Below are 54,127 nucleotides of genomic sequence, written 5' to 3'. Positions count from 1 at the left end.
CAAGGGAAATGCGATGAATTACTACTGAGTTAAGCTTGACAGAATATATTAAAACCTGTTTGACTACTGAAGGGAACAGTGATGAATTGAAGGGCAATATGAGAAACACCTTTAAGCTTCATCAGATAATTAAACTTGTTCTGATGTTTTTATCATTTTGCCTTCCAGTTGTGAATCAATAGATTTTGTTGTCTTAAATAATAATTTACTAGCCCTAATATTTTGTAATCTTTAGATTATATTTTTTTCAAGGATTCTAAAAATATATAATTATGGCCATAATTATTGAACATTAATATTTCCTTAGAAGAAATTTATGTACTTTTTTTTTAACTACATTGCAACAATGTATCATAAAAGTGGCATAAAAAATAGCTATTTATTTATTTATTTTCTCTTTTGAATAAGTAATTCTTATTTTATAAATATTATAGTACACAAAAATTAGAAAAACAACAACAAAAAAAATTTGAATAAATTAAGTTGTAGAACTTTTTGATCATTCTAGCATGTGTATAACTTTTCTATTTTTTTTTTTAGAATTATTATAATCAGATTTTTTTCTTGGATCTTATTCCTTATAAAAAAATTTAAATTAATTTATAAAAGCAGGGCTAGATTTATACATTCCAATTACTGTTTAATCAAATCACTTGTGTTTCATTATCCTGCAATGTGTGTTTAACTATATTCTTATGCTCCATTTTTGAGTTATTCAATGTATATTAATTAAAAAATAAAGTATGAATATCTTAATAGAATTCATACAAAAGAAGTGTTCTTCACAATATAGTTTAATTTTATTTCTTGTAGTATAAGTTTAATTGTTTCAAATTAAAATTAACTACTCAGAATACTTCATACACATTATTGCAAAATTGTTTTTATATATTTTATCATCTATCTATATATATATTTATTATACTTCTAATTTCATTTTCCTTACTTGAATATAAAATTGTGTGCTATATGAAGCTAAAAACAATATTGCAGTTTTTTTTTTAAGTATAATAATATAACAATATTATGCTTAAAAAAAGTATAATATAAAAGTAAAGAAATTGTATATTTTGAAATAGGTGTTTTATTTTATACACTTTAAGTTTATTTTTAAGAAAATTTATTAAAGTTTTTAAATAAGCAGAAAGTGCACAAAATAACTTATACAAAAACTCTTGTGTATATTGTCTATATTATTTTATAACTAATTCGTTTAATATTGGAATTCTTTCAAAAAGTAGTTTTGTAAAAACTTTTTTTAAATTTGCCATACATACAGTATTTTCAATACAGTACTGTAATTATTGACAGTTTTTATTTATTTTTATTTTTAATCGCTTATTTAGTCTTTTTTTTTTTTTTTTTTTTTTTTTTTTTTTTTTTAAAGTTATATTAAAAATGAGTGATTTTGAAAGATAATTTTCTAATATTTATCCTTTTGAATTATGAAATAGATCTATTTAAATTTTGTGATTTAATTATTTATAATTTTGTTTATTTATTATCTGTTTATATTTGTACATATATATAGTTTTTGAATTACATGTTGAATTGTGATTTTTGTACTTTCTGGCAATAATTACTTCCAACATATCCTAGTCTAAAATCTGTGATGCATGTAATTTAAATATTTATCTACTTGTGTTTTCTATGCATTCATTATTTATTGAGTAAAATTTGGCTTCTGCCTATATGTATTTATTTTTTTATCTCTTGGTATTAAATCTCCTGTTGCTAAAGCATGTTTTAGCTACTTTTTTCATTTTGTTTTAAAGAGGATCTGGGTTGTATTTTTTTAAAAAAAGAATTATTAACCAGAAATGCATTTTTTTTTAAAAAATAAATTAAAATTGCCAATAAAAACTATTAGGATAAATGGTACTTATTTGAGGTAGAAAGTTTTGATCAAATTTAGAAATTATGTCGCAATATATTTCGAACTGTGTTTTAAAATAAAAAACTTCTAACAATAAAATTTAATTAAAAACACATTTTATCGAAAAACTCAGATCCTCTTGAAATCAAAACTGTTACTGGGACTTTTGTGATATTTTAAATTACATCATAACGTTTAGAGGTTGTTTCTGTAATATTTTTAAATTATTTGTAAAAACTGTGTAATTAAGTATATTTTTTAAATGCATTTTTCTAGCTGTCTGTATTTTTAAATTTTAATTTAAGTTATTATTCTTCCAAATTTTTAATGAATGTGCTATCTTTATGCATTTTGGTATAAATTCTATTTATTCATCAGAATAGTTGCTATTCTATGCTTCAACAGTGTNTTAAATTTTGTGATTTAATTATTTATAATTTTGTTTATTTATTATCTGTTTATATTTGTACATATATATAGTTTTTGAATTACTTGTTGAATTGTGATTTTTGTACTTTCTGGCAATAATTACTTCCAACATATCCTAGTCTAAAATCTGTGATGCATGTAATTTAAATATTTATCTACTTGTGTTTTCTATGCATTCATTATTTATTGAGTAAAATTTGGCTTCTGCCTATATGTATTTATTTTTTTATCTCTTGGTATTAAATCTCCTGTTTCTAAAGCATGTTTTAGGTACTTTTTTCATTTTGATTTAAAGAGGATCTGGGTTGTATTTTTGTTTAAAAGAATTACTAACCAGAAATACATTTTTTTTTAATAAATTAAAACTGCCAATAAAAACTATTAGGATAAATGGTACTTATTTGAGGAAGAAAGTTTTGATCAAATTTAGAAATTATGTCGCAATACATTTCAAACTGTGTTTTAAAATAGTAAACTTCTAACAATAAAATTTAATTAAAAAAACATTTTATCAAAAAATTCAGATCCTCTTGAAATCATAACGTTTAGAGGTTGTTTCTGTAATGTTTTTAAATTATTTGTAAAAACTGTGTAATTAAGTATATTTTTTAAATGCATTATTCTAGCAGTCTGTATTTGTAAATTTTAATTTAAGTTATTATTCTTTAAAATTTTAATGAATGTGCTATCTTATGCATTTTTATATAAATTCTATTTATTCATCAGAATAGTTGCTATTCTATGCTTCAACAGTGTTGCACAGTTATGCACATGTAAATTAAAATATGCCTTGAATATGAATGGATAAGCAGAAATATTTAATTGTTGTGGCAAAAAAATACTATTTAACTATTTGAACAAATTTTATTAATTAAACTATATCCTATTGTTAAATGTTTGATAATAATATTAACTTATTGCATTGCATGATTTGATAAAAGTTAGATATTATTAACCAGAGTCATTACTATTAACAGTTATTGCAGTATTAAGATTTTTTTACAAAAATAATGTTTTTTTATTTTCTAAATATAAAGAGAAGTATTTCTTTCAATTTTTTCGTATGAAAGTAATAAAAATTATGTACCATACCTTTTCATACATATAAATATTTTCTGCATCCCTTGATTGATTTATTTTTCATTAAAAAAGTTTTAGCAATAATTAGTAATACATCGAAAAATGAATGAATATATTTTTCTATTTTTGCATTTAAAATAAATTTATTTTTATTCAAAATTGAATTTTAAATAATGTCAGCTTTAATATATTTTTTAATTGGCTAATATAAGTTAAAATTAAAAATTATGAGGAATGTATGAAGGTTGGTTTATTTAATAATTATCCTTTGTCTCCAATTGTGCTTGATAGACAGATTTTATCATGTTAAATGCATATCATGTTGCTCCTAGATTGTTCAATCTAAAATTAAATTGGACTTCTAGAATAGACCAAAAGTTGTTTCATCTAACTCATTTTTTAAAATTAATTTCATCATGTTGTCAGTTATAAAAATTGGATTAAAACTGTGTGTACATCAAAGACTCATTGAATAATCCAGTTCCTAGCAAACAGAAAATCATTTCTCTTTTCGCTCATCTAATTAGAAAAGTCTTCTGTATTTTCTAGACAGTCTGAAACTTTTCTGATCATTGCAATAAACCTGCATACATTTAGACTAATTTTACTTCATTTATAACCGGCATTGAACAGATAATTAGCTTTTGGATTTACTACTGTCGATGTTCAACTGTGTAGTTTTGTAATTTTGAACCCAACTCAGAAGATGAGAACTCCAGGATCAAGCATTGGGACAAAATTATCTTTGTGGTGGACTTTTTGATGGTACTAACATTTGTGTTAAATGGAGAGGTAAATCTCCCATGGTCACTCCGAAAACAATAGGCAGTGTGCGTAGCGTTTTTAAAAAGTGCTTAAAGGTGCTTTTTATCGTTTTTTAAAAGCCCTGAAAGGTGCTTTTTTCGTGGTGTGTTTTTAAAAAGTGCTAAATTTTCCCTCTTTCAAAATGAGATTTTTCCTTTACTATGTTGATTTTCACTTCGAATTATGCAAAAAGACACAGTTCACATTGTTCTATTCAACGTTTTCATAATTAATTCCATCCCAATCTATTTCGGCGTATAGTCAGTCCGTAGCGTATTAAAACGCCATTCGTTTTACGTGATTTTTGACAATTGTCAAAAACAATGCCAAAAAGTTTTTTTTTTTNTAAGATTTTTTTACAAAAATAATGTTTTTTTATTTTCTAAATATAAAGAGAAGTATTTCTTTCAATTTTTTCGTATGAAAGTAATAAAAATTATGTACCATACCTTTTCATACATATAAATATTTTCTGCATCCCTTGATTGATTTATTTTTCATTAAAAAAGTTTTAGCAATAATTAGTAATACATCGAAAAATGAATGAATATATTTTTCTATTTTTGCATTTAAAATAAATTTATTTTTATTCAAAATTGAATTTTAAATAATGTCAACTTTAATATATTTTTTAATTGGCTAATATAAGTTAAAATTAAGGTTATGAGGAATGCATGAAGGTTGGTTTATTGAATAATTATCCTTTGTCTCCAATTGTGCTTGATAGACAGATTTTATCATGTTAAATGCATATCATGTTGCTCCTAGATTGTTCAATCTAAAATTAAATTGGATTTCTAGAATAGACCAAAAGTTGTTTCATCTAACTCATTTTTTAAAATTAATTTCATCATGTTGTCAGTTATAAAAATTAGATTAAAACTGTGTGTACATCAAAGATCTATTGAATAATCTAGTTCCTAGCAAACAGCCCATCATTTCGCTTTTCGCTCATCTAATTTGAAAAGTTTCCTGTATTTTCTAGACAGTCTGAAACTTTTCTGATCATTGCAATAAACCTGGATACATCTAGACTAATTTTACTTTATTTGTAACCGGCGTTGGACAGATGATTAACTTTTGGATTTACTACTGTCGATGTTCCACTGTGTAGTTTTGTAATTTTGAACCCAACTCAGAAGATGAGAACTCCAGGATTAAGCATTGGGACAAAATTATCTTCGTGGTGGACTTTTTGATGGAACTAACATTTGTGTTAAATAGAGAGGTAAATCTTCCATGGTCATTCCGAAAACAATAGGCAGGGTGCAGGGTTTTAAAAAGTGCTTAAAGGTGCTTATTTTCGTTTTTTAAAAGCCCTGAAAGGTGCTTTTTTCATGGGGTGTTTTTAAAAAGTGCTTAATTTTCCCTTTTTCAAAATGAGATTTTTCCTTTACTATGTTAATTTTCGCTTCGAAATATGCAAAAAGACACAGTTCACATTGTTCTATTCAATGTTTTCATAATTAATTCAATCTCAATCTATTTCAGCGTATTGTCAGTCCGTAGCGTATAAAAACGCCATTCATTTTACATGATACAAAATTTCAGGATTTTTGACAATTATCAGAAACAATGCCAAAGGTTTTTTTTTTTTTTTTTTTTTTTNTTTTTTTTTTTTTTTTTTTTTTTTTTTTTTTTTTTTTTTTGACATGATGGTTAAAACAAGATAAAACCGTCGATTGTCAAAAACTTACCAACCCTGCCTAATTATAATATTTTTTTAAAGTGCTTAAAAATATTTTTTGAGTGCTTAAAAGATGCTTATTTTTTCTTGAATAATTTAGCTATGCACTCTGAATAGGACTCTAACTCATGATTGGTCTATCTCTGAGTATATTTTATGTCAGCTTCTCTAGTCATTGCAAGAGCAGAATTAATGTTGACCAGCTATTGCTGGGATGCGAACTTGAGTCTCTTCATTGGGAGGTGAGTGCTCTATCCTCTGAGCCACTGTAACTCATTTAAACTAATTAAAAATTATTCATTCTTAATCTGATTTAGATCAGTTTGCAAATTACCCAGAATAGTAATGGTTTATTGTAAATAGCCTTATTAGGAGTTAATTTCTGAAAGCCTAAGTAAATTAAGTCTGTTCATTTCTTAATTGGATCTGAAGACATATAGGTTGATTGTAATGAGCCTGAAAATATCAAGCAAATTAGAAAATATTGAAGACTATTTCAAATAGAATAGGACATTATATTGCTTAGTCATAGGAAAACAAGACTATAAATAATACCGCTTGTTATATTTTGAAATAGTTTAAGTTTAAACTTTCTGGTTTTCTGAAATCAAAATTTAAATAACAAATCCTACTTTTATTATCAAAAATATGCTTTTTAAAATGTGCTAGATAGCAAGATAACATAAAAGTTTTTTGCAAAGAAAAAAATTGTTTTTTAAAAAAAATCGGCAGTTTTTTTCTTCTTCACTAATACAATAATTTTTAATTTTCGCATTAAATTATTGTTTAAATATTAATAACCATTAATTAAAAAATTTCATGTATGAACTATATTTTTATTACATTTAGCTTCAGTTTATATTTAAAATATGATTGAAAAATTGTCTAGTCTCTAACTAATATCTCTTTAAGTAAAATCTGTAAATATTACATTGAAAGTTCAAGAAAGCATTTAACTAAAAGTTTTTTTTCAAATATAAATTTAAAATTTTAATTTAAATCTTTATATAGCAACTAACTTTATTTCTATAAAAATGTTTTGAATGAGTTCATTGTTCAAAGCAGTTCATAATTACAAGAGATCACTGCACATCCGTAAACTAAAAAGAGCAAATAACATCTAAAAAAGAAACCTAAGTAATTTGTGGATTTAGATTGATTTATAGTTATATGCATATTTTCTGATACTTAACTAGTTAGGAATGTACTTATATTTATAATAGAGCTTAATCAATGAAATTTTTAAATCAAGCAATGATTGGTGAATTAATGAATTTTTTTACAAAGAAAAATTTTAAACAATAGAAATAGTAAAAAAAGTAGAAAACCTTCAAAAAGCAGATATTTTTTATGGATTTATTTAATTTTTGAAATTCCACTTTCTATTTTGTGCTGTTAGTTTGCTTATTGTGTATAACTACTTGTACTTGAATTAACTTATATGTACTTATAACTATATGTTCTCGAATTACCACATTAAAGCTGTACCAATCTAAGTTTTATCAATTTTTAATAACGAAAATTAAATGCAAAGTTGCTGTAAAAAAATATATCTAGACTTAATTTTTAAAGTAGACTTCTATATTGTTTTTATATAATCGGTTAGCAGTTATTCTTGTGTTCAATATTTAAAAACATTAAATGCTTGTATAAGCACAATCTTAATTATACTGTTTTTTGTAATTTAAAAAAAATAAATATTCTGTGCCAACACTCTTTGCTTATATGAATGCTTGCTGTTATCTGTTAGAGAGTATATGGAGAAAAAAACAATAGCTTAAATTAAATCTCATGTGGAAGTTAAATATATATATTTTAATGTTAACAAATAATGCATGTTTTTTCCATAATCAAGATATTTCTTCCTATTTTGCATTTGTCTTAGAACATCTTATGATTCATGAAAACCAATAAATGTTATTAAAATATTCTAGATAATAATTGTAAGAATGTCTAAAAAAAATTGTACAAGTTGAATTCTGTAAACAGCTTGTTTTGCTAACTGTAGCTTTCACTGGTCTTTAAAGAGCTATTTCACTATTCTTTTACTGATGTTTAATGTTCCGCATTGTGGAAAAAAATTTTAAAAAAATTAAAAATATTTATAAAAGTGCTCAAGATAATGAATTTAATTTATATATATCCTGTTTTTACCAACAACCTCTTTGTGATGAATAATAAATCTATTTCTATCGTTTGTTGTGTAAAATTTTTTTAATGCTAAATTTTATATACAATTACTAGTAACTTCAAATTATTAAATCCAATAAAAAAAAATTTAAAAAAACTTTGCTTTATTCTCATGCAGGAGGTTTGCTTTTTTTAGATAAATAAAGATCCCATGAGTTGCCTTTGTCTATTTATTTACTAATCGTTAGTAAATAAATCACCCTCAAAATGTTAATAGTAAGATCCTCTCTTAACTAGCTTACTAACTTGCCATTGCTATTATAGCAGAGTTATTTTTTTTAGAGAAATTGCAATTTTATATTGTTTAAGTGAGCAATATTATACAAAAAAAAGGGGGGAAACTACCAACATTTCCCCTTTATACTCATAAAGTTATGTGTCAGTTTCAATTAACCAAGTTATCTACTTTTCTTACCAAAGAAAAATTCTGCTATTTCTAAGTAACTTCAAAAGAATGAGCTTTCTGCCAACCACATATATACTATGCTCCCTAATTTCTCTTCTCGATAGCTTACTAATGAAGTCAATTCAGTGATATGGATAATGCCAAAGCTCTTGTTCTTTGTTTCAAATTTTTCTCTTTGCTTCTCACAAAATATCACAGTTTAATTTAACTTTAAATTCTTCAGGCAAAAACAGTTTATTCATTTTCGACTATGATATATCCATAACTGGAGCACACCTCAGCGATTGCCTTATTACTGTTCTTCCTTTAATGCTACGGACAGAACCTTTGGAGACACTCAGAGATGCCAACTGCTCCGGACGCACCGTAATAGTTTAAAAAACGGTAAACTACAAACTAAAATTTGCAAATATTGGACTAATTTTACTTACTTTTTAAACGGTGTAGCATGACTTAACAAGGGTGCGAATGATATAAGCCTTCCACTTATTTAGAAATAGTGGTGGATAAAAACCTAATAAATTGAATTTATAAACTAAGAATCATACATTAATAAACTACCACTCGAAAATATTTTGCTGTCCAGAGAGCAAGTTGCGGTAAGTATCATACTTACCCCAAAGCGAATTAGCAAAGATTATTTATAGTTAGATTCACACATAAACATTCTCCTAATATATCGATTTTTTTCCAACAGCACCTCTGATCTCAATCGATGTAGGCGCATACTAGATCAAAAAAAGACACCTGTAATTAATTCATGTTATTAAACTGACAATTTTTCACATTCCCAACACTCTTCCCTCCTGTAAATCAATATAATTTTAGTGTTGCTCTCATCAGAAATATGTCCCTATCTAGTTCTGTCCCGCCAAATAGACTTTTAAACTTGGAAAAAAAGAAGAAAAAAAACGTATAGGTTCGGCCGGGAGTGTCTAGGAGTCGGTTCCGAAATTTAGTGACAGGGATCGGGGGGGGGGGGGCTTTAACCCNCTTCAGGCAAAAACAGTTTATTCTTTTTCGACTATGATATATCCATGACTGGAGCACACCTCAGCGAATGCCTTATTACTGTTCTTCCTTTAATGCTACTGACAGAACCTTTGGAGACACTCAGAGATGCCAACTGCTCCGGACGCACCGTAATAGTTTAAAAAACGGTAAAATACAAACTAAAATTTGCAAATATTGGACTAATTTTACGTACTTTTTAAACGGTGTAGCATGACTTAATTGTAACAAGGGTGCGAATGATATAAGCCTTCGAATTATTTAGAAATAGTGGTGGATAAAAACCTAATAAATTGAATTTATTAAACCAAGAATCATACATTAATAAACTACCACTCGAAAATATTTTGCTGTCCAGAGAGCAAGTTGCGGTAAGTATCATACTTACCCGAATTAGCAAAGATTATTTATAGTTAGATTCACACATAAACATTCTCCTAATATATCGATTTTTTTTCAACAGCACCTCAGATCTCAATCGATGTAGGCGCATACTAGATCAAAAAAAGACACCTGTAATTAATTCATGTTATTAAATTGACAGTTTTTCACATTCCTAACACTCTTCCCTCCTGTAAATCAATATAATTTTAGTGTTGCTCTCATCAGAAATATGTCCCTATCTAGTTCTGTCCCGCCAAATAGATTTTTAAACTTGGAGAAAAAGAAGAAGAAAAAAACGTATAGGTTCGCCCGGGAGTGTCTAGGAGTCGGTTCCGAAATTTGGTGACAGGGATAGGGGGGGGGGCTTTAACCCTCTCGCATTTTATAAATGAAAGGACACAGCCCCTTTCTAAGACTACAATTTTTCACTCATTATTTGTGTAATTGAATTTTTTTTATTTTTAAATGATAGTTGTTTAGTGTGAATTCTAAAAACAAATTTCTCTATTTCAAGTGAGCTTTAACATTTCCTTGGTGAAAACTGCTGCTAAATCATCCCTTCTTACTCATCCCCCGCAGAAGAAATATACTGCCCTTGCTAACCGATGGGGAAAATTCCTGGTTTCAAATGTCAAAGAGAACAGAATAAAAAATAAATAAACAGTGAAATAAATAAAAAATAAAATACAGTTGCATGTGAGATAATTATTTACAGGCAAACAATTTCTTTTATTAATACAATTTTAAAAACTATTCGAATGATGAAGTTAAAATTGCACAGAGGGAGTGGGAGGACCCCCCCCCCCTTAATCCTGAGATACTTCAGCAGCCACTGTTTGGCGATTATTTTGGAGTAGATCATGATAAGGAAATTCTCCCCTTTATTTAAAAAATATAGTGTTAGAAAAAAGTTAAACAATATTAGATTTGTATTCAATATTTTTTTTTTTGTTATAAATATTTATGTCTTCATTCTAAACTTTCTAGATGTTTTAGTATAAATTCTACAAAAGTTCTAATCGTTTAAAGCTTTCTGTGAAAGATATTTAATGAATCAACTTACTATTTATTTAGAATTATATTTAATTATTACTTTTATCGATACTTTCTAAAAACACACGCATCCCTCCTTCTTCTCTCATAGACTTTTTATTTAATCTATTTTTTTTATTAAATATTCCAAGAAATAATTGATTGAATTCTCAAAAGATGTCACCACTATTTATGTTTCTTCTAAAGTTCGAAATAAGTTCGCATTGAAAGAGGATTCTCAGTTGAAGTTCAAAAATATAAAAAAAAATATTGTATAACAGTTGAAAGTGTTCCGACTCCGTTCACACGATTCAAAAAGTACAATATTGCGATATTTTCGTTTGTTTATTTTCTTCAGTGACATTTTAAGTCTTCCTTTCTGGTTATTAAAGAAATTTGTTATTTAAATATTCTACGTTATCAAAATAATTATAAGATTTATATTTTGACCAAAGCATTATTAAATACTTTGTTTAAGAAGGTATCAGGAAAGGAATAAATGGAGACGTTAAGCGATTATATTTCCTAGTTATAGTTACTAGTATTTTAAACTTGTTTTGTTCCAGTTTAAGTGACTTTTTATGTAAAAAAAGAAAAAGAAAGATAGAGTGGTTGACCAGTTTAAGAAAAATGAAGAGATTAATGAATATTATATTTCGGCAGGTAAAATATACGTTATAGTTTCTACTGTTATCTTTTTCTGACAAAAGAATTAATACTATTTCCTAAAATACATGAAGTCTACAAATTAGATAATTGAAATTCTTGCAAATAAATCGCATGTACAAAATAAATTTACATTTATTCTATATGCTGCATTGTTTGATATAGTATTTGCGTTTATTGTAAATGTATTTGATAAATTTTTTGATTAATAAACTAATGCATTTCACTAAAAAAATCTATCAACAAATTAGATATTTGAAATTATTGAAAATAAATCTCACTTAAATCATATAAATTTAAATTTTTAAAATTCATATTTCTTATAGCTTTAATTGATTTTTCATTTCACGATGTACAATTGTAATTATTGTAGTGTCTTTCTTTTTAATCTCACTCTTTATATGTATGAGTAATATTAGTTTATAAAAATATTGTTTCTACTGATTTTTTTTCAAGATAAATTTATTAAATGTATAAGGTTTATAATTAACAGCAAATCTTTCATTTGAAGTGATATTCAAAAGTTTAAATGAATACCTACTTGCAATTTTTTTTGTTTTGTTTTCTAATAGATTAGTTTTTGAGCATATAGCAGGTAGTTTTTTGTTTTCATCTCATAAATTTCAAAAAACATCAACAATACTTAAGTTAATATAATTTTATGAACAAAGCTTTATAAAGATTTTAAATTTTTTTTTTGCTAATAAAACTTTAGAGTATTAATAGCAGTTAAATTAATATAATTTTATGTTTATTTGTAAAAGATTCTTAATCTATTTAAAATGATAAAATTCTAAAACATCAAGAACACTTTAAGATATTATTTTATATTGACTAAAGTGTAAAATTGGTTCTGAATTTTTTATTTATTTATTCTTCAATTGAATTCAATTCATTTGTAATTAAATTCAGTAAATTTATTTTTCAATAGGAAAACTCAATATGAAGGGTATATTTCTGTATCGGCATCTAATTACAGGAATTGCCAAGTTGCTACAATTGCCTAGGCGCCAAAGGGATTTTAAAAGGACTTTAATTTTAAAACAATTAGTATGTTGAAGTTTGCTTGAGGGGGACTATAAGCGAATTCCTTATTACTGTTCTTCCTTTAATGCTACTGACAGAACCTTTGGAGACACTCAGAGATGACAACTGCTCCGGACGCACCGTAATAGTTTAAAAAACGGTAAACTACAAACTAAAGTTTGCAAATATTGGACTAATTTTACTTACTTTTTAAACGGTTTAGCATGACTTAATTGTAACAAGGGTGCGAATGATATAAGCCTTCGAATTATTTAGAAATAGTGGTGGATAAAAGCCTAATAAATTGAATTTATTAAACCAAGAATCATACATTAATAAACTACCACTCGAAAATATTTTGCTGTCCAGAGAGCAAGTTGCAGTAAGTATCATACTTACCCCAAAGCAAATTAGCAAAGATTATTTATAGTTAGATTCACACATAAACATTCTCCTAATATATAAATTTTTTTTTCAACAGCACCTCTGATCTCAATCGATGTAGGCGCATACTAGATCAAAAAAAGACACCTGTAATTAATTCATGTTATTAAATTGACAATTTTTCGCATTCCTAACACTTTTCCCTCCTGTAAATCAATATAATTTTAGTGTTGCTCTCATCAGAAATATGTCTATATCAGAAATCTGATATTTCACCAAAGTTTTACGTTCAATACAAGTTTTTTTTTTTCCCTTTAGTTTCTATATGACTGCCCAGAAGTCAAAAAACTTCGCAAATATTTCTGCAGAGGTACCAATATGGAAATGTTCTTAATTTATTTTTCTTCCAAAAAATTGAAAAAGTTACACATTTAAAATTGGAAAAGTTACACATTTAAAATACTTATCATAGAGATTAGAAATAATTTTGATTCATTTGAATTAGATATTCATGCCTGTTCAGTAAAAGAAATACTTAAACAAAAGTAGTTATATCATAAATTTTTGAATAAAGTTAATTAATTACTCCTTATAGTATGCTAAACAATTCTTTTTCATTTTTTTTGAACAGCTATTTGATTCAACTAGTTGTACCTACACATATTTACTTGCTGATGCCAAATCTCGTAGTGCTATACTTATTGATCCTGTTATTGAACATGTTGCCAGGGATATAAAATTAGTTCAAGAATTGGGATTAAATCTATTTTATGCTGGTAATTAACTCTTTCTGTATCACTTCACTTACCGATAAAATGGTTTCATAGATGTTTTATTTTTATCTTTTAATACAGTGATCACTACTAATGAAATCACTAGACTATAAACAACTCATTAGAAATCACTAGATTTTAAAAACAAATACACAAAAATAGATTTGCCATTAAAGTCAAACTTTTGTGAGTCAAATGTTTCAGAAATTAAAAGAGTAAGTTATTTTAATGTCTGGTCACCTTTTATGTGAGACCTAAGACCAGGAAAGGCAAAAGAGATAATTGATTAAGAAGCTGCAAATTTAGAAATTCTAAACATAATAAATAAAACTAAGTACATCTACATTTCCAATTGGAGATTCAAAAAAATAAATAAAAATTATGTAATTAAAATATAGTTTTTTTTCTTTAATTTTTTTCTCTTGTTAATATAAATTGTTGATATTAAAAATTTTTAATATGAATTACATAAATATAAATTATATTAAGATGTTTATAGAAATCATAGATATGTAACAGAATTAGTATTTCTTATTTTTACCTCTTACTTTTTGTCAACTTACAAATTCTTCTTTAATGTTTGATCTTTGGTGCAAAAAGTATGTATGCAATATACTTTTAAAAATATTTTCCGCTATTTAGTTATTTGCAAATATCGTTGATAATATATTGCATAGACTTTAAAATAAGCATGTATTTTCTAGAGTCTTAGTTGGAACATTTTTATATTGAGTATTTTTTTATTAATTTACAATTTTTTGCTATCATTTTGGTGCAAATAGCATAAAAATAAATGATTAAATTAGCACATCAGAATTAAAGGAAAGTACAGACAAACCATAGTTATTTCATCAAACTAACAATCTTACAATAATACTTAAAAATATCAGTTGCTTTTGAAAAAGTCTTATACTTTTTGTTGTGAATGGCTCGATTGTCAAAGTATTTGTCTCAAGTCTTACTTTTATATTGTCGGTTTCAATTTTTTCTACAAAAAAAAAATCAAATGTTGGAAGGTCTAGGTAAGAATGAATCAAACATTCAAATGTATGGTACCATTAGATGAATTAATTTTAAAAAAAAGATTAAATATTTCTGTTTTTCTATGAATTAAATCATAGGACTGAAGCATTCAGTGCTGTTAGTCATTTAACAAAAGAATTTCTGCCCAGAACTAAAAAAAAGAATAATATTTTATTAAATTTAATCAAATAAATTTATCAAGATTAATTAAATTATTCAATATGATCATTCTATTATATTCAATGAAATTTCTAAAATTTAGAACTGCTAGTTCAGGGTGCGTAGCGTTTTTAAAAAGTGCTTATTTTCGATTTTTAAAAGCCCTTAAAGGTGCTTTTTTATTGGGTGTTTTTAAAAAGTGCTTAATTTTCCCTTTACTATGTTGATTTTCCCTTTGAATTATGCAAAAAGACACAGTTCACATTGTTCTATTCAACGTTTTCATAATTAATTTAACCCCTATCTTCGGCGTATAGTCAGTCCGCCATGAAAACGCCGTTGGTTTTACATGATTAAAAATTTTATGGTTTTTGACAATTGTCAAAAACAATGCCAAAAGTTTTTTTTTTTTTTTGACATGACATTTAAAACAAGATAAAACCGTCGACTGTCAAAAACTTTCCAACCCTGCCTAATTATGATATTTTTTAAAAGTGCTTAAAAATATTTTTTAAGTGTTTATTGTTTGTTGAATAATTTGGCTTTGCACCCCGTAGTTGTTTTTTAAAATGTAAGAGTCTCAGAACAAAGGTGAATTCAATGAGCCGCCAACACTGCATTACTGAATTTTTTTCCTCTTTATATTTTCGAAATTATATATTGTTCAAAGTTATTTACTTGTAAGTTTATTAAAACTTTTATTTATTGACATTTATTTAGCAAACACTCATGTTCATGCCGATCATATCACTGGAACTGGAGAAATAAAAAAAGTTCTAACAAACTGTCAAAGCGTGATATCTCTCACATCAGGTGCTCAAGCAGATCGACATCTTAAACCAATGGAGATTTTAAAAGTTGGTGATATAAATTTGGAAATAAGACCAACACCAGGACATACAAATGGTAGATTATTATTAATTTTTTTTATTTTTAGTACTGTTTGCATGAAGGGGAAGTAAAAAAATTATGGTGAGCAAATTTTAGACCATTAGCAACTCTTTATCTCAACGGACAATAGAGGAAATACCCAAGGGCAGTGGCACTTACCCTTAAATAAACACATCAATGAGGCTAATCCAGGCAATGTCTTTCACTTTTCTTGATTAATCAAATTATTAAAAATAATGGAAAGTGATTATTATTGATTGGTAAATGTTTTATGTTTGGTTTGGCGAAAAAAATTTAAGTGTTAATGATCCCTTTAACAAAATAGTACCTTTTTTTTTGTTTAAAAAAAAAAAATTTTTTTTTACTGATTTTTATTTATTAAATAATAAAAATATCTGTTTTATTCATTGATTTTTGAATCAATTAGTCCACTGAGGTCATTTCTTTTACAGTATAGCTGTTCTGTCCATTATGGAATAAATTGCTACTTTCTGTGGTACACTTAGAAAAGGTATTTCTTCATGATTAAAATAGATCAACTGTTGATCTATTTTATGTAATAGATTGATCAACTGTCATGATAGATTTTTTTTCATAAACATATATTAAGATAAATACATTTCAAACCTTAAAATTATTTGCCTTGCCAACCTTTCTTTAGCGCTCGTATAATAAAGAAGAAAATTCAACTATTTTTCAGTTCTGTATAAAAGCTTTTTTTAGATATTTTTTAACTTAATTTGTTAATTTTTATATTTAGCCTAAATATAAGAATTATTGTTATAAAATTCCTATTTTTAAAAACAATAAACATATGCCTTTCTGAGAATGCATTAGATATATATATTTATTTTGTACATTACGCTTTTGATTTGTACACCACAAAAACAGTTGACAAGTTATCTTATTACAGTCCTTGTGCAAAAAAGAAAAAAAAATTGCCTATAATATTTTCTTAAATTTGAAAAAAAAATTATATAGTAATCTTTGCTGTGAATTTTTTTATGAACATTTTTATATTAATCAAATTGGAAATGAAATGCCAATAGCATTTTCCTGGGAACTTGTTCTTCAAAATGACTTTATTTTCATTTCCGATTTATTTAGGCTGTATAACATATGTTTTTCATGAAGGAAAGGTAGCTTTTACTGGAGATGCATTGTTATATAGAGGTTGTGGACGAACAGACTTTCAAGAAGGTAATTTTTTTATTTTTATGATACAATAAATATTCAGCTATAAATTGATCTTTTTGTTAAATACTTTTTATTACTTTAATTACAGTTATTGTTTTAATTTGATCCCGACAAAATGAAGAATTTACAATAAAAGTGTAAATTGTTCCGTCAGTATTCTATTTCACATTTTATTTAAAAAATTTTCACAAATACAACCTTTTTATTTTTGCAAAAGCAGTTGCCCATCAATTTGCAGCAAGATATCAAGAATATTTAATATCATATACTTCTTTCTGAAAATAACTTTTTTTTTTTCGCTAGACATTGGTTAGTAAAAAATTTTAAATTGGACATTTTGTGAAGAATAGACAATTATAGATAGTTAAATTATTTTTTATATAAATCTTTTTTATTAAATTTAGAGAATCAATGTATTCAATTGATAAAATGTTACGATTCAAAATTTATTAGATGATTTTGTATTGTTTCAAAATTTTCAATCTTATTTTTCAGGTGATGCATCAAAGCTGTATGATTCAGTGCATAGTCAAATTTTTAGTCTTCCTGAAGATTATTTATTATATTTTGCTCATGATTATAAAGGTATTCTTTATCAGCTTTTGAACCTGTGAAAATTATTGATTAATATATTATTTTCATCTACACATTATTTATAAAATTATCTAAACGTTTTTTATTAAATTATTTGTTTGAAGACTACAATTTTTAAATCATTTTTGGACAATACAGTTATACAAATCTGTTTTCATACCCTTACTGTAAATTTTCATCCTTATTTGGCATTTAATATATAACTTCTATTTTTTGTTAATAGTTGCCTTTTTTACATTATTAAGTTTAGAAAAACAAATATTAAAAGCGAAATCAAAACAAATAAGGTCTATAGGAAGGTCTGCACTTTTTCGTAAATCAAGATGCACTCTTCTACTACGTTTTTTTTCTTCTTTTTAAATTGAACTTAAAGACTTATTACTCTTAATAAAGCAAATATAAGAACAAAAAAAAATATGGAGTTACTACTCAGTTTTAGGCCTAGATTAGTTAGAACTGAAAGCCTTTAATCGAGTAAGATTTTAATCTTTAACTTAAAATAATGAAACTTAGATTTAACTTTTTTTCATACGTTATCCTAAGGACATACATGTTAACCATTTATCACAGGTTTAATACCCAGATTATTTTATTTTAGCGTAATATTTAAACTTTTATTTGTAGATTGTGAGAAAATATTTTCAAGTTACATTTTAGTGAATTTGAGAAAGATAAGCTTTAAAATATTAAAAAATATTTAAAGGTAGAAAAAAAAAACTAGCAGTTGTCTCTGGACAAGAGTTACTTTTTTTATGGACTTTTGATGATGTTTTTTAAAAATTGTATTTTTATTAATCTTAAATTGCTATTTTTCCATTAAACAAGTCATGCGTTAAGAAATAATAAAAAGCTGTACCCAATTGGTTACAGAAGAAAAGTTACTCAATTATTTTTCTCCTACTATATTTCTGTATCTCCTTTGTTAAATCTTGGTTTTTTATATACTCTTATTATAAATGTATATATCTTTTTATATTAAAATCTTTTAACTATTTTATTTATATTCATAACCATCTCTACAAAGTAATAAAATTTATATTTAAATTACTATTTAGTAGCAAAACTATCATCATTTATGTTAAAATTTCAGCAAGTGTTCATTAGAAGAAAGAAAAATTGGGTAAAAAATTTTTCCCAGTTGCGCTCTTTGACTTGATACAAAATCTATCTACATTGAAAACTGCCAATTTAAAGACTTATCTTAATATATTTAATCGCTCAAAACATGATCCTAAACTTGGAAACTAAAATTTTTTCATGTGTCACTAAGCTCAATTACCTTAACTATTTTTTTATTTCATATGAATAAGAAAATTATAAAGCTACATTAATCCTTTTTTTTATTTTTTTTTTAAGGCAATACCGTTACTTCAGTTGATGAGGAGAAGAAATATAATTTGCGTTTAACAAAAAGTAAAGAGGAATTTGTAGAAATTATGAAAAATTTAAATCTTGCTTATCCCAAAATGATAGGTATGTAAAATTTTGCTTTACATCTGTCTTACAAAAAATAGCTACATTTTTATATTCATGTACATTTTCCATTTTAAGACAAAGCAGTGCCTGCCAACTTAGTTTGTGGATATGTGGATCGAATTCCTGGATAACTACTCATATACTCTTGCAAGAACTCTCATTTTGATCAAGATTTTTTATTACAAATAACTATTGTTTATGTATTGTTATGCGTTTGCTTAAAAAATTTATTAATGTTACTTATCTAAATATGTTGTTTTTCTATTAATTTGTATTCACTGAAAACCAAAATTAGTTTTCACAATAAAATTTTTAACTGCAATAAAATTGCAAGTAAAATACGATAGTCGAATTCCCCTTTATTTTCTTAATTCTGAAACATGGTTCTAAATTGTTCATACTCTCATCTCATGCATATAACTTGATTGGGCTTTGTTTGAGATTCAATCTGTCTGTAAATATTTTTAAAACAAAATGAACCCATCCTTTATTTTTTTATATGATGTTAGCAGATAAGTCATTTGAAATACACAATTTTACAAGGCCACAAAACAGGGAAATGTCTGAATTTTGTTTCGAAAAAATCAGGGATTTTAACTAAAAGGCTCAAAATATTAATGTTTGTGGTACTTATAAGATTGATATTTTTTTTTCTCGAAAATTCGGTTTGGTAATAACTATTTTTTTTTTTTTTAAATTTGTTTAATTTAACTTCAGTAACAGGTATACGTGTTTTGAAATATATTTTATGTTTAAAAATGAGGCATATTTGAAAAATTAATAATAAAATCTATGCGACCAGTTACAAAAATCATAGAAATTCTATACAGTCAGAACTTTTTTACCAAGTGTATGTGGCCGCCCTGTTTTCCATGATATACTACGATTTTTCTTTACATTCATTAATTACAAATTTATTATAGGCTATATAAAGTTTATACACGCAACAATAAAAAATAGGTTCTTATCATGGTCGTATTTTTGCGACATTAAATTAAGGAAATTTTCAGTAGTAATACAAAATTATACATTTATTTGACATTCTGAAAGCTTTCTTTTTTCGGAAACAAAAAAAAAAAATTAGCATTTGTAGTTGTTAAAAGGAAATAAAGCTAGTAATCAATTTAAAAAAACATAGAGATAACTGTTTTAAATTAAATTTTTTTCTAACAGCTAGCACTGAACTTCTTGTTCTTGATCTCAGAAGAACCAAGAAGTGTTGCACATTTAATATTACACTGTGGGCACCTATGAAATTAAGTCACAGAGCTGAGCAGCAGTACCCACCTTTTACTTTTCTAAATCTTTGTTGTCAGAAACAATTGTCTTCAGTATTTGGAATATTTGCTTATTATACACAATATTCTATCCAAATAAAAATTTAACCATAGTAAAATTAAAAATTGGATTTCAGATATGTCTCAACAGTTTTAAATTATAATTTTTCGAAATAATAAGTTTTTTTTTCTTTTTTATAGTTAATACAAACATAAGATATCAATCACAAAACTTCAAGTTTATAGTTAATTTTAATTGATATAAAATAACCATTAAATTTGAATAATATTCTCAACAAAACTTATCAAATGAAGCAGTTATTTAATCAGAACTATTATTATATATATTATTAATCAGAACTTGGTAATAATTCACTGCCATTTAGTCACTTAGACGATTTTAAAGTAGTAAAATAAAAAGTATTATTGTTAAAATTTATTTGGAAAAACATAAACAATACTGATATGTTGAAGTCAAGTTTCTGTGTAAAATTTGAACTTGTTTACCTGTAGGATACATAAAATGTACTCTTACACTTTAAATATTTTTATTAATTGTATTATTCAATAAATGTTGTAAAATTATTTATTAGATATAAAACTTTATAAGATCACCGACATAAAAGATCACACGTTTTAAAAACATTTACATAAATATGATCACAATGATTATGAATGTGTATATACAATTCTATGATAAATTTAAAAAAATAGCATGCAGTTTAGCATAGATCAAAGTTGTTTTAAACAAGAATAGAGAGTAGTGCAAATTATAAAGAAGTCTTGTGCAACAAGAGTCATCCTAAAATGTCATTTCAAGCATATAACTAACATTTACACTGATTTTCTTTCTCAGCAATCAATTCAGAATCATTTGTGGTTTTTATCTTCAATTCTTCTAATTTACTTTCTGCGGGTGCATCATCTTTAAAACAATTGCGACAAACTGCCATGTATTTATCTATACCACCGATAATTTCAAGCTGGAAAATAAACAAAAAGTAAGAAAAACAACTAAAATTTAGACAACAAACAATCGATAAGATACATGCATAAATTACAATAAATCTAATTTACTAGATACATTTTAAGTAATGATACCAATTCAATTAATTTAAATTATGTCTCATTTAGTTAACGTAATTACCTGTGTTTCAGTTCCTATCCTTTTTGTATAAGATGCATCTTCATAACAAAGCATACAGACTGAATTGAGTTTGATGATGCTTTCAGCAAGAGGAATCAACTGAAGAATGCTGCTAAATCCCTTTAACATATAAAAGCACAAACCAGAAAATTAGATTTAAAAATATCATACTTAAATGTATGATTCGTTTTACATAGTGGAAGTGACTGTATCTAATGAGTTGTTTTTTTAATTTATTATTGATAATGTTATCTTACTTTTCTTTGATAAGTTCCATCCAAAGCAGCAATAATAACAATTTTTCCACTGTTTGCCATTTCTTCAGAAAATGTAACAATATCAGGAAACTGTAAAATTATTTTATTTTTTTTAAAATTAAATGCGGATTAGAAAATATAAAGTAAAAGAATAGTTTAGAGTCCTAGTCAGGGCCAGATTAACCTATAGGCACACTAGGCACATACCCTAGGGCCTACGAAATTCAGGGGCCTACGAAAAACTTGGAAGAAGAAAAAAATGAAAACTATGAAGCTATTTGTAGTATAAATATTTCTTGTAACTAATCTCACTATCAATTTCGCTGTTTTCTTTGCTGGTTTGTTGTTGTATTGTTGACGTGAAGTGTTTACATAGTTATCGATCAAACTAATCATAATGGTATTATCGATATCAACTGCAATATCGAAATCGGTCAATATATTGCAGATAAAGTTCGATAAACAAATTTGTAAATTAAAATCCATATTAATAAAAATGTAAAAAAAAATATGCAAGAAAATTTTAGCATATATTTTGAAAAGAGGGGAGGAGTGGGGGAAGGAGGGCCCAAAAACGGCTATGCCTAGGGCCTACGAAAGGTATAATCCGGCTCTGGTCTTAGTATATCAAAAAACCTAAGTATATAGCACTGCAACATATAACTTAAGGTGTCCTTATAACGAATGTCAAAAGAATTATACACTCGGGTTTGACATTTTAATGTAAATTTAAGTGCAAAATAAAATAAAACTTATCGACTTGATTATTTGTCTAAGTTGTTATTACCAGTCACCAAATTTATCCTAGATATTATATAAGAGATCATTCGAATAATATGTAAGCATATCTTTGACTTTCTTTCCAAGCCCCCTCCTCCCCTCTTAGGTGTGCTCACATAATATTTAAATACTGCCAGAGGTATTAAAACTTTTGTAACCGGATCATTTAACAATTTTGTATGTTGACCACTGACATAAATTAACTTTGTCTAAGGGTGTTGATGAATGCGATTCTAAACCCTTCATAAGTTGCTAGGAAAATGAGCAACTTTTTCAGCAAATTTTCTATACTATTGTAATTGCATTAAAATTTCACTGGATTAATCAAATCACATTAAAGCTAAACTAAGCCTAGTTGAGTTAACCATAAGAAAAACTTATGACAACTTTTTTTAACAAATAGGTTTGTAAGTATTACAAAGTAAATTTTAAAATTGTTTTCTAATTACACAATATAAAATTTTAAAAGTTGGGTTAAAAAAAACAGTCAAACTACATTTAACTCAGGGTGCGTAGCCAAATTATTCAACAAAAAATAAGCATTTTTCAAGCACTCAAAAAATATTTTTAAGCACTTTAAAAAATATCATAACTAGTCAGGGTTGGAAAGTTTTTGACAATTGACGCTTTTATCTTGTCTTAACCATCATGTCAAAAAAAAAAAAAAAAACCTTTTAGCATTGCTTTTTATATTTGTTAAAAATCATGAAATTTTGAATCAAGTAAAAGGAATGTTGTTTTCATACTCTACGCACTGACAATACACCGAAATCAGGGTTGGCAAGTTTTTGACACATGACGGTTTTTATCGGTTTATACCATGGTTTTTACCATCATGTCAAAAACCCATAGTTTTGGTAAAACTGCATTTTTATTTGAGTTTAACTGCTTATAATTTAAAATAAATTCATTTTTGGGCAATAAAATTTAAAAAAAAGTTGTTAAAAGATATTTAAGAACAGATTCTTGCATTTTCCCAACATGATTATATCAAAACATACTATTTGAAGTAAAATATTAGGATACTAAACAAAATTTTCAACATTTCAAAGCATAATTTTGTTTGGCATATTACATTACTGAAGAATGTCAAGTCATTCTTGACTTAGAGTTTGTAAGTAGTTACAAGTTTTGAAAGTTTTGTTTAGCTTATTTCTAATATTTAAGAAATGCCAAATTTTTAATCCTTTTTTTTAGTTCTTGAACTTATTATTAGTTCCAAGCTTTTTTGTTTGCTTGTTTATTTCTAACAATTAAGAAGTGCAAAATTTTGAATCCTTTGCAAATCAAGCTATAATGATAAAAGTAAGTATCACTATTTTCAATAAGTATATTACAGTACAGAACCCATTATCCGGAAATCAGAAAACCGGAAAACCAAAAAACCTGAACGAAATTCGATAAATATTCCCGTTATTTTTTTTTAAAAGAAATTTTTTTTCCTATTAAGATTTTAGAATTTTTCTTTCTTTTTTGAAAGATGTTTACTTTACCATTATTTTGGAAATAATCATTAGTGTATTACTTCCTCGTTTTTTCTTCTTTTTAAGATTATTTCCAAACATTTTTTTTTTAGTTGAGTTTGACAATGAAAAAAAACGGCTTTTTTTTGCGATTCAGAAAACCGGAAAAATCAGTTATCCGGAATAGCGATGGTCCCGATCGTTCCGGATAATCGGTTCCCTACTGTACAATATTTCTGTATGAATGTATATCCTTCTATAAGAATACATGTATATAGTTGCAAAATCAATAGCAATCATTTACAACATTCATTTATAAAGGCAATTATGTGAAAATAATATATTGTCCGCTATATGCCATAAATTAAAGAAAACAGTAGGTTTTTGACGGTTTTTACCGGTAAAAACGCGGTTTTTACCACTGTCATGTCAAAAACCCAACCCTGACCGAAATAGATTGGGGTTGAATTAATTGTGAAAGCATTGAATAGAAAAACGTGAACTGTGTCTTTTTGCATAATTCGATGCGAAAATCAACATAGCAAAGGAAAAATCTCATTTTGAAAAAGGGAAAATTAAGCACTTTTTAAAAACACCCAATGAAAAAAGCACCTTTAAGGGCTTTCAAAAAAGGAAAATCAAAAATAAGCACTTTTTAAAAAGGCTATGAAACCATGTAACTTTATTTTGAAATGTATGAGAAACATATGAATTATAAGAGTGGCATAAATAACATGGCATATATATAAGGATAGGATATAAGAAAGGACTCATTCCTTCTATAAATGGCAACCTGTCTAAATTGAACACTTAAGAAATGCACCCCAATTCATCAACTTACCAATATGTAATTATATATAAAAGTATATATTCTAATTTTTTTTTCTTTTGTCTGTCCCTCAAAAATCAAAACTGTATAAAAAAAAACATAAAAGAAACTTACAAATTGTCCTTCATCAATTCCAATAACGCTATGATTCAAAGCTTCACTTTTTAAATCATTGAGGGAGTTAGTCAGGACAGCATTCAGTGTTTGCCTAAAAAATAAATTTTAAAAGATTCCTAACGTAGAATTGGAAAACACTACTTAACTAACGTAATGAACACTGTTATTTCATTTTAAATTAATGTCAATTAACTTTTAAAAAAAACTAAAAATTTTAATTTTAAAATAGCAAAATATAAAGGTTAAAAGAATTATGACCATCAGAAACAGAATTTACAGACTAACATAAACTAACAATAAATGCAAAGCTATAGGAGAGACAAGATATGAACATCAGAATGTAACCTTTTTTTAAAGAGCTAATCCACAGAAATCCTGAAATCAGTCTAAAAGTAAACAAATATAGTAATCCGTAACTGAAAAAGTAAATGTGTTGAACTTTAAGAGAATAGAAAATTAAGAAGTTGAAATATATATATCACCTGCAGATACAATTAGTTATAAATTACAATGTCATTATCGGAAATGATAGATTTATCATATTTAGAAATGATGAAAGCTTTCTGACCTTACTAATTTTTTAATTTTAATAAATTTCATTTACCTTATATAGATAATCTATTGCCAAGGTGGGCTCAGCTCAGAAAAACAGAATAAGTTTTTTCAAATTGGAAAAAAAAAAAAGAAATTCTATTTCTACATCAACAAGTTGGTTTTCACATTTAATCATTTCCAAACAATTTTCATTGCAATTATCAAACCAAATTATATCCAACCCAATGGAATTTTTTAGATTGGGCCCTCTTGAAAAAGCATCTCTTTATATCAAGTTAGTTTTTCTCATTTTAACACTTCCAAATAATTTACTTTGAAATTATTGAAACCAAATTACTCTTTTAAATTATCTTATTATTTTATAAATTCAACTTTGTAACTTTTTGTACAAAATTACATGAAGTAAAACTTATTATAGTTATCTGATATTTGCAAATAAAATTTCATAAAAACAAACTAAATACATGAAAAAAAGTACATGATTAATATAATATTGCTAAATTATAATGTATTACNTTATAAATTCAACTTTGTAACTTTTTGTACAAAATTACATGAAGTAAAACTTATTATAGTTATCTGATATTTGCAAATAAAATTTCATAAAAACAAACTAAATACATGAAAAAAAAGTACATGATTAATATAATATTGCAAAATTATAATGTACAGTACAGAACCCGTTATCCGGAACCCAGAAAACCGGAAAACCAAAAAACCGGAACGATATTCGATAAATTTTTTCGCCATTTTTTTAAAAAAAATTTTTTTCCTCATAAGAGTTTACGATTTTTTTTTCTTTTTTTAAAGATGTTTACCTTAGCAACATTTTGGAAATAATCATTAGTGTATTACTTCATCGTTTTTTCTTACTTTTAAGATTATTTCCAATTTTTTTTTTTTTAGTTGTGTTTAACAATAAAAAAAACGGCTTTTTCTAGCGATTCAGAAAACCGGAAAAATCGGTTATCCGGAATAGCGTTGGTCCCGACCGTTCCGGATAATCGGTTCCCTACTGTATTACTTATACATATATATATATACAGTGTATTCATTGCAGAAAAAAAATGGGAGAGAATTTCTCACCCTTTCTCAAAAACAGGGTGAGATTTCAAAAAGTTAAGTGAGATTTCTAAAAACACAAAAACTCTTGAAAAAAAATCATTTCTTTAATTATAATACATTTTTAACATCTTCTATTTTTTAAAGCATTGAATATTTTTGGTGCATCATCATAGAAGATTTTGCCTTTACAAGGTATTTGTCCATCTTACATAAGTGCATAAAAAATTTGAACGTCTTGCATGAAGAAACCTTACCTACGGTAAACACGTGGTTGCAGAGAAATATGTTCTGAAAGGGGTTCCGTGGTTGTGTTCTGCTGTTTGAAAAGGTTCTGAACAATACTGGTAAATAGGGAAGCTAGAGAATGGGGCAGGTGTTGAAAATAATGAAAGATCCAGGAAGAAAAGTGAAATGGCTTTTATTCTAAATGGCGTAATTCGAATTAGCTTTTTTCAAAATGCGAGAAATTCGCGAACTTTGAAATTGATTTATAGAATGCGCGAATTTTTCGCTGCACTAATTTTTTAATGCGAGAAAAGAAAAAAATATGCGAGATTCTCGCGCTGTAGTGAAAACACTGTATATATATATAACAAATTAAGTACAATATGCATACATGTTACATTTATAGTTTATAATTTATTTTGGGTGTAAATCCTTCAGGGTTTGTAAAAGTATGTTGTTGTTGACGTATGCCATTAAGGCAGAGGGGGTGAGATTGTTCTTGTTTTCCAGTGGCGCCATCTATGGCCAAGAATTCTACTTTTGCTACACCCATACGTCACACCCGTTTACAGGGCGGACCCATTTATTCCTCCACAGATCGTAATTTTGACCTGAATCAGAGAACTATCACTCTCCAATTCAGTACCCCCAGAGGTATTGATTTGTTATGGGAACATGGAGGACTTTGAAACTCGACAGATTTAACGTGCATCAGGTAAAAGTATGTCAACACATTATGTAGATCCAATATTTCAAAATGAATATAATATTTTTAGACAAAGAATGTGCAAACAAATTAAGTTAAATACGCAAGTTAAAACAAAATTATTCTGTAATGAGTATTTTAAAAAATTAGACGAAAATATCCTCATTTTATTTTAAGATTTCTATTATAGACTGTCCTTGTTTCTACAGAAACTTATGAGAGAAAAAAAATCTAAGTATAAAGATAAAAGTTAAGAATATTAAACCTAATATTTGGTACATTAGATAGTCACTCACTTGTCATGGGTTTTGATTCCTGACTCTCCATATCTGGAATCATGTGGATATTTAATTATGAGACACTTATGGTTAGCAATTTCATACTTCTTAAGACGACGAATTAACTCTGTCCTGTAACAATTTAATATGCATTTATCACATATTGTATAAGAAATTAAAGCATTATTTTCAAATATATTATGTATATTTTATAGGTAAAATACTATATGTAGATCACACACATACATAATTCAGTACTGGTACGAAGTATCGCCTAATTTAGTATCCTAGTTGACAAATAAATTCATTTTTCTTAAATTAAAATATTTTATTTTGAATTAAATTCTTAATGAGATTTAGCATTTATTACAATGGTTAAAATAAATTCATAGTAAAGCTGAGGTAAAAAGCATAGCATAAAATGTAGTAATATGTTGTAAAACTATAGTTGTTTCATTATTAACTTTTGAAACACTGAACTTATTATTTCTTAAATATTTTAATAATTATCAAAATACTTCTAACAAAATTTTACAAAGAATATTTGCTTTGCAATAATTTTAAATTACTTACGTTTTTCCAGAAAACATAGGACCGAATATCACCTAAACATAAAAATATAACTTTTACAAAAATAATTTCAATAAAAAATTAATTAATAATACTGGAAAAAAGAAAACCTGAATATGGCCCTTTGAATCCGATGGACATACTACTTTTGGAACTTTAATAGATAGATCTAACATTCTAAAACTAAATTGAAAAAATAAAACATACAAAAATTAAAACTCTTAACAACTTTTTATAAAACCGCCGAAAATATGTCAACATATATTTCGCGCCAAATACTAATAATTTAATGCCATTTAATCCTCAATAAATATTCGGAAGGAAAACCAAACGTATTGATTGCAGAGAAATGCACTTTGAATTATAATTCTTATAAATCCATGGTTTATTTGTACTTTATTAATGTGAAATTTTCATGATTTCAATGATTAAAAGAAAAATACTTTTCATATTTCAATGAAGGAATCTTCACTGTAGCTGTAGCTAACGTTTTTGTTTACAAACAAAGGAGCAGCACGCTCTGAACCCTTCATCATCTGGTTCTATGATTTTTGATAATGCTACTTTTTTATTAGAAAAAAGTTATTAGATGTTATTAAAAGCTATTACACATCTAAAGACCGATCTCTGACATTTTCCTTATTTGAGTTTTTACTTTCAGTTTTGTGATATGAACGTCGATTTTGGTCGTAGTAAGACTTTTATTTATTTCACTAGCATCCACAATTTTTAATTACATAAATATAATTCATTTGTTTTTAATAGTAATCCAAATAGTGATTTTTAACACGTGCTGTAAATTTTAGGAATAAAAATTTTCAATTACTGTTCGTTTTCAATTTCAATGTTAAATTTTAAAATTTTTATGAAATTGACTTAATTTTATGGAATTCGAGTTACTATATCTTCAATGTTTCTAGCAATGAGACTTTATTTGGGAGGGCCATGAATATTTGTAAAAGCTAGTTTCCTTTATAAGGCATCATTTATAAAAAATAATTCACAGCGTCAAAGAAACGCAACATCTTGTAATCTTACACTGAACTAAATCCATTTCAATACTGTAGAAAAGAAGATTTCTGTTTCTGTAACAGCATCTAAAAAGTTACAGAGTTTTGGGCACAGTAGGGAAGTAGCATGCGAAAAAAAACAGTACAAAAGGGGACCAACTTGTAGAACTACTCATAAAAGTCAATTTCCTTTACTAATAATGGTTATATTTCCGTATCATGATCTTTCACGCCAGCTGCAATCTTCAAGGCGCCAAATGGATTTCAGATTTGCAAGATTTAAAAGAAAAAATAAACATGAAAAGATTTGTCTATGAATTGGTGCCTTTCTGTGATTAAGTTTACAAGTACAAAAACTCTTTAGTGCCTTAGCAGGGGTCTGTTTAGAAGAAATTTGGGTCCGCTAATGGACCCTTCACAAAATAATTTATCTTTTAATCAGTCCCTTCACAAACTTGTTTATCTTCATTATTGTTTTGTCAATCGAATTAACCCTTCCCGGGGGAGAAGAAGGAAGAAGAAGAAGAAAAAAAACGGTTCGAAACAAACTAAGTTTTCCATAGTTTAAATTTCAAATGTTGTAATATAAGAAAATATTTCTATATTTTCAAACATTGTGTCTTTATTCTTATTGATATTAAATGATAATTTTTTTTGTTAATAAATAATTGATCAATTTATATTTATTCGTAAAATTAATTAATAGAATATTATATAAATAAATATTAACCTCTGACAATTTTTTGAATAAAATATTATAAATTTAAGAGTTGTTTAAATTTACTTAATGTGTAACACATTAAAAGTGATACATAACTAAGTTGTGTTATTTAAAATATCTCAATTGAAGTTATTAAAAATGTAAGTGATTTTGTTTCCATTATTCGTCCGAAATGAATATTCTCTGTTGTACAGTATAGGCTAAATACCAAATATTTGTATGTTGAATCTCGAATTTAGTAGCAGCAATTGTTGAGCAGAATCTTGCATCGATTTACAATTTAAAAACTTCTCGAAAAGATTTTTAGCAATAACAGGACCCTATTTGCACAATTTCACGAAAGCAGGGCCCTGGTCGAAAGAATGTGACTTAACGCTTATTTTATATTCATAAATTAGAAATAGTTTTTTCACAATTTTACAAAAACAGGACCTTTAAAAAAATGTCTGGTTGTTATACAATTGCTATACACTCCTGTAAAAGTTTCTTATCTAATATCTACCTTGTAACAATATTCCTTTAAAAGATAAGCAAAAATTATGTTTTAAATTGTTAATAATTTATTATAATTTTTTTTAGAATTTCTGTATCATTTATCATCCATATATATGAAGCTGCAAAATTCCTTGAATAAAGTAAGCTCTCCTGTTAGTAGAAGTTATTGCTATTTAAACAGAAGTACAATTTTTGCATTATCCACTCCCCCTGGGGTATCTGCTATTGCTGTTGTAAGAATATCTGGACCTCATGCTTTGAATGTACTTCTGAAAATGGGCAAACTGACTGACCCTCCCCCAGCAAGAAAGGCGATATTATGCAAATTAAGAGATCCAGAAACTGGTGAACTCTTAGACAAAGCTTTGACGCTTTGGTTTCCTTGTATGTTATATTTTGTTTATATATATTTTTTTTTTATTTTATTTTATTAATGCATCATTTCTCAGTGATCAATTTAGAAATAGTTTGGGGTTTTGGACGTCCTAAACTGGTTTTGGACAGGACACATGGATTGTATTGTCTTCAACTGTCCTAAATTGTCTTAAATTGTCCTAAACTGACTAAAACTGTCTTAAAGAATCCAAAAACTTGAACATTGGCAGGGGTCTGTTTAGAAGAAATTTGGGTCCGTTAACGGACCCTTCAAAAAATATTTTAACTTAAAAACGGACCCTTCACAAAATATTTTAACTTAAAAATGGACCCTTCCTTCACAAATTTGTTTATCTTCATTATTATTTTGTTAATCGAATAAACCCTTTCCAGGGCAGAAAACAAGAAAGATGGATGTAAACGAATTAAGTTTTGTCTTCGGCAGACGATTCTTCCATTATTCGTCCGAAATGAATATTCTGCGTTCAGCAGTATAGGCTAAATACCAAATATTTGTATGTTGCATCTCTAATTTAGAAGCAGCAATTGTTGTTTATTTTTTAAAATTTAATTTTTTTAATTATAATTTTACAGTGTTGAGCATAATCTTGTATGTCTTTACAATTTAAAAACTCCTTGAAAAATTTTTTTTTTTGCAATAACGGACCCTATTTGCACAAATTCATAAAAGCGGACCCTGGTTGAAAGAATGTGAGTAATTTTTTCACAATTTCACGAAAAACGGACCTTTCACAAAATGTCTGGACAGACCCCTGATTGGTAAAAGGTAAAAATTCTATATGTTTAACATTGTACACATAATAATTACATATAAATAGTTGATACTTTTTATACAATTTGCAAATTTGCTTAAACTTATTGAACGAAAATAATATAACAGGAAAAGATTTATAACTTTTGACTATCCACAATTCATTGAACAACAAAATTGAATGCCTCCTTAACTATGAATGTATATGCTTTTATTACTGATAAATTATGTTTTCGCACAAGGATAAAGAATGCAGTATTAAAAATAATAATAAACTTTTTTAATAAAAAAAAAATGTCTTCATTTTGTTTCTTGTTCAAAAATTAACATTTTATTTTTCACAATACTTTTTAAAAATTATGACATAATTTGAGCAAAAGGGTTTAAGACAGAGGGGTTTTGGACAAAATGCATTAAACCCTGGTTTAAACTGTGGATTAATCCATTCTGTCCTAAACTTTGCCAACTCTGGAAATAAATAGTGATTTTTTTGGACCTTTTATAAATCTCTGACCCATCTTGAAAAAAAGTATCTTTCACAAGATCCTATCATCAAAAAACAAATTTTTTTTCAAAATCTTAAACATAAATTTCGTTAAATTCATTAAACTGGTGTGATGATGCTTTTCTAAATGAGGATTTACAAATAATAATAATAATCAGAAATTTTTATTATGCATCATTTTATTTATATCTGATATTCTTGTTATAACCACTTCCTTGATTCAGTGGCAGAGAGTGAAAGTATTTTTAAAATTAAAAAGCGAATTAAATTTTGCAGACTTCATTACATCAAAGCAAAATGCCAAAAGTTCAGGATTGACAATCTCAGTCATTAAAATGATTTTCAAAATAATAATTTTTTTATATTATCTTATAAAATTTCTGAAAGATGCCTGTGCGCCTGTAATTTTATAGGAAGTAATGGAATATAGTAATGAAAAAAAATCTTAATAGAAAAATAATTGAGTCTGTTTCAACATACCTATTCTTCCTCTGTCTGTATTTATTCAATGTAAATAATTTTCTGTTTTTATATCATTAACTATTATTTTAAATTAATTTAATTGTTGAAGTAAAATATTTTTAAAAAGATAAGGTGTAATAATTTTTATTTTACAATACTGTTGTTCGTTTTTTTTGCAGCTCCGAACAGTTTTACTGGCGAAGATTCTTGTGAATTGCATATCCATGGAGGGACTGCAGTAATTAAAAGTGTGTTAACAGCTCTTTCCAAGCTTCAACAATTTCGTTTCGCTGAACCGGGTGAATTTACTAAGAGGTTAGTTATTATAGTATTTTAAAAATGTTAAGAGTTTTGTGTTGTTTATTTTATTTATTTTTGTTTTATTTATTGCAATAGTAACTTTATTGTATTTAACATAAATTTATTTCATTCTTCAACTAATATTATTTTTTAAATTCTGAGTTCTTATTGCATTAAATCAGTGATTCTGCTTATATGTTACAGCGTATGAAACACACAAAACATTGGGGGGATTCAAAAATAAAGTTATGGTGCATCCTTTGAGACACAAAATTTTTATTTCAAATTTCTAGAAAACTATTTTTGTATTTCAATAATCTATTGTAATATTTTATTTCTCAATGAAAACATGATCATTTCACATTATTTGTTGTTATTCTAAAGTGATATTAAAGTAATTTAGTAATTAATTACTGCTTGCATTTCTTTCATAATCATAAAATATTCTCTTTTAGTCATTCTGTGTCTTTAAATGGCAGATTCATATTATTTTAAATTGTGACCACTTATAGTAGAAAAGTAGAACCATTAGCTTCCAAAGTCTAGCAGGTTCTCTATAGAATGTTAAGAGTATGTTTAAAGAAATACTCAACTTATTATTTAAAGTCATTATCAAGGAGCTATTATCACTGGTTTAAAGGAAATATTTTAAAATGTTTTGATAATTTATGTCTTTATTAAAAGTTTCCTCCAAGTTTAAAAATTTCATTTTTTTTCCTCAAAAAAATAAATAAATAAATAAAAAATAATCCTTTCCTTAAAATTTCAGTTTTTTATTATTCTACGAATGACAGCTCTAATTATAGATTATGATATCTAACTAAGCTGAGCTCTTATATCTAAAATCATTTAATGAAGAGATTTAGATTATTAGAAAAATATTACACAAGAGTCAACTTTATATTCATATATTTTTCATGTTCAATAATATCTTTAGGTTTTAATGTTCTCCACATTTGTAAGCTTTAGTTTGCATCCAATTAAATATTTAAAAAATTGTTCTAAAATAATCATTAAAAAAAATCACCAATAGTAAATATGAAAATAGAAAATTGCCACATACAATGTGGGTTACCTATTTCCCTGTAGTTGCAATCTGAAAAATATGATCCCATCATCATTAAAACAAATCGCTCTGATTACTAGCAAAATTATTGAAAACAGTTTATTTTCATAACATTTCATTGTATAATTCATGCTACTAAATATGGATGAATCATTCAACAATCTCTACCTCAAAGTATCTTTTTACATTAAATTATTAGTGATATCTTTATTTTTTTAACGATTTATCGAACAATAAGAACCCTTAGATAAAAATATAGAAATACATTTTTTCAATGGAAATTCTGAAAGCTAATAAGAGGGGGGGGAGGAGGGTCAAGCAGGCCCCTCGTGTACATGCATATGCCTTATGCATAATCAAATAAAATAATTAGTGTTTTTATAGGGCTTTCCTTGCTGGTAAGTTGGATCTTACAGAAGTTGAAGCATTAGCAGATTTGTTGAATGCTGAAACTGAAGGACAGCAGAGACAAGCGTTACGGCAGATGGAAGGTGCATTATTTAAATTGTACAGTGACTGGTCAGGTAGGCTTAAGCAGGTTTGTTATGCAATATAGTTTATTTAACAATATTGAATAATGGTTGTATGAAGATTTATCCTTTGAATAAATTATTCCAAATCGTTAAGTGTTGACTGCAGTATTTTTATATTTTTAACTGGATGGTAAAAAAATGTCTCTTACTCTTATGATAAATCTTAAGAAAATGTTTTGTTCTAAAATTTAGGAACTTGTTTCAATAACACATGTAAGTCCAGTCTCACGAAACTTTGCTGAAAGCTAGTTAAAATTAAAAAAGACAATAATTTTCTAGTTTTTCATACACTGTTCAGTGTTTTCATTACAGAAAAAAAATGAGAGAGAATTTCTCACCCTTTCTCAAAAACAGGGTGAGATCTCAAAAAGTTAAGTGAGATTTCTAAAAATTAAAAAAAAAGCGAATAGACTTGGAAAAATAATATTTCGTTAATTATAATACATTTTTAACAGCTTCTAATTTTTAAAGCATTGAATATTTTTGCCACATCATCATATGGAAAACGTTCTATATCTGTTTTTCATCAGCTTTTCTCTTTAGGTTGCTCAAATGTTTATCAGTCATTTGTATACGATATTTTGTCTTAATTCGGTTTTGAGTGCTAAAATGACCTTGCAACAGATGCTGAGCAATTCGGAATCACTTAGTAAATTTGTAGCATTGAAAAAAATTTAGACATGTTACATGAAGAAATCTTACCTTCCGTGAACACGTGGTTGCAGAAAAATGTGTTCTGAAAGGTGTTCCGTCATTCGGGGGGGGGGGACATTGTGTTCTGGNGTTCTGAACTATACTGGTAAATAGGGAAGCTAGATAACAGGGATCCGTGTTGAAAATAATGAAAGATCAAGGAAGAAAAGTGAAACGGATTTTATTCAAAATGGCAGAAGACTAATTTTTTTCCAAAATTCGCTCATTTTGAAATTGATTAATAGAGTGTGCGATCTTCTCGCGTTAATGATTTTTTAATGTGAGAAAAGAAAAAAATAAGCGAGATTCTCGCGCTGTTGTGAAAACACTGCTGTTTATAAGCATTGAAAAGGACTGATTTTACATTAGTACATACTCTTTGAATTAATCAAAGCAGCCATATTGTCTGCAGAAAAATACAATAAATAATTTGAATTTTTATTAAAATATAACAATTATTTAAAAAAAATCTGGACTACTATGATTTTTGAATAATTTTTCCCAATTTATTGTAAGATTTTAATTTTATAATAATTTAAATTTTTTGTATGTGTTTAAATGTATGTACAATAAAAATTATTCATTGGGTTTTTCATGGCAAATGTTTAGCATTCAGCCTAATGCTTTAATTAATCAAGTACTGTATTTGTAAAAAGTAATCCTGTAATTTGTTTAAACTTAGGTAATACCTTTGTTAAATAAATGTTTAAGGAAAGAATAATAATGTCTTTCATAAAGGTTATGGTGTGATAAGGAATGACAGAGATTCTAGATTAAGTGTTTGTTGTTGGGTGGCTACAACTTGTGTTTTGTTAACTTTAGAATAGTGTAAGATTCTTTGTTGTTAATTACATTTAAGGCCTCCAATATATAATACTAAATTAAATGCATCAATTAAAAAAAAACAATTTCTACCATCTTCATTTGTTTTAATATTAACTTCTTATAATTGATGCCAATTTTTTTTAAGTAGCAGCACTTTTTTTTCAATTTAGAATTTACCACCTCTTAGATACCTAAATCAAAGAACAATAGTACCTTGGTCAATTGTTTTTCATGGGCTTCATTCATTGTAAATGTCAGATACGGGATAACAACGAATGCGGGTTGACATAAAATAATGACTCTGAAATATATGAAAAGTAGTAAATAAATAATGGATTTGAAAATTAATAAACTTACAATTAGTATAAAAAAAATTTATTGATAAATCATTGTACTAGCTACAAAAATATTTGCAATTCAAAAGATAAATAAACACATTTCACAATGCAAGCAATAAATTTTCGACATTTGTAACAGTTTGTTGTTTATTTTCTGTAAGTTATTGTGAATACAGAAATTTCCTTGTTGTTTCAATGGCCTTTAATCTTTCCTCAAATGTGAATCGCGATATTAGATTTTAGGAACGCGAAAACACAAATCGCGATATCGGATTTTAGAATTGTGTGATTATGAAGGGCGATATTGTATTTAGGAACGAGAAAATACAAATCGCGATTTTGGATTTCTGATTCGCGTACATACGAATCGCGATTCATGCTTTTTAGGTCCCGTGAATACAAATAGCGACATTAGATTTTAAACTCGCTTGAATGCGAATCGCGATATTGATTTTAAAAGCTCATAAATACAAACTGCGATATTGGAATTTTTTTAATCGCTGAATACGATTTACATTGAGTGACTTTTAAATCAGATAAATGCAAAAATCGATGTTTGATATTAAAATCATGCGAACATGAATCGCGATATTGGCGGATTCCGACGTAGTTTCAAATATTAAAAACGATGAAAATCCTTCAAACCAAAATTCCTAAAGAGTGGTCATGTGTAGAAAAACGTCATGTTAACGTGATTTAGCGAAGGGTTCAAAACTTAAATTGTAGAACCTTTAATTCTTAATTTAAATTTTAGATTGAGGTGAAAATTTCGCTTGACTATTGTAATGATGAAAGCTAGCTGCTTCCTTCATTAGGCGTATCGTTGATAGTGGAATGTATGAATGTTCATTTAGGCCAATATTGAATGAATAAAACAATAACAGTTGAGTTTCCAGGAAATAATGTACAAATCGTTGAATGTAAATTTAGGTTTTATTAATCATAACTTAAGATTTCGATAGTGGCCACTTCATCAATAAAATAAGAAATCCCTTAAAGGGATGAAATTAATAATACTCTCTATTGAGAGATCATAAAGGCAGAACAACATTTCTGACCGTTAGAAAATTAAGACTGGGAGTCCCCCGAAGGGGTCCCAGCCTCTCCAATTTAGAAATTCAAAGTGAATATATTTATTCTCAACGGACAGAGAAAGAGTATGGGTAGGAGATCCAAAATTTGGCGATTTATCATAATATATCATAGCCAAAAACAAAGCCAACTAGCATATCCACATGGGTTTAAAAGAACACCTTGGCGATCACGAGTCGCCAACAAATTTATGTGAATTATTATAACCATGCAACCGAAACATTTAGCCGTTGGAAAATTAGAATAAAAAGTTATAAATAGATTTTTGTTTTCGATTAGAGGCGACAGTGAATTAATATGTCTGCATAAGTAATGAAATAAAAAGAAAGTATCCGTTACATTGATCTGGAAGAGAAGAAATAAATATTTTATGTTCGCTTAAAAAGATTAAGTTTTTGATTTATTTTAAAAGTAATTCTTACATTAATAAAAATAAGCTTAAGTAATGAAGGATATTTTAAAAGATAGAAAATAAATATGTGTATGCCAATTCTGGCATCACAACTATAAGTTGGGATTCCTGGAATTCTGTGAATCAATGGTCTTGAGATATTCAGAATTCCGCGAAAAAACAACATGCTCTGCTCCTAGCTATTCGACCTGGAAGGATGATATGAAAAGCTCAGGATTCCGGGATACACCCAGAGTACAATCACCCCTTAGACCAGGGGTGGGCAAACTTTTTTGGTCGAGGGCAAAAAATCGAGAAAAAAAAGTTTGGTGAGCCAAGTAAAAACTTCTAAAATTAAAAAAACGATATACAAGTTTTAATTTAAATATTAAATAAGATGAATGAAATTGCGATTTCATTTTTAAAAGTTCCTTATATTGAGGTTACAAGTGAGATGTATTTATTTTAAAATATGAGGCGAAATGTTTGTTTGTTAGTCTTCTTCTGGAATGATTTTTTCTAGGGTTCATAGTTGAAAACACTTGTTCACATATGTAAGATGAATCAAACATAGCACTGACTTTCTGGGCATGAAATATTGAATTTGGGAAACTAGCTTTTGGTAATGATTTGTAAAACTCATACTTTGGCATACTTAAAAACAACTGCTTCAGATGGCACCAATCTACGGCTATATATAAAGAACTTCTGCTTTCAACATTTTACCAATTGAAGCTGACTGAGCTAACTATTTTCATCAATTTATGTTTTGTAGAACAAAAATAGAGAAAATAAAAGGTCATCAGTAATTTGTTCCACGGGGCAGGGAGAACAGGGAAAACCTGGAATTTTATTTCAACTCCAAAAATCAGGGAAAGTTGCAATTTTCTTACGAAAACCTGGAAAATTCCTTCATTATTCCTGAAAAAAAAAACACTCTTAAAATTGTCAGTAACAATACTCAGTTATTGAGATTCGAGTGAAATAATTCTAACATCTATTACAATTATTTATTATAAAAATTTTACATTTTAGACATACTGAAATGCTTCCTTCCTCATATAATGATATTTATTTTACACAAAAAATCTAATGCTTGGCATAACAAATAAAAGAATCCAAATTTTCTGATTAAAAATTTCGTAGCATAGATAAAATATGGTATGGATTTCATTGAAATTTACCTGAAAAAGTCAGGGAATTTTTTTTCGGAAATTTGAGTGGGATCCCTGGACTTAACAAAAATAGCTTTAAACAAAGTAGACAAGAAAATGGATGTATATTGTTTATATTCAGCACGAATTGGCTAGTTAAAATTCTATCAGCGGGTTGGATAAAACCTTCTGGCATGCCACAGTTAGCCCGTGGGCAGTAGTTTGCCCATCCCTGCCTTAGACACACCTCACCTGCCCTGCAAACTTGACAGTAGTCACATCAATGCACCAATTGCTATAATCATCACGCTTCTGTAGAGCACATTTTGGGTTGCTTGGATAGATCTTTACACTAACCCACTTTTTTGATGAATTTTTTCAGAACTAACAGTCATATCTATCTTGACTAGGACTGGGCGATACATCGATTTATCGGAAAACATTGATGTTGTGTAACCATCGCCAATCCGATGTTTAGGTTGGCGTATTTTACGAAGCATCGGAAATTCCGATGTCCGCGCGATGTGTTCGATGTTGCCCGAGGCATCGATGTTTCCCCGATGCCGCGAAGAGCGATTCTTCAGATTCAACATCGATGTTCGCAAGCGTGTGCGAAGAGCATTTCCCCCGATCGCGAGGCGACATCGATTGCCATGACGATCTTTTCCCTTATGTTTCTTCCTACGCGAATTATAAAGTAACGATGCGCTGACGATGAATTCCGATGTGACTAGGAGTGAAACTAACTCATCGCCAATGAAAGATGAAAAGGTGCTTTCTTCAATTCGTGCAAATCCAAGAAAAGAAAGTGATTCTCTGAGGATTATTTATATTTTGTTATTTGATAATACTTTGAGATAATTTTTGTCTTGTTGAAGAAAAGATTGTTTTTGATCAGTTCCGATAAGACTTTTTGTTTATTTTTTTACCTATTTATTTTTCTTTGTTAAATCTGAAGAATTGCATTCCTTCAATATAGATAAAATGTTTTCATTAATAATTTTGTATAAAGTTGCAATTTTGCATATTGACCACGTTTTCAATTATTAAAAAATTATTATCATTACTGTTAGGAAATATAAAAAAATCTAATACTTTTGCAAAAAATTTTGGCAAACGAGTTTTTAAACGGACGACTTATCAAACGCAAATTTTCTTTTTAAGACAGTCGTTCTGTTTTTATTTCTTTAGCATTTTCCTTTTCGACTTGATTGCTTTTCGATCTTCCTTATTTATAACAATTTTTATAAGAGTGTGCAGTTAAATTTTATTTTCACGAAATCTAGTTTAGTAACATTACATTACATTAGGTTAGCAATAATTATGAAAATAAATTTTTAAATAATTGATTTTTACAATATTGAAGCCATAATAATTTCCACTGTATCCTTTTCCAGGAAATTTTGTTTTTATACTAGTTTTTCGCTATTTCCTCAAAAATATTGAAGGTTACTGCCTTTAATAAATTATTGAAGGATATTCTTCAAGAAATTCTGGAGAATGAATGACCAAGAGGTTATACCCATCAGCTGTTCTAAGTTTTCTATCTTTCTCAATCCATAATTTTTTTTTTATCCTTTTTTATTACGTTTTTTATTTTTCTGTTTATAAAGATTTCTAAATTGTTGGCTCAATGCGCATTTAAAATTTCATTTTCTTTTTATAATTGCATCTATTTTATTTTTACAGTTGGCTGACATACTTTGCGGCAGGCTAAGACTTTTGGTCTGTTGATCTGATTTTCGCGTATTAGGACTTAATCTTTAGTGGTTTGAGGGAGAGACCTTAAATATGCTAATTAGTTTAAGCAGACAATATTTTAAATTACGAAGTGAGGCACAAAAGCGTACTCATCTGAATAAATTTTTTTGACGGATTATGATTCCTGACCCTCAAAATATTAAGGCGTAGCTGTAATCTGAGAAATATAGTCCTAATAATTTGGTCAGGAGAGCGATCGAAAGTTAGGATCTCTTGATGTTAATGCTACTTTTTGCGTATTTTAACATATCTCGAGAACTTTTTACTCGAATTGATAAATTTCAGCACAGAATTATTAAATTCGTTTATCCAAAGATAATTTTATGCAAAAATGATTTTAATTTATTTTTTTATTAGTAATAGTCAAAAATGTCTTAACTTTTTCCCTATTGATTATATTTTTATATAACTTTATTGAAATTAAATACAACATTCAATTATAAATCATTTAGTTGTTTATCTGCACCTATAAAATGAATATAATTCGTATAATGTTAGTTTGATGCATTTTGGCAGATTTTCACTTTTTATAAATTTTATCTGAATATCCCTATCTTGAACTTACTCTCTTTTTTCCCCAAGCACACAAAGTATATATATATATATTTAATTAAAATTTCAGTCTTAGTCTTACTTTACAGTAGCATCAAGTAAATAAAAAGCAAAGTTGTGCAATGCAAAATTTGGCAAAACCAAATGTGAAACAGTAACGTGACAACGCGATGTTTGAGTGGCGATGCATCACGATGCAGAAATCTTAACATCGCCCAGTCCTAATCTTGACTGACTTAATCAGATGCAGGAGGATTAGAAACAACAACAAACTGCATACTTTTTTCCTAAATTTGAACTTTGCAGTATAAATTTTGAAGTGAATCTTTTATTAAAATGATAATCTGATTTGGATTGAAACATTTTAATGTTTATATTTCTTTGCTTTATATAAATTGGGTCGAATTCCTTTTGTCATTGTTTGAATATTCAATTTACCTCCTTCCTGCATGAGGCCCGGTTTTGTTATTTAAAAGTACATAATATATTTATCGGTTAATTTCTTATTATTAATAGCATAATTTTAATCGCTAAAATTATTTTTAGTGTTAGGTATATTTTTCATATAAGATTTCAATATTTCAGATTTTGGCAAGTTTAGAAGCTTATATTGATTTTAGTGAAGATCAGCACCTTGATGATTCAATTTTCATTACAGGTAAGGTTTAAAACCAAGTATTAAATTTTTATTCAGTTTAAAATTTTTGCAGAAAATAATTTATATTGAAGTTTACTGTTACACACACACACACACACACACACACACATNGTGTGTATATATTTTAAAGAAATCTTCTTAAAAGGTTGTAGTAAAGATTAAATTGTTTGGGCAAGAAATATTCCAATAAGTGAATTTTGAAAAAATAAAAGGTAGATTTTAAAACAAAATAAATTTGTTCTATACATAAAATAATGATCATCCACAATGTTTACAAAGACAACCTATCAGTTCAGTATGTTTTCAAATATACTCTTATTATTATTTAAATTTATTACTCATTAACTAGTATGATAATGAATTAATTAGTATTCTTTATTCATTAAATATGTTCAAATATGATTGAGTATATTTGGGCTTGTGTGGTGATGCGGGAGTTTTATTATCGATGCCATCAATAAATATTGAACTTTTATGATATATCACAAATTTTTTTTATTTATTTAAATTACATTGTTTTAACATTAATATTTTTGTTGCTGAAATGATAGTCAACACTCATAGTTACTATTTTTACCATTTTTTAGAAAAGTAATTTTTTTGTTAAGCCTAACAAATGTCAGTTAGCACAAATATATTTCCCTGTAAACTTCAACTTTCATGAAATATAAAAATTTGGATGTTCTTAATGAAACTCTACATTTTAGATCTTCATTTATGATTATTTTAGCTTAGACAGACTTGAAAATTTAGTTTTAATTGCATGAAAATTCAATTTGTAAACAAGTTTAAAAGAAAAGAGCTCAAAATAAGTGTCACCCAAGGTGCAACACCATGTCATACCTTTGACTGATTTTTGTTATTTAAATTTTTTTTTTCTTCTTAAGTGCGAGACAAAATTTGTTCCCAAAATATTATATTAGTAAACAAATATATAATGCATTTCCCACAAGTTTTTTCATTATTACTCTCTAAACAAAAAAGGAAGCTATAATTGCTCCAAGGTACACTACTCTCTCACTATATATATGTATGTAATGTGTTCATTTTTGTTTCAAAAAAATTTTTTTTGGGTGCTCTTTACTTTGTATTGATATATTTTGCTTTGGCTACATTGATACAATATTAGAAAGCACTCCTTTTTGTGGATATAATTGTGCTAGCTGATGAAGAATATCTTTTTATATTTTTGTTTTTCGGCTTTTTAATATTATTTTTTGAATTTTTCATTTTATTTTAATATTTTTTTATTATTATTATTCTCTTTTCATTATTCTTTTTGTCTTTATTATGATATATATATCTTATCAGGCCAGTTTTTCTATTATTTGGTTTGTAATCAAATTATTTCTCTATTTCATAGTTAACCATGATTTGGCATCACTAAAAAAGAAAATATCCTTACATTTAACTGATGAAAGAAGAGGTGAAAAAGTCAGGAATGGTGTTAATGTTGTATTGATTGGGAAACCAAATGTTGGAAAAAGTAGTCTCATGAACAACCTGTGTAAGGCAAAATGCTTTTACTACTTTCATAATAAGAATATTAAAAAGGAATGGCCATAGGAGATGTATTTTATGGACAAAAGTAACCTGGTTTTGTACGTTGAAATTCTTAAAATCTCAAATGTTTAGTTGAAATACAGTGAATGTTCCGTATAATAACCCTGGACGTTCAAACAAATAAGAACATTATAAGGTGAGGTAATTTTATTTTGAGTGCTTTAAAGTATCTTAAATATTAACTTATACAGTAGAACCTCAATTTATTGTTTCTCATGGAACCATTCGTTGCAAACGATAAGATACAGGAAAATAATGAATGTGGGTTTACGTAAAATATCACATAATGACTTGAATGTGTATAAAATGTGATGGACTTTTAAGGTCTTGAAATTTTTTTTTATTGCTAGCATTTTTTTCTGTCTAGATGACATTTAAATTAGAATTTTTTCATAAGTTTCTTAATACAGTTGACTACCACATTACAAACTTTTTTTAAAAAATTTCTCTGAACATAAACTATCTAAAATTACTACTTTAATAAAGTATTGTTTAGATTTATTAAGTATACAATTGTAGGTTGCTTATGAAATAGCATTTTAGATTTTTAGGAGACGATATGCATTTTTTCATCAAAATTCTTAATGACTATTTTGTAAACATGTAGCTTATTTTTATTAATAGTGCATTGAATTGTATTCTTCAAAGGGTTAAAGACTATCAGATTGTTGGCATAAACCTTAGACTTCAAAAATCTTCAAAGAAAAAGTTTGACAGCATTAAATTGCAGTTTAAGCAACTATAATTAATTCTGAATATGAAAACGGTTAATGATATGCAGAGGCGTATCTAGAGGTAAAAGGANGTCTGGCTTTTTGCTGGAGATGATAGCAGGTCTGAAACAGTTCATGAAATACAGACTATTTTATGAACAACTTTTTTGAATATTTAATATGAATTTGAATATCTTTTTTGAATTTAATAAATGTATAGCCATGGCAAAAAGAATGAACAATTTAAATTTTTTTTGTTCGTTTTAAAAAAAGAGAATTATATATATGTATTTATAAAAAATACCAGTTAGCTAGACAATTCTTATGTTTTAACATTCAAAAACTTTCCTTGTAAAGAAATTTTTTTAACACATCTAAATATTTGATTTTTTATTCCTATTAATTTATTCTATTTTAGATAATGGCTAACTTGAAATTTTTTTTTCCAGATCTTCTAAGGCTGATTTATTATTCTTTTTGTCTTTATTATGATATATATATCTTATCAGGCCAGTTTTTCTATTATTTGACTTGTAATCAAATTATTTCTCTATTTCATAGTGAACCATGATTTGGCATCACTAAAAAAGAAAATATCCTTACATTTAACTGATGAAAGAAGAGGTGAAAAAGTCAGGAATGGTGTTAATGTTGTATTGATTGGGAAACCAAATGTTGGAAAAAGTAGTCTCATGAATAATCTGTGTAAGGCAAAATGCTTTTACTACTTTCATAATAAGAATATTAAAAACGAATGGCCATAGAAGATGTATTTTATGGACAAAAGTAACATGGTTTCATATGTTGAAGTTGTAAAATCTCAAATTTTTAGTTGAAATACAGTGAATGTTCCGTATAATGACTCTGGACGTTCAAACAAATAATAACATTATGAGGTGAGGTAATTTTATTTTTTGAGTACTTCAAAGTATGTTAAATATTAACTTATACGGTAGAACCTCAATTTATTGTTTCTCATGGAACCATTCATTGCGGATAATAGATACAAGAAAATGATGAATGTGGGTTTACATTAAATATCACATAATGACTTGAATGCGTATAAAATGTGGTGGACTTTTAATTTTTTTAACTGCTAGCATTTTTTTGTGTCTAGATGACATTTAAATTAGATTTTTTTCATAAGTTTCCTAATACCACATTACAAACTTTTTTTAAAAAATTTCTCTGAACATAAACTATATAAAATTACTACTTTAATAAAATATTGTTAATATTTATAAAGTATACAATTGTAGGTTACTTATGCAATAGCATTTTAGATTATTAGGAGACGATATGCATTTTTTCATCAAATTGTTAATGACTATTTTGTAAATATGTAGCTTATTTTTATTACATAATAGTGCATTGAATTATATTCTTCGAGAGGTGGGAGACAATCAGGTTTTTGGCATAAACCTTAGATTTCAAAAATCCTCAAAGAAAAAGTTTGATAGCACTAAATTGCAGATTAAGGAACTAATTAGTTCTGAATATGAAAACGGTTAATGATATGACTAGGAAGTAACACAGCAATGTTCAAAATGTTGCTCATTATTAAAAATGCCATAATATTTTGCGTTGTGCTTTACTTTTAATAATATTTATTAACCAGCTGTTTCAGCTTCTTTTCTTCTTGTTGACATTTTATAACACAAATAACCAGAGATGATTGTGCTCCGGAAAAAATCTGGATTTCCGGATTTTTCGCTCACCGCGATCTGGAAATCCAAGGTCCAGAAGTTTCAAGAAATCATCGATCACATTTATGCATAAAAATTCTTGTATATTTTATTTAAAAATATTAGAACTAGAATTTATCTTTGGCATCTCTTTCATTTGTAAATATTTTTTCTGGTAGAATAATAAATGTGATTAGAGGTAAAAGTAAACTTGCACATAATTCTTCATTTAAATTATGCTGCTTATAATTTATTTAGAATTTCATGTTTTGAAAATATCAATGATTTAAATTTATTAAGTCATCAATTTTTTGAAATCCGTCATTAATGATTTTACTCAAGAAATTTTCAGGATTTTTGAGTTGGGCTCACAATCACCTCTGAATAACACAAAGATTCAAATTGTACTGATTTCAGAACACCTTTTCTATTTGAAAAACCGTACTTTTCATAAAGAGCTATATTAAATTAGTTTTCTTACATTCAATTTTTATATTGCTTATTTTTGCTATTGTTATTATAGTGCAATTTTACAATGTGATTAGGTAAGAGAGATATTGCCATAGTATCATCTCATGCTGGAACCACTCGAGACATAATTGAATCATCACTTAATCTTGGAGGTTATTTAGTTAGCTTATGTGATACAGCAGGCATTAGGGAAACATGCAACTCAGTCGAAGAAGAAGGTGTTCGAAGAGCAAAAGATAGGTAAAATAATTCATTTCAAATCTAAAACCATCATATGTATAAAAATTTATGTTAAGTACAACATTTTTAATGATATAATTTTATTTTATTTGTAATCAATATTAAAAATAGTCAAATATTTGCAAAATTTACTTTGTAGTTATTTACCGTTTTTTTTTTTCTTCATTATTTTGGCGTATCCGGAGCAGTTGGCATCTCTGCATTCTATGAATGTCTCTTTTATAATTGGGTCTACCTATCAAAAAATTTTACTCAGTTTAATTTATTTGACGAAATTGCAAATTATGTCATGTTAAATTCGTTCATAATAAAAAAAAAAACGAAAAAATTTTAGTATTTTGCCAAATGCAGTTAATCAAACAGAACCATGTTTGTGGCATTTCTTTACGAGCAAGTTTAAGTACCTCTCAAATTTGGTTATTTGTACCTAAATTTCACAATGCCAATTTTAACATTTTGTAACATTACGGAAGTTAGTGGTTGCTTCTTCTAAAAGATTTTGATTGCTAGTTTTGAATCAATGATTTATCTTTTGATATATTGTCTGTCCGAAACATAATAAGGATCTATTACGTCAAAATTATCTCATCAATGTTAAAATAATCTCATCTAAGTAATATTTTGATCTTATACTGTTAGCAAAGCTGCCAACCCAGAAAGTCTAGTTTTCTACTATATTTAATGTTAGTAGATACAAGTAAGCAAATGTTTTAAAATGTCACCTGCACTTAACAACATGCTTATTATGTCTTTTATATATAAGTTTAAATGATGTGGTGATCAAAATTATTTAAAAATAAACTTTGCTACCACTTGAATGTTGGGGGAGGGGGGGAAATGTCTGGCTTTTTGCTGGAGATGATAGCAGGTCTGAAACAGTTCATGAAATACAGACTATTTTATGAACAACTTTTTTGAATATTTAATATGAATTTGAATATCTTTTTTGAATTTAATAAATGTATAGCCATGGCAAAAAGAATGAACAATTTAAATTTTTTTTGTTCGTTTTAAAAAAAGAGAATTATATATATGTATTTATAAAAAATACCAGTTAGCTAGACAATTCTTATGTTTTAACATTCAAAAACTTTCCTTGTAAAGAAATTTTTTTAACACATCTAAATATTTGATTTTTTATTCCTATTAATTTATTCTATTTTAGATAATGGCTAACTTGAAATTTTTTTTTCCAGATCTTCTAAGGCTGATTTATTACTTTTCATCATAGAAGCAGAGAGAGCAGTCACTCTTTATAAATCATATTCTGGAATTGAGAAAGATTTTAAAAATTATCTACTAACTGAAGATCTTGGTATTGACTTCGTGAAAGAAAATTATTTAGATGGGTTATCAGATAACAAAAGCTGTCCCAGTGTTTTTATATTACTAAATAAAAGAGATCTGTTAAAACCTGATGACTTACAAGTAATTTCAGAAATTGAAGAATCTGTTCCTTTAGCTTGTTCAATATCTTGTACTGATGGGAATGGAATGGAGACATTTGTGACACTTTTTTCTAACAGCATAAAAGAAATGTATGTATTTAATTTTAATTATTTTTTAAAATTATGACAGTCAGTACTGACTATGACAACCTTTGTTGTCTGGGCAAATATACATGTTATAATATTAGGTCGTTACATTCTGAGTGCACAAAAATACCACAAAACCAGTGGGCCGTGGTGGCTCAGGGGAAAGAACGCTCACCTCCCAATGAGGTGACCTGGGTTCGATCCCAGCGATAGTTGGTCGATTCAAATTCCGCACCCGGCTCATACCGACCATGGTGCTGACGTAAAATATACTCAGTGGTAGACGGATCATGGGTTAGAGTCCATTAGCCACCAGGCTATCTGTAAAAGGTTTTCGTGGTTTCCTTTTTATGTAAAGCAAATGCAAGTTAGTTTCTTCAAAAAGTCCTCCACAAAGGTAAAATTTCTCCCAATACTTGATCCAGTGGTTCCCTTGTCTTCTGGATTGGGTTTGCCATAAAACCAAAAAATTGGGTCTGCTGTTTAACTACGGTTATAAAATAAAATATTGACAGGGAACCATGATGGCTCAGGGGATGGAGCGTTTGCCTTCCAATGAGATGAATCGAGTTCGAATCCTAGCGATGGCTTGCACAGTATTGGCGTAAATTATCCTCTGTGGTAGTCCGATCATGGGTCACATTACCTAAAATTGGGTCATATGTTCAATGACAGATATAAAATAAAATATTAACTGGGTCTGATCTAAAAATCCAGGGTTTGTAGGTACAGAATTGTCATGGTCAACCACTAGTCGAAACTTGAATCCAAATATACAGGTTATTCATTTGCGAAATGCTTTTAAATTTTTTATAATATAAAATTATGATGTATTAATAAATTTGAGCGCATATTTTCTTCAGTTTTTTTAACTCATAATTCTAATAACAATTATTAAGGAAAAATATTTCTAATCTTCAGCGAGCCCGGGTCTTATGATATATCAGGCAGAGAATATTAATTTATAGCTAATTATTAACTCGTAGCAACAGTTTTAGCAGAACAGTGCTTTTCTTGTATAAGAAGTAAGTAACTAAAAGAAGAATTGGTAATGAGAACTTTTTTTCTAATATAATTTCAAATATCCTTTGAAGTAACACTTCGCAAAAGAAAAATGCATTAAAAAATATACTGGTTCGAAATTCTCATTTTCGATGTCAGTCAAGATAATTACATAAATAAACTTTTTATCTCAATAATAAACACGCTAGGGGACTGACATTTCACAAAAAGAGTGAAAACTTTTGAATAAGCAAAGTATGATTGATATATTTACTGTATCTTCTGAAAAATAAGTTTATCTTTCTTCATTCAAAAAAGGATTCAAGGTGTTTTAGATTTATTGTGTGATTAAATAAAAGGAACTACTAGTTCAAATAGTTTCTTTGAAATCAAACTAAATTTCAGTTGGTAAATAGGAATCAACAGTACTGTGTGCTTGTTCCAATGGACATGAAAATAACAGTGCATCAATGGAAAAACAAACAAGACTTTATGCATTGGTTGTTATAATGTAAGAGTCGCTCTAATGAGGTATAGTACTAAAGAGCATGTAGACTGTATGTAATTCAAATACAGTGAAAGTATATTATTATGACAATTCAAAATAGCAAAGTAAAATGTCAGAATAACCAATTACACCAATTTAATGTTAAAATAATAACTTAATTGGGTACAACAGCCTTTTATTTCATTAAATATTAATAAGCTGGCAAAAATGGAACTAAAGGAGCCTGATAGCTTTGTGCTCGACCAAATGCGCCATTTATGGATTCACCACTTAGCCTTTGATGTCTAAACAAGGAAGAAATTAGTTACTAGAACCTTTTAAAACATTTAATGATGTTAATCTATTTTTAAAAAAAAAAAAAATCTGTAACGTAAATTGAAATTAAATAAGATCTAAAATTATTCAGCCACTGTATTGGTGTAACTGCTAGAGTTTTCATCTTCCACAGTTTGATTGCCCATGGTAAACCAGGGTATTTGGTCAGATTGTACTTTTCTGCTTCGTGCTCAGTTATGAGTTTGGTGTAAAGGCTTTTCAATTGTTCCAATCAAAATTGAGCTGTTTTAATGTGCACCAATATACAGTAAATAATAGCTTACTTGCTAAGGTTCTTTACAGTTACATTCTTAACAGAACTTATCACTCAATTTTAAATGGTTCAGGACGACAAAGATTCAGCATAAATCAATTTTAACAACTTCTATAGGGTGCGTAGCCAAATTATTCAACAAAAAATAAGCACTTTTCAAGTACTCAAATAATATTTTTAAGCACTTTAAAAAAATATAATTAGGTAGGGTTGAAAAGTTTTTGACATTTGACGGTTTTAATCATTATGTAAAAAAAAAAAAAAAAAAAAAAAAAATTTTTGAATCATGTAAATAGAATGGCGTTTTCATACGCTACGGACTGACGATACGCGAGATAGATTGGGGTTGAAATAATTGTGAAAACGTTGAATTGAACAATGTGAACAGTGTCTTTCTGCATAATTCGCAGCAAAAATCAACATGGTAAAGGAAAAATCTCATTTTAGAAAAGGGAAAATTAAGCACTTTTTAAAAACACCCAATGAAAAAAGCACCCTTAAGGGCTTTTAAAAAATGAAAATCAAAAATAAGCACTTTTTCATAGCACTATGCACCCTGTTCTAGCAGTTTTACCTAAATCTTCTATTGAGCCTCTTAATTTTGACACATTTGTCCTATTATGACATTCATTAATACAAATGAGTAACATTTAGTTCACTTCAATGTTTTGCTAAAAATTCATTAAGTAAATGATTGTAGTTTGCTTATGCAGCAACACGCAAAATGAATTTTACTTTTAAAGAATCTAACATTTTCAACTTCATCAAAAAAGCAATTAAAAGAGAACAATATGGGACAAGCATTTGATATAATCTAAAAGTTTTTAAAAAAAAAACAATGCCGTTTTTCAATGAATGTACTACTCCATAACTTTTGTCATCATATTACTTACAATTTATTCAAATGTCACTTTTTAGATTTTATTCATTTACATATAAATCAATTTATTCATTAGATGTTGCAGTCATTCAGGAGAAGAACCAGCCATAACACAACAACGTCACAGACATCATTTAGAAAAGTGCCTTCAGTATATAATTGAATATGAAAATGCTATAGAAATGGACATAGCTATAGCAGCTGACTATTTAAGAAATGCTATGAATGAATTAGGTAAAATAACTGGACGAGTTAGAGTTGAAGATATTTTAGATATTGTCTTTCAGAGGTTTTGTATCGGTAAATAAAACTATAGATTTTTTATTCAATTTTAAAAACTGCACTAGTAGCAAACTATATTGTTTATAATTCAACTTTTAAATACCACCCAGAAATTTTTATTATAAAATAATTTTTGTAGTGTTCATTTTTCCAGTCAATTATGTATTTCAAAATAGAATAAAACTGTAAATAAAATGATTTAAAAAATATTTGAGTATTCACTACTGTGTTTAAATTAACATAAACTATCTAAAACAGTTTAGTTTATTTCATGTAATATAATAATGAACTTCTGGCCTAGTTATTACTTAAATTAGGATTTCTGGCATGGCAATCAATCTAATTTATAGAGTGTTGTGCACTATCAATTATTAGAAATAGTTTCATAGACTACATAAATATAACAGTGCTGCATATTAATTAGTCATTTAATTGAGAAAATTTGTTTTCAATAAGTAGATTTTTTGAGTTAAGTGCTTGTTAATAGGAAATTATGTAGGATTGGAGAGTTTTTGACAATTGACGGTTGTAAACGTCATGTCAAAAAAAAAAAAAAAAAACTTCAGCATTATTTTTGACAACTGTCAAAATTTTTGAATCATGTAAATCAAATGGCGTTTTAATTCGCTAAGGACTGACGATACGCCGAAATAGATTGGGGTTCAATTAATTGTGAAAACGTTGAATAGAATAATGTCTTTCTGCATAATTCGTAGCAAAAATCAACATGGTAAAGGAAAAATCTCATTTTGGAAAAGGGAAAAACAAGCATTTTTAAAAAACACCTAATGAAATAAGCACTTTTTAAAAATGCGACGCACCCTGTAGAAAATGCCATTGCCAACTTGAAATTGCAAGGGATGGAAATAAAAAAATTTCACCTACTCTGAACATTGGTAATTAACAGTTGGGCTGAAAAGTTCGTAGGCTGACACATAGATGGGGCAACGATGATTAAATAAATATGATTTTTAGTTAGTTCTAACCTTTGAAAGACACGTGTATAAATTTGACAGCTGTCGGACTATTAGTTAGTGAGATATAGTATTTTTAGTGACGCAACTTTTGTTAGTTTAAAAACAATGGATAAAAAAGAATTTCGTGTGTTTTTAAAGCATTGCTTTTTAGCGAAAAAAATACTCTTGAAGCCAAGACTTGGCATGGGAAACATTATTCGGACTCTGTACCAGAAAATCAACCATTTAAAAGTGGTTTGCTAAGTTTAAACGAGGAGCAATGAGCACCCACGACGATGCACACAGTAGTCACCCCAAAGAGGCTGTTACCGACGAAAACATAAAAAAAGTCCACAAAATAACTTTTGATTACCGTAAAGTGAAGTTGATCAAAATATCTGAGACTCAAAAGAACGTGTTGAACATATCGTGAATGAATATTTGGGTATCCGAAAGCTCTAGGCCAGTGATTCTCAACCACTGTGCCGCCAAATTCTTAAAATGTGCCGTCAAATATTAGAAATGATACAGTAAAAATTATAATGCTTTTTTTTAATTAAGAGTAAAGTTTAAATTAAAGAAAAGTGTATATTATATATATATATATATATATGTGATTGCGCGCATAATATTTTTATAGCTAGCGTAATGAATAGTTTTTCGGGACTATGGTTAGGATTATGTGTTGTTTATAGAATTTAAAACAATAAAATCAGGAAATTGTGACACACCGCATTAACTCTGAATGTTTATAAAACACTATAAATAGTCGACATGTGACATTCGGAATGTAGTTTTTTACCCTGAATCCTATAAAACCACCAAAGAAGTTTTCCCGCGCTTTCTCAGTTGTCAACAAAAAACTGGAATCCATCCCCAGTGGTANAGAAATAAAAAAAAACAGTTAATAATTATAGAAAACAAGCTAACAATTTATAACTAGCAAAAAAAATAAATAACTGTTACTAACTAATAAAAAATTGGTCGAAAGAAATAATTAATCCCTTAATAAATGTGATTTTGTAGTGCATATTATTTTATTCCACATTCAAAATTATTATCACAAACTATTTAACACAGTGTAAAATAGGTAATTAAACAACTTTTAATCTAATTTTTTCATTGTGTGCCGTCAAATTTCGAAATCGTTAAAAGTGTGCCGCAACGAAAAAAAGGTTGAGAATCACTGCTCTAGGCAAAGTAGGTGCCGCACGGGCTCCCAATTGGACAAAAACAACAGCGAATTGATGATTCTGAGCTGTCTTTGAAGCTGTTTAATCATAATAAACCTGAATTTATGCGTCAATATGGGACAATGGGTGAAACATGGCTCCATAATTTCACACCGGAGTTCAGCCGAGTGAACTGCACGAGACGAACCAACTCCAAAGCGTGGAAAGGTGCAACAGTCAGTTGGCAAAGTTATGGCTTCAGTATTTTGGGATGCTCATGGTATAATATTCATTGACTATCTTGAAAAAGGAAAAACCATCAACAGCGACTATTACATAGCGTTATTGGAGCGTTTGAACTACTAAATTGCAGAAAAACGGCCTCATTTGAAGAAGAAAGTGCTGTTTCATCAAGACAATGCACCGTGTCACAAGTTAAAGAAAATGATGGCAAAATTATATGAATTGGTC

The 54,127-nt window shown here is 27.5% G+C and overlaps 3 protein-coding genes across 6 annotated transcripts; 2 read left to right on the top strand and 1 right to left on the bottom strand.

Annotated features, from left to right (window-relative positions):
• Positions 1–11,139: 11,139 nt before the first annotated feature.
• On the top strand, positions 11,140–19,432 carry LOC107452201 (uncharacterized). The gene is made up of 7 exons (XM_016068528.3): positions 11,140–11,562; positions 13,607–13,751; positions 15,651–15,836; positions 16,929–17,021; positions 17,514–17,603; positions 18,969–19,085; positions 19,164–19,432. The coding sequence occupies exons 1-7, from the start codon at positions 11,530–11,532 to the stop codon at positions 19,217–19,219; spliced, it is 720 nt and encodes a 239-aa protein (XP_015924014.1). The 5' UTR covers positions 11,140–11,529; the 3' UTR covers positions 19,220–19,432.
• A 1,464-nt stretch (positions 19,433–20,896) lies between these two features.
• Positions 20,897–28,635, bottom strand: LOC107452200 (thymidine kinase, cytosolic). Its single transcript, XM_016068526.3, has 7 exons — positions 28,468–28,635; positions 28,361–28,392; positions 27,806–27,919; positions 24,956–25,049; positions 21,770–21,859; positions 21,513–21,632; positions 20,897–21,348 (listed from the first exon to the last, which is right to left on the bottom strand). Exons 1-7 carry the CDS (start codon positions 28,531–28,533, stop codon positions 21,193–21,195), a joined length of 672 nt encoding a protein of 223 aa, XP_015924012.2. The 5' UTR covers positions 28,534–28,635; the 3' UTR covers positions 20,897–21,192.
• Positions 28,636–28,710: 75 nt separating this feature from the next.
• Positions 28,711–51,737, top strand: LOC107452191 (tRNA modification GTPase MnmE). Of its 4 annotated transcripts, none has more exons than XM_043048146.2 (9): positions 28,711–29,049; positions 30,668–30,967; positions 32,877–33,012; positions 34,448–34,601; positions 41,988–42,060; positions 43,424–43,567; positions 46,567–46,732; positions 47,929–48,270; positions 51,323–51,737. In XM_043048146.2, the coding sequence occupies exons 1-9, from the start codon at positions 29,028–29,030 to the stop codon at positions 51,552–51,554; spliced, it is 1,569 nt and encodes a 522-aa protein (XP_042904080.1). In that variant the 5' UTR covers positions 28,711–29,027; the 3' UTR covers positions 51,555–51,737. The 4 variants fall into 4 exon arrangements, with proteins under 4 accessions (XP_042904080.1, XP_071042132.1, XP_042904079.1 ...); XM_071186031.1 differs by lacking the exon at positions 43,424–43,567 and adding an exon at positions 44,898–45,041 and having other exon boundaries at positions 28,852–29,049; XM_043048145.2 differs by lacking the exons at positions 28,711–29,049; positions 43,424–43,567 and adding exons at positions 29,759–29,903; positions 44,898–45,041.
• Positions 51,738–54,127: the final 2,390 nt, after the last annotated feature.

This window comes from Parasteatoda tepidariorum, chromosome 9 (assembly GCF_043381705.1).
Source record: "Parasteatoda tepidariorum isolate YZ-2023 chromosome 9, CAS_Ptep_4.0, whole genome shotgun sequence".
Classification (NCBI taxonomy): Eukaryota; Metazoa; Arthropoda; class Arachnida; order Araneae; family Theridiidae; genus Parasteatoda; species Parasteatoda tepidariorum.
Note: the sequence above shows the minus strand (reverse complement) of the source record. Positions and strands in the feature narration are given on the sequence as shown.

Coding starts and splice junctions, on each gene's coding strand:
- LOC107452201 (XM_016068528.3), top strand. CDS start 11,530: ATGAAGAGATTAATGAATATTATATTTCGGCAG. Junction 11,563..13,606: donor TGAATATTATATTTCGGCAG/GTAAAATATACG, acceptor TTTTTTGAACAG/CTATTTGATTCAACTAGTTG. Junction 17,022..17,513: donor ACGAACAGACTTTCAAGAAG/GTAATTTTTTTA, acceptor CTTATTTTTCAG/GTGATGCATCAAAGCTGTAT.
- LOC107452200 (XM_016068526.3), bottom strand. CDS start 28,533: ATGTTAGATCTATCTATTAAAGTTCCAAAAGTAGTATGTCCATCGGAT. Junction 28,393..28,467: donor ATTCAAAGGGCCATATTCAG/GTTTTCTTTTTT, acceptor TTTTATGTTTAG/GTGATATTCGGTCCTATGTT. Junction 21,633..21,769: donor ATGGAACTTATCAAAGAAAA/GTAAGATAACAT, acceptor TATATGTTAAAG/GGATTTAGCAGCATTCTTCA.
- LOC107452191 (XM_043048145.2), top strand. CDS start 29,774: ATGGACCCTTCACAAAATAATTTATCTTTTAATCAGTCCCTTCACAAA. Junction 33,013..34,447: donor CCGGGTGAATTTACTAAGAG/GTTAGTTATTAT, acceptor GTGTTTTTATAG/GGCTTTCCTTGCTGGTAAGT. Junction 48,271..51,322: donor TCTAACAGCATAAAAGAAAT/GTATGTATTTAA, acceptor TTTATTCATTAG/ATGTTGCAGTCATTCAGGAG.